Genomic DNA, 72,089 nt, shown 5'->3' with positions numbered 1-72,089 from the left:
CTCGCACACACTCGTACACACTCACTCACACACAATTGAGCAAACTCGCACACACACACTCGCACACACACTCACACACACACTCGCACACACTTATACACAATCGCACACACACACTCGTACACACACTCGCACACACTCGCACACACTCGCACACACACTCGCACACACTCGCACACACTCGCACACACTCGCACACATTCACACGCACACACACTCGCACATACACTCACACACACTCGCACACACTCAAACGCACACACTCGCACACACACTCACACACACACACACCCACTCACTCGTGCACACTCGCGCACATTTGCACACACTCGCACACACTCACACACTCTCGCACACACACTCGCACACACTCGCACACACTCGTACACACTTTGACACACACTCGCACACACTCACTCATACACAATCGCACACACACACTCGCACACACTCGCACACACACCCGCACGCACTCGCACACACTTGCACACACACGCACACACACTCGTACACACTCGCACTCACTTGCACACACTCGTATGCACACACTGGCACACACTCGCACACACACTCGTACACAATTGCACACACTCGCACGCACACACTCGCACGCACACACACTCACACACACTCGCACACACTTGCACACACTCGCACACACTTGCACACACTCGCACACACTCATACACACTCGCACACACTCGCACATACAGCCCTACACACAATCGCACACATTCACACACACACTCGCACACACTCGTACACAATCACTCACACACACTCACACACACTCACACACAATCGAGCAAACTCGCACACACACACTCGCACACACACTCACACACACTCGCACACACTTATACACAATCGCACACACACACTCGTACACACACTCGCACACACTCGCACACACTCGCACACACTCACACACACTCGCACACACACACTCGCACACACTCGCACACATTCACACGCACACACACTCGCACATACACTCACACACACTCGCACACACTCAAACGCACACACTCGCACACACACTCACACACACACACACCCACTCACTCGTGCACACTCGCGCACATTTGCACACACTCGCACACACTCACACACTCTCGCACACACACTCGCACACACTCGCACACACACTCACACACACTCACACACACTCACACACTCGATCACACTCGCACACACTCACAAACAATCGCACATACAGTCCTACAACTCACTCACACTCGCACACAATCACACACACTCGCACACACACGCACACACACTCGCACACACTCGTACGCACTCACACACATACTCGCACACACTTGCACACACTCAAACACACTCACACACATAATCGCACACACTTATACACAATCGCACACACACACTCGTACACAGACTCGCACACACTCGCACACACTCACACACACTCGCACACACACACTCGCACACACTCGCACACACTGGCACACATTCCCACGCACACACACTCGCACATACACTCACACACACTCGCACACGCTCGCACACACTCAAACGCACACACTCGCACACACACTCGCACACACACACACACACTCACTCGTGCACACTCGCGCACATTTGCACACACTCGCACACACTCGCACATGCTCGCACACACTCAAACGCACACACTCGCACACACACTCGCACACACACACACCCACTCACTCGTGCACACTCGCGCACATTTGCACACACTCGCACACTCCCGCACACACACTCGCACACACTCGCACACACACTCGCACACACTCACACACACTCACACACTCAAACACACTCGCACACACTCACAAACAATCGCACATACAGTCCTACAAGCTCACTCACACTCACACACAATCACACACACTCGCACACACACGCACACACACTTGCACACACTCGTACGCACTCACACACATACTCGCACACACTTGCACACACTCAAACACACTCGCACACACACTCGCACACACACTCGCACACACACTTATACACAATCGCACACACACACTCGTACACACACTCGTACACACACTCGCACACACTCGTATGCACACACTGGCACACACTCGCACACACACTCGTACACACTTGCACACACTCACAAACACAGTCGCACACACTCGCACGCACACACTCGCACGCACACACACTCGCACACACTCGCACACACTTGCACACACTCGCACACACTGGCACACACTCGCACACACACTCATACACACTCGCACACACTCGCACATACAGCCCTACACACAATCGCACACATTCACACACACACTCGCACACACTCGCACACACTCGTACACACTCACTCACACACACTCACACACAATCGAGCAAACTCGCACACACACACTCGCACACACACTCACACACACACTCGCACACACTTATACACAATCGCACATACACACTCGTAAACACACTCGAACACACTCACACACACTCGCACACACTCACACACACTCGCACACACACACTCGCACACACTCGCACACACTCGCACACATTCACACGCACACACACTCGCACATACACTCGCACACACTCGCACACACACTCGCACAGACTCACACACACTCACACACTCGAACACACTTGCACACACTCACAAACAATCGCACATACAGTCCTACAAGCTCACTCACACTCGCACACAATCACACACACTCGCACACACACGCACACACACTAGCAAACACTCGTACGCACTCACACACATACTCGCACACACTTGCACACATTCAAACACACTCGCACACACACTCGCACACACACTCGCACACACTTATACAAAATCGCACACACACACTCGTACACACACTCGCACACACTCGCACACACTCACACACTCGCGCACACACACTCGCACACACTCACACACACTTGCACACACTCGCACACACTCACACGCACACACTCGCACACACTCACACGCACACACTCGCACACACACTCGTACACACTTGCACACACTCACACAAACAGTCGCACACAATCGCACGCACACAATCGCACGCACACACACTCGCACACACTCGCACACACTTGCACACACTCGCACACACACTCATACACACTCGCACACACTCGCACATACAGCCCTACACACAATCGCACACATTCACACACACTCGCACACACTCACACACACACTCGCACACACTCACACACACACTCGCACACACTCGCACACACTCGCACACACTCACACACACACTCGCACACACTCACACACACACTCGCACACACTCGCACACACTCGTACACACTCACTCACACACACTCACACACAATCGAGCAAACTCGCACACAAACACTCGCACACACACTGACACACACACTCGCACACACTTATACACAATCGCACACACACACTCGTACACACACTCGCACACACTCGCACACACTCGCACACACTCGCACACACTCACACACACTCACACGCACACACTCGCACACACACGCACACACACTCGCACACACTCGTACGCACTCACACACATACTCGCACAGACTTGCACACACTCAAACACACTCGCACACACACTCGCACACACACTTGCACACACACTCGCACACACTTATACACAATCGCACACACACACTCGTACACACACTCGCACACACTCGCACACACTCACGCACACTCACGCACACACACTCGCACACACTCACACACACTTGCACACACTCGCACACACTCACACGCACACACTCGCACTCACTTGCACACACTCGTACGCACACACTGGCACACACTAGCACACACACTTGCACACACTTGCACACACTCGCACACACACTCATACACACTCGCACATACAGCCCTACACACAATTTGCACGCATTCACACACACTCGTACACACTCACTCACACACACTCACACACAATCGAGCAAACTCGCACACACACACTCACACACATACTCACACACACACTCGCACACACTTATACACAATCGCACACACACACTCGTACACACACTCGCACACACTCGCACACACTCACACACTCGCGCACACACTCTCGCACACACTCACACACACTTGCACACACTCGCACACACTCACAAACACTCGCACATACAGTCCTACAAGCTCACTCACACTCGCACACAATCACACACACTCGCACACATATGCACACACTCGCACACACTCATACGCACTCACACACACACTCGCACACACTTGCACACACTCAAACACACTTGCACACACTTGCGCACACAGTCACACACACTCGCACACACACTCGCACACACTCACACACACCCGCACACGCTCGCACACACTCACATGCACACACTCGCACACACACTCGCACACACTCACACCCACTCACTCGTGCACACTCGCGCACATTTGCACACACTCGCACACACTCGCACACTCTCGCACACACACTCGCACACACTCGCACACACACTCGCACACACTCACACACACTCACACACTCGAACATACTCGCACACACTCGCATACACTCGCACATACAGTCCTACAAGCTCACTCACACTCACACACAATCACACACACTCGCACACACACGCACACACACTCGCACACACTCATACGCACTCTCACACACACTCGCACACACTTGCACACACTCAAACACACTCGCACACACACTCGCACACACTCGCACACACTCGCACACACACTCGCACATGCTCGCACATACTCACACGCACACACTCGCACACACACTCACACACACTCACACCCACTCACTCGTGCACACTCGCACACATTTGCACACACTCGCACACACTCGCACACTCTCGCACACACACTCGCACACACTCGCACACACACGCACACACACTCGCACACACTCGTACGCACTCACACACATACTCGCACACACTTGCACACACTCAAACACACTCGCACACACACTCGCACATACACTCATATACACTCGCACACACACGCACACACTCGCACACAGAGTCGTACACACTCACACACACACTCGCACACACTCACACACACACTCACTTACTCACACGCACACACTCGCGCACACTCACACACACTCACACACTCACGCACACTAGCACACACTCGCAAGCACACACTCACACAGACTCACACACACTCACTCACACTCGTGCACACTCACACACACTCGCACACACTCGCACACGCTCGCACACATTTGCACACACTCACAATCACTCGCACGCACTCGCACGCACTCGCACACACACGCACACACACTCATACACACTCGTACACACTCGCACACACACTCACACAAACACGCACGCACACACTCACACCCACTCACTCGTGCACACTCGCGCACATTTGCACACACTCGCACACACTCGCACACTCTCGCACACACACTCGCACACACTCACACACACTCAAACATACTCACACACACTCGCAAACACTCGCACATACAGTCCTACAAGCTCACTCACACTCGCACACAATCACACACACTCGCACACACACGCACACACACTCGCACACACTCATACGTACTCGCACACACACTCGCACACACTTGCACACACTCGCACACACACTCGCACACACACTCGCACACACACTCGCACACACACTCATACACCCTCGCACACACTCGCACATACAGCCCTACACACAATCGCACACATTCACAAACACTCGCACACACACTCACACACACACTCGCACACACTTATACACAATCGCACACACACACTCGTACACACACTCGCACACACTCACACACACTCGCACACACACACTCGCACACACTCACACACACTTGCACACACTCGCACACATTCACACGCACACACACTCGCACACACACTCACACACGCTCGCACACACTCACACGCACACACTCGCACACACACTCGCACACACTCACACCCACTCACTCGTGCACACTCGCGCACATTTGCACACACTCGCACACACTCGCACACTCTCGCACACACACTCGCACACACTCGCACACACACTCGCACACACTCGAACATACTCGCACACACTCGCAAACACTCGCACATACAGTCCTACAAGCTCACTCACACTCGCACACAATCACACACACTCGCACACACACTCGCACACACTCATACGCACTCGCACACACACTCGCACACACTTGCACACACTCAAACACACTCGCACAAACACTCGCACACACTCGCACACATTCACACGCACACACACTCGCACATACACTCACACACACTCGCACACACTCAAACGCACACACTCGCACACACACTCACACACACACACCCACTCACTCGTGCACACTCGCGCACATTTGCACACACTCGCACACACTCTCGCACACACACTCGCACACACTCGCACACACTCGTACACACTTTGACACACACTCGCACACACTCACTCATACACAATCGCACACACACACTCGCACACACTCACACACACTCGCACATTCTCGCACACACTCACACGCACACACTCGCACACACACTCACACACACTCACACACACTCACTCGTGCACACTCGCGCACATTTGCACACACTCGCACACACTCACACACTCTCGCACACACACTCGCACACACTAGCACACACACGCACACACACTCGCACACACTCGTACGCACTCACACATACTCGCACACACTTGCACACACTCAAACACACTCGCACACACACTCGCACACACACTCGCACATACACTCATATACACTCGCACACACACGCACACACTCGCACACAGAGTCGTACACACTCACACACACACTCGCACACACTCACACACACACTCACTTACTCACACGCACACACTCACGCACACTCACACACACTCACACACTCACGCACACTAGCACACACTCGCAAGCACACACTCACACAGACTCACACACACTCACTCACACTCGTGCACACTCACACACACTCGCACACACTCGCACACGCTCGCACACATTTGCACACACTCACACTCACTCGCACGCACTCGCACACACTCGCACACACACTCGCACACACACTCATACACCCTCGCACACACTCGCACATACAGCCCTACACACAATCGCACACATTCACACACACTCGCACACACACTCACACACACACTCGCACACACTTATACACAATCCCACACACACACTCGTACACACACTCGCACAAACTCACACACACTCGCACACACACACTCGCACACACTCACACACACTTGCACACACTCGCACACATTCACACGCACACACACTCGCACACACACTCACACACGCTCGCACACACTCACACGCACACACTCGCACACACACTCGCACACACTCACACCCACTCACTCGCGCACATTTGCACACACTCGCACACACTCGCACACTCTCGCACACACACTCGCACACACTCGCACACACACTCGCACACACTCACACACACTCGAACCTACTCGCACACACTCGCAAACACTCGCACATACAGTCCTACAAGCTCACTCACACTCGCACACAATCACACACACTCGCACACACATGCACACACTCGCACACACTCATACGCACTCACACACACTCGCACACACTCACACACACCCGCACACGCTCGCACACACTCACATGCACACACTCGCACACACACTCGCACACACTCACACCCACTCACTCGTGCACACTCGCGCACATTTGCACACACTCGCACACACTCGCACACTCTCGCACACACACTCGCACACACTCGCACACACACTCGCACACACTCACACACACTCACACACTCGAACATACTCGCACACACTCGCATACACTCGCACATACAGTCCTACAAGCTCACTCACACTCACACACAATCACACACACTCGCACACACACGCACACACACTCGCACACACTCATACGCACTCGCACACACACTCGCACACACTTGCACACACTCAAACACACTCGCACACACACTCGCACACACTCGCACACACACTCGCACATGCTCGCACATACTCACACGCACACACTCGCACACACACTCACACACACTCACACCCACTCACTCGTGCACACTCGCACACATTTGCACACACTCGCACACACTCGCACACTCTCGCACACACACTCGCACACACTCGCACACACACGCACACACACTCGCACACACTCGTACGCACTCACACACATACTCGCACACACTTGCACACACTCAAACACACTCGCACACACACTCGCACATACACTCATATACACTCGCACACACACGCACACACTGGCACACAGAGTCGTACACACTCACACACACACTCGCACACACTCACACACACACTCACTTACTCACACGCACACACTCGCGCACACTCACACACACTCACACACTCACGCACACTAGCACACACTCGCAAGCACACACTCACACAGACTCACACACACTCACTCACACTCGTGCACACTCACACACACTCGCACACACTCGCACACGCTCGCACACATTTGCACACACTCACAATCACTCGCACGCACTCGCACACACTTGCACACACACGCACACACACTCATACACACTCGTACACACTCGCACACACACTCGCACAAACACGCACGCACACACTCACACCCACTCACTCGTGCACACTCGCGCACTCTCGCACACACACTCGCACACACTCACACACACTCAAACATACTCGCACACACTCGCAAACACTCGCACATACAGTCCTACAAGCTCACTCACACTCGCACACAATCACACACACTCGCACACACACGCACACACACTCGCACACACTCATACGTACTCGCACACACACTCGCACACACTTGCACACACTCAAACACACTCGCACACACACTCGCACACACACTCGCACACACACTCATACACCCTCGCACACACTCGCACATACAGCCCTACACACAATCGCACACATTCACAAACACTCGCACACACACTCACACACACACTCGCACACACTTATACACAATCGCACACACACACTCGTACACACACTCGCACACACTCACACACACTCGCACACACACACTCGCACACACTCACACACACTTTCACACACTCGCACACATTCACACGCACACACACTCGCACACACACTCACACACGCTCGCACACACTCACACGCACACACTCGCACACACACTCGCACACACTCACACCCACTCACTCGTGCACACTCGCGCACATTTGCACACACTCGCACACACTTGCACACTCTCGCACACACACTCGCACACACTCGCACACACACTCGCACACACTCACACACACTCGAACATACTCGCACACACTCGCAAACACTCGCACATACAGTCCTACAAGCTCACTCACACTCGCACACAATCACACACACTCGCACACACACGCACACACACTCGCACACACTCATACGCACTCGCACACACACTCGCACACACTTGCACACACTCAAACACACTCGCACACACACTCGCACACACTCGCACACATTCACACGCACACACACTCGCACATACACTCACACACACTCGCACACACTCAAACGCACACACTCGCACACACACTCACACACACACACACCCACTCACTCGTGCACACTCGCGCACATTTGCACACACTCGCACACACTCTCGCACACACACTCGCACACACTCGCACACACTCGTACACACTTTGACACACACTCGCACACACTCACTCATACACAATCGCACACACACACTCGCACACACTCACACACACTCGCACATTCTCGCACACACTCACACGCACACACTCGCACACACACTCACACACACTCACACACACTCACTCGTGCACACTCGCGCACATTTGCACACACTCGCACACACTCACACACTCTCGCACACACACTAGCACACACACGCACACACACTCGCACACACTCGTACGCACTCACACATACTCGCACACACTTGCACACACTCAAACACACTCGCACACACACTCGCACACACACTCGCACATACACTCATATACACTCGCACACACACGCACACACTCGCACACAGAGTCGTACACACTCACACACACACTCGCACACACTCACACACACACTCACTTACTCACACGCACACACTCGCGCACACTCACACACACTCACACACTCACGCACACTAGCACACACTCGCAAGCACACACTCACACACACTCACTCACACTCGTGCACACTCACACACACTCGCACACACTCGCACACGCTCGCACACATTTGCACACACTCACACTCACTCGCACGCACTCGCACACACTCGCACACACACTCGCACACACACTCATACACCCTCGCACACACTCGCACATACAGCCCTACACGCACTCGCACACACTTGCACACACACTCGCACAAACACGCACGCACACACTCGCACACACTCACACCCACTCACTCGTGCACACTCGCGCACATTTGCACACACTCGCACACACTCGCACACTCTCGCACACACACTCGCACACACTCACACACACTCAAACATACTCGCACACACTCGCAAACACTCGCACATACAGTCCTACAAGCTCACTCACACTCGCACACAATCACACACACTCGCACACACACGCACACACACTCGCACACACTCATACGCACTCGCACACACACTCGCACACACTTGCACACACTCAAACACACTCGCACACACACTCGCACACACACTCGCACACACACTCATACACCCTCGCACACACTCGCACATACAGCCCTACACAATCGCACACACACACTCGTACACACACTCGCACACACTCACACACACTCGCACACACACACTCACACACACTCACACACACTTGCACACACTCGCACACATTCACACGCACACACACTCGCACACACACTCACACACGCTCGCACACACTCACACGCACACACTCGCACACACACTCGCACACACTCACACTCACTCACTCGTGCACACTCGCGCACATTTGCACACACTCGCACACACTCGCACACTATCGCACACACACTCGCACACACTCGCACACACACTCGCACACACTCACACACACTCGAACATACTCGCACACACTCGCAAACACTCGCACATACAGTCCTACAAGCTCACTCACACTCGCACACAATCACACACACTCGCACACACACGCACACACACTCGCACACACTCATACGCACTCGCACACACACTCGCACACACTTGCACACACTCAAACACACTCGCACACACACTAGCACACACTCGCACACACTCGCACACATTCACACGCACACACACTCGCACATACACTCACACACACTCGCACACACTCAAACGCACACACTCGCACACACACTCACACACACACACCCACTCACTCGTGCACACTCGCGCACATTTGCACACACTCGCACACACTCTCGCACACACACTCGAACACACTCGCACACACTCGTACACACTTTGACATACACTCGCACACACTCACTCATACACAATCGCACACACACACTCGCACACACTCACACACACTCGCACATTCTCGCACACACTCACACGCACACACTCGCACACACACTCACACACACTCACACACACTCACTCGTGCACACTCGCGCACATTTGCACACACTCGCACACACTCACACACTCTCGCACACACACTCGCACACACTAGCACACACACGCACACACACTCGCACACACTCGTACGCACTCACACATACTCGCACACACTTGCACACACTCAAACACACTCGCACACACACTCGCACACACACTCGCACATACACTCATATACACTCGCACACACACGCACACACTCGCACACAGAGTCGTACACACTCACACACACACTCGCACACACTCACACACACACTCACTTACTCACACGCACACACTCACGCACACTCACACACACTCACACACTCACGCACACTAGCACACACTCGCAAGCACACACTCACACAGACTCACACACACTCACTCACACTCGTGCACACTCACACACACTCGCACACACTCGCACACGCTCGCACACATTTGCACACACTCACACTCACTCGCACGCACTCGCACACACTCGCACACACACTCGCACACACACTCATACACCCTCGCACACACTCGCACATACAGCCCTACACACAATCGCACACATTCACACACACTCGCACACACACTCACACACACACTCGCACACACTTATACACAATCCCACACACACACTCGTACACACACTCGCACAAACTCACACACACTCGCACACACACACTCGCACACACTCACACACACTTGCACACACTCGCACACATTCACACGCACACACACTCGCACACACACTCACACACGCTCGCACACACTCACACGCACACACTCGCACACACACTCGCACACACTCACACCCACTCACTCGCGCACATTTGCACACACTCGCACACACTCGCACACTCTCGCACACACACTCGCACACACTCGCACACACACTCGCACACACTCACACACACTCGAACCTACTCGCACACACTCGCAAACACTCGCACATACAGTCCTACAAGCTCACTCACACTCGCACACAATCACACACACTCGCACACACATGCACACACTCGCACACACTCATACGCACTCACACACACTCGCACACACTCACACACACCCGCACACGCTCGCACACACTCACATGCACACACTCGCACACACACTCGCACACACTCACACCCACTCACTCGTGCACACTCGCGCACATTTGCACACACTCGCACACACTCGCACACTCTCGCACACACACTCGCACACACTCGCACACACACTCGCACACACTCACACACACTCACACACTCGAACATACTCGCACACACTCGCATACACTCGCACATACAGTCCTACAAGCTCACTCACACTCACACACAATCACACACACTCGCACACACACGCACACACACTCGCACACACTCATACGCACTCGCACACACACTCGCACACACTTGCACACACTCAAACACACTCGCACACACACTCGCACACACTCGCACACACACTCGCACATGCTCGCACATACTCACACGCACACACTCGCACACACACTCACACACACTCACACCCACTCACTCGTGCACACTCGCACACATTTGCACACACTCGCACACACTCGCACACTCTCGCACACACACTCGCACACACTCGCACACACACGCACACACACTCGCACACACTCGTACGCACTCACACACATACTCGCACACACTTGCACACACTCAAACACACTCGCACACACACTCGCACATACACTCATATACACTCGCACACACACGCACACACTGGCACACAGAGTCGTACACACTCACACACACACTCGCACACACTCACACACACACTCACTTACTCACACGCACACACTCGCGCACACTCACACACACTCACACACTCACGCACACTAGCACACACTCGCAAGCACACACTCACACAGACTCACACACACTCACTCACACTCGTGCACACTCACACACACTCGCACACACTCGCACACGCTCGCACACATTTGCACACACTCACAATCACTCGCACGCACTCGCACACACTTGCACACACACGCACACACACTCATACACACTCGTACACACTCGCACACACACTCGCACAAACACGCACGCACACACTCACACCCACTCACTCGTGCACACTCGCGCACTCTCGCACACACACTCGCACACACTCACACACACTCAAACATACTCGCACACACTCGCAAACACTCGCACATACAGTCCTACAAGCTCACTCACACTCGCACACAATCACACACACTCGCACACACACGCACACACACTCGCACACACTCATACGTACTCGCACACACACTCGCACACACTTGCACACACTCAAACACACTCGCACACACACTCGCACACACACTCGCACACACACTCATACACCCTCGCACACACTCGCACATACAGCCCTACACACAATCGCACACATTCACAAACACTCGCACACACACTCACACACACACTCGCACACACTTATACACAATCGCACACACACACTCGTACACACACTCGCACACACTCACACACACTCGCACACACACACTCGCACACACTCACACACACTTTCACACACTCGCACACATTCACACGCACACACACTCGCACACACACTCACACACGCTCGCACACACTCACACGCACACACTCGCACACACACTCGCACACACTCACACCCACTCACTCGTGCACACTCGCGCACATTTGCACACACTCGCACACACTTGCACACTCTCGCACACACACTCGCACACACTCGCACACACACTCGCACACACTCACACACACTCGAACATACTCGCACACACTCGCAAACACTCGCACATACAGTCCTACAAGCTCACTCACACTCGCACACAATCACACACACTCGCACACACACGCACACACACTCGCACACACTCATACGCACTCGCACACACACTCGCACACACTTGCACACACTCAAACACACTCGCACACACACTCGCACACACTCGCACACATTCACACGCACACACACTCGCACATACACTCACACACACTCGCACACACTCAAACGCACACACTCGCACACACACTCACACACACACACACCCACTCACTCGTGCACACTCGCGCACATTTGCACACACTCGCACACACTCTCGCACACACACTCGCACACACTCGCACACACTCGTACACACTTTGACACACACTCGCACACACTCACTCATACACAATCGCACACACACACTCGCACACACTCACACACACTCGCACATTCTCGCACACACTCACACGCACACACTCGCACACACACTCACACACACTCACACACACTCACTCGTGCACACTCGCGCACATTTGCACACACTCGCACACACTCACACACTCTCGCACACACACTAGCACACACACGCACACACACTCGCACACACTCGTACGCACTCACACATACTCGCACACACTTGCACACACTCAAACACACTCGCACACACACTCGCACACACACTCGCACATACACTCATATACACTCGCACACACACGCACACACTCGCACACAGAGTCGTACACACTCACACACACACTCACACACACTCACACACACACTCACTTACTCACACGCACACACTCGCGCACACTCACACACACTCACACACTCACGCACACTAGCACACACTCGCAAGCACACACTCACACACACTCACTCACACTCGTGCACACTCACACACACTCGCACACACTCGCACACGCTCGCACACATTTGCACACACTCACACTCACTCGCACGCACTCGCACACACTCGCACACACACTCGCACACACACTCATACACCCTCGCACACACTCGCACATACAGCCCTACACGCACTCGCACACACTTGCACACACACTCGCACAAACACGCACGCACACACTCGCACACACTCACACCCACTCACTCGTGCACACTCGCGCACATTTGCACACACTCGCACACACTCGCACACTCTCGCACACACACTCGCACACACTCACACACACTCAAACATACTCGCACACACTCGCAAACACTCGCACATACAGTCCTACAAGCTCACTCACACTCGCACACAATCACACACACTCGCACACACACGCACACACACTCGCACACACTCATACGCACTCGCACACACACTCGCACACACTTGCACACACTCAAACACACTCGCACACACACTCGCACACACACTCGCACACACACTCATACACCCTCGCACACACTCGCACATACAGCCCTACACAATCGCACACACACACTCGTACACACACTCGCACACACTCACACACACTCGCACACACACACTCACACACACTCACACACACTTGCACACACTCGCACACATTCACACGCACACACACTCGCACACACACTCACACACGCTCGCACACACTCACACGCACACACTCGCACACACACTCGCACACACTCACACTCACTCACTCGTGCACACTCGCGCACATTTGCACACACTCGCACACACTCGCACACTATCGCACACACACTCGCACACACTCGCACACACACTCGCACACACTCACACACACTCGAACATACTCGCACACACTCGCAAACACTCGCACATACAGTCCTACAAGCTCACTCACACTCGCACACAATCACACACACTCGCACACACACGCACACACACTCGCACACACTCATACGCACTCGCACACACACTCGCACACACTTGCACACACTCAAACACACTCGCACACACACTAGCACACACTCGCACACACTCGCACACATTCACACGCACACACACTCGCACATACACTCACACACACTCGCACACACTCAAACGCACACACTCGCACACACACTCACACACACACACCCACTCACTCGTGCACACTCGCGCACATTTGCACACACTCGCACACACTCTCGCACACACACTCGAACACACTCGCACACACTCGTACACACTTTGACATACACTCGCACACACTCACTCATACACAATCGCACACACACACTCGCACACACTCACACACACTCGCACACACACTCACACACTCACACACACTCACTCGTGCACACTCGCGCACATTTGCACACACTCGCACACTCTCGCACACTCTCGCACACACACTCGCACACACTCGCACACACACGCACACACACTCGCACACACTCGTACGCACTCACACACATACTCGCACACACTTGCACACACTCAAACACACTCGCACACACACTCGCACACACACTCGCACATACACTCATATACACTCGCACACACACGCACACACTCGCACACAGAGTCGTACACACTCACACACACACTCGCACACACGCACACACACACTCACTTACTCACACGCACACACTTGCGTACACTCACACACACTCACACACTCACGCACACTAGCACACACTCGCAAGCACACACTCACACAGACTCACACACACTCACTCACACTCGTGCACACTCATACACACTCGCACACACTCGCACACGCTCGCACACATTTGCACACACTCACTCGCACGCACTCGCACACACTTGCACACACACGCACACACACTCATACACACTCGTACACACTCGCACACACACTCGCACAAACACGCACGCACACACTCGCACACACTCACACCCACTCACTCGTGCACACTCGCGCACATTTGCACACACTTGCACACACTCGCACACTCTCGCACACACACTCGCACACACTCGCACACACACTCGCACACACTCACACACACTCAAACATACGAGCACACACTCGCAAACACTCGCACATACAGTCCTACAAGCTCACTCACACTCGCACACAATCACACACACTCGCACACACACGCACACACACTCGCACACACTCAAACACACTCGCACACACACTCGCACACACACTCATACACCCACGCACACACTCGCACATACAGCCCTACACACAATCGCACACATTCACACACACTCGCACACACACTCACACACACACTCGCACACACTTATACACAATCCCACACACACACTCATACACACACTCGCACAAACTCACACACACTCGCACACACACACTCGCACACACTCACACACACTTGCACACACTCGCACACATTCACACGCACACACACTCGCACACACACTCACACACGCTCGCACACACTCACACGCACACACTCGCACACACACTCGCACACACTCACACCCACTCACTCGTGCACACTCGCGCACATTTGCACACACTCGCACACACTCGCACACTCTCGCACACACACTCGCACACACTCGCACACACACTCGCACACACTCACACACACTCGAACATACTCGCACACACTCGCAAACACTCGCACATACAGTCCTACAAGCTCACTCACACTGCACACAATCACACACACTCGCACACACACGCACACACACTCGCACACACTCATACGCACTCGCACACACACTCGCACACACTTGCACACACTCAAACACACTCGCACACACACTCGCACACATTCGCACACATTCACACGCACACACACTCGCACATACACTCACACACACTCGCACACACTCAAACGCACACACTCGCACACACACTCACACACAAACACACCCACTCACTCGTGCACACTCGCGCACATTTGCACACACTCGCACACACTCACACACTCTCGCACACACACTCGCACACACTCGCACACACTCGTACACACTTTGACACACACTCGCACACACTCACAAATACACAATTGCACACACACACTCGCACACACTCGCACACACTCGCACACACACCCGCACGCACTCGCACACACTTGCACACACACGCACACACACTCGTACACACTCGCACTCACTTGCACACCCTCGTATGCACACACTGGCACACACTCGCACACACACTCGTACACACTTGCACACACTCACACACACAGTCGCACACACTCGCACGCACACACTCGCACGCACACACACTCGCACACACTCGCACACACTTGCACGCCCTCGCACACACACTCATACACACTCGCACACACTCGCACATACAGCCCTACACACAATCGCACACATTCACACACACACTCGCACACACTCGCCCACACTCGTACACACTCACACACACTCACACACAATCGAGCAAACTCGCACACACACACTCACACACACACTCACACACACACTCGCACACACTTATACACAATCGCACACACACACTCGTAAACACACTCGAACACACTCGCACACACTCGCACACACTCGCACACACTCACACACACTCACACACACTCGCACACACTCGCATACACTCGCACACATTCACACGCACACACACTCGCACATACACTCACACACACTCACACACTCACGCACACTAGCACACACTCGCAAGCACACACTCACACAGACTCACACACACTCACTCACACTCGTGCACACTCACACACACTCGCACACACTCGCACACGCTCGCACACATTTGCACACACTCACAATCACTCGCACGCACTCGCACACACTTGCACACACACGCACACACACTCATACACACTCGTACACACTCGCACACACACTCGCACAAACACGCACGCACACACTCACACCCACTCACTCGTGCACAGTCGCGCACATTTGCACACACTCGCACACACTCGCACACTCTCGCACACACACTCGCACACACTCACACACACTCAAACATACTCGCACACACTCGCAAACACTCGCACATACAGTCCTACAAGCTCACTCACACTCGCACACAATCACACACACTCGCACACACACGCACACACACTCGCACACACTCATACGTACTCGCACACACACTCGCACACACTTGCACACACTCAAACACACTCGCACACACACTCGCACACACACTCGCACACACACTCATACACCCTCGCACACACTCGCACATACAGCCCTACACACAATCGCACACATTCACACACACTCGCACACACACTCACACACACACTCGCACACACTTATACACAATCGCACACACACACTCGTACACACACTCGCACACACTCACACACACTCGCACACACACACTCACACACACTCACACACACTTGCACACACTCGCACACATTCACACGCACACACACTCGCACACACACTCACACACGCTCGCACACACTCACACGCACACACTCGCACACACACTCGCACACACTCACACCCACTCACTCGTGCACACTCGCGCACATTTGCACACACTCGCACACACTCGCACACTCTCGCACACACACTCGCACACACTCGCACACACACTCGCACACACTCACACACACTCGAACATACTCGCACACACTCGCAAACACTCGCACATACAGTCCTACAAGCTCACTCACACTCGCACACAATCAAACACACTCGCACACACACGCACACACACTCGCACACACTCATACGCACTCGCACACACACTCGCACACACTTGCACACACTCAAACACACTCGCACACACACTCGCACACACTCGCACACACTCGCACACATTCACACGCACACACACTCGCACATACACTCACACACACTCGCACACACTCAAACGCACACACTCGCACACACACTCACACACACACACACCCACTCACTCGTGCACACTCGCGCACATTTGCACACACTCGCACACACTCTCGCACATACACTCGCACACACTCGCACACACTCGTACACACTTTGACACACACTCGCACACACTCACTCATACACAATCGCACACACACACTCGCACACACTCACACACACTCGCACATGCTCGCACACACTCACACGCACACACTCGCACACACACTCACACACACTCACACACACTCACTCGTGCACACTCGCGCACATTTGCACACACTCGCACACACTCACACACTCTCGCACACACACTCGCACACACTCGCACACACACGCACACACACTCGCACACACTCGTACGCACTCACACATACTCGCACACACTTGCACACACTCAAACACACTCGCACACACACTCGCACACACACTCGCACATACACTCATATACACTCGCACACACACGCACACACTCGCACACAGAGTCGTACACACTCACACACACACTCGCACACACTCACACACACACTCACTTACTCACACGCACACACTCGCGCACACTCACACACACTCACACACTCACGCACACTAGCACACACTCGCAAGCACACACTCACACAGACTCACACACACTCACTCACACTCGTTCACACTCACACACACTCGCACACACTCGCACACGCTCGCACACATTTGCACTCACTCACACTCACTCGCACGCACTCGCACACACTTGCACACACACGTACACACACTCATACACACTCGTACACACTCGCACACACACTCGCACAAACACGCACGCACACAGTCGCACACACTCACACCCACTCACTCGTGCACACTCGCACACTCTCGCACACACACTCGCACACACTCGTACACACACTCGCACACACTCACACACACTCGAACATACTCGCACACACTCGCAAACACTCGCACATACAGTCCTACAAGCTCACTCACACTCGCACACAATCACACACACTCGCACACACACGCACACACACTCGCACACACTCATACGCACTCGCACACACACTCGCACACACTTGCACACACTCAAACACACTCGCACACACACTCGCACACATTCGCACACATTCACACGCACACACACTCGCACATACACTCACACACACTCGCACACACTCAAACGCACACACTCGCACACACACTCACACACAAACACACCCACTCACTCGTGCACACTCGCGCACATTTGCACACACTCGCACACACTCACACACTCTCACACACACACTCGCACACACTCGCACACACTCGTACACACTTTGACACACACTCGCACACACTCACTCATACACAATTGCACACACACACTCGCACACACTCGCACACACTCGCACACACACCCGCACGCACTCGCACACACTTGCACACACACGCACACACACTCGTACACACTCGCACTCACTTGCCCACACTCGTATGCACACACTGGCACACACTCGCACACACACTCGTACACACTTGCACACACTCACACACACAGTCGCACACACTCGCACGCACACACTCGCACGCACACACACTCGCACACACTCGCACACACTTGCACACACTCGCACACACACTCATACACACTCGCACATACAGCCCTACACACAATCGCACACATTCACACACACACTCGCACACACTCGCCCACACTCGTACACACTCACACACACTCACACACAATCGAGCAAACTCGCACACACACACTCACACACACACTCACACACACACTCGCACACACTTATACACAATCGCACACACACACTCGTAAACACACTCGAACACACTCGCACACACTCGCACACACTCGCACACACTCACACACACTCACACACACTCGCACACACTCGCACACACTCGCACACATTCACACGCACACACACTCGCACATACACTCACACACACTCACACACTCACGCACACTAGCACACACTCGCAAGCACACACTCACACAGACTCACACACACTCACTCACACTCGTGCACACTCACACACACTCGCACACACTCGCACACGCTCGCACACATTTGCACACACTCACAATCACTCGCACGCACTCGCACACACTTGCACACACACGCACACACACTCATACACACTCGTACACACTTGCACACACACTCGCACAAACACGCACGCACACACTCACACCCACTCACTCGTGCACACTCGCGCACATTTGCACACACTCGCACACACTCGCACACTCTCGCGCACACACTCGCAAACACTCGCACATACAGTCCTACAAGCTCACTCACACTCGCACACAATCACACACACTCGCACACACACGCACACACACTCGCACACACTCATACGTACTCGCACACACACTCGCACACACTTGCACACACTCAAACACACTCGCACACACACTCGCACACACACTCGCACACACACTCATACACCCTCGCACACACTCGCACATACAGCCCTACACACAATCGCACACATTCACACACACTCGCACACACACTCACACACACACTCGCACACACTTATACACAATCGCACACACACACTCGTACACACACTCGCACACACTCACACACACTCGCACACACACACTCGCACACACTCACACACACTTGCACACACTCGCACACATTCACACGCACACACACTCGCACACACACTCACACACGCTCGCACACACTCACACGCACACACTCGCACACACACTCGCACACACTCACACCCACTCACTCGTGCACACTCGCGCACATTTGCACACACTCGCACACACTCGCACACTCTCGCACACACACTCGCACACACTCGCACACACACTCGCACACACTCACACACACTCGAACATACTCGCACACACTCGCAAACACTCGCACATACAGTCCTACAAGCTCACTCACACTCGCACACAATCACACACACTCGCACACACACGCACACACACTCGCACACACTCACACACACACTCACTTACTCACACGCACACACTCGCGCACACTCACACACACTCACACACTCACGCACACTAGCACACACTCGCAAGCACACACTCACACAGACTCACACACACTCACTCACACTCGTTCACACTCACACACACTCGCACACACTCGCACACGCTCGCACACATTTGCACTCACTCACACTCACTCGCACGCACTCGCACACACTTGCACACACACGTACACACACTCATACACACTCGTACACACTCGCACACACACTCGCACAAACACGCACGCACACAGTCGCACACACTCACACCCACTCACTCGTGCACACTCGCACACTCTCGCACACACACTCGCACACACTCGCACACACACTCGCACACACTCACACACACTCGAACAAACTCGCACACACTCGCAAACACTCGCACATACAGTCCTACAAGCTCACTCACACTCGCACACAATCACACACACTCGCACACACACGCACACACACTCGCACACACTCATACGCACTCGCACACACACTCGCACACACTTGCACACACTCAAACACACTCGCACACACACTCGCACACATTCGCACACATTCACACGCACACACACTCGCACATACACTCACACACACTCGCACACACTCAAACGCACACACTCGCACACACACTCACACACAAACACACCCACTCACTCGTGCACACTCGCGCACATTTGCACACACTCGCACACACTCACACACTCTCGCACACACACTCGCACACACTCGCACACACTCGTACACACTTTGACACACACTCGCACACACTCACTCATACACAATTGCACACACACACTCGCACACACTCGCACACACTCGCACACACACCCGCACGCACTCGCACACACTTGCACACACACGCACACACACTCGTACACACTCGCACTCACTTGCACACACTCGTATGCACACACTGGCACACACTCGCACACACACTCGTACACACTTGCACACACTCACACACACAGTCGCACACACTCGCACGCACACACTCGCACGCACACACACTCGCACACACTCGCACACACTTGCACACACTCGCACACACACTCATACACACTCGCACATACAGCCCTACACACAATCGCACACATTCACACACACACTCGCACACACTCGCCCACACTCGTACACACTCACACACACTCACACACAATCGAGCAAACTCGCACACACACACTCACACACACACTCACACACACACTCGCACACACTTATACACAATCGCACACACACACTCGTAAACACACTCGAACACACTCGCACACACTCGCACACACTCGCACACACTCACACACACTCACACACACTCGCACACACTCGCACACACTCGCACACATTCACACGCACACACACTCGCACATACACTCACACACACTCACACACTCACGCACACTAGCACACACTCGCAAGCACACACTCACACAGACTCACACACACTCACTCACACTCGTGCACACTCACACACACTCGCACACACTCGCACACGCTCGCACACATTTGCACACACTCACAATCACTCGCACGCACTCGCACACACTTGCACACACACGCACACACACTCATACACACTCGTACACACTTGCACACACACTCGCACAAACACGCACGCACACACTCACACCCACTCACTCGTGCACACTCGCGCACATTTGCACACACTCGCACACACTCGCACACTCTCGCGCACACACTCGCAAACACTCGCACATACAGTCCTACAAGCTCACTCACACTCGCACACAATCACACACACTCGCACACACACGCACACACTCATACGTACTCGCACACACACTCGCACACACTTGCACACACTCAAACACACTCGCACACACACTCGCACACACACTCGCACACACACTCATACACCCTCGCACACACTCGCACATACAGCCCTACACACAATCGCACACATTCACACACACTCGCACACACACTCACACACACACTCGCACACACTTATACACAATCGCACACACACACTCGTACACACACTCGCACACACTCACACACACTCGCACACACACACTCGCACACACTCACACACACTTGCACACACTCGCACACATTCACACGCACACACACTCGCACACACACTCACACACGCTCGCACACACTCACACGCACACACTCGCACACACACTCGCACACACTCACACCCACTCACTCGTGCACACTCGCGCACATTTGCACACACTCGCACACACTCGCACACTCTCGCACACACACTCGCACACACTCGCACACACACTCGCACACACTCACACACACTCGAACATACTCGCACACACTCGCAAACACTCGCACATACAGTCCTACAAGCTCACTCACACTCGCACACAATCACACACACTCGCACACACACGCACACACACTCGCACACACTCATACGCACTCGCACACACACTCGCACACACTTGCACACACTCAAACACACTCGCACACACACTCGCACACACTCGCACACACTCGCACACATTCACACGCACACACACTCGCACACACTCGCACACACTCGCACACATTCACACGCACACACACTCGCACATACACTCACACACACACACACCCACTCACTCGTGCACACTCGCGCACATTTGCACACACTCGCACACACTCTCGCACACACACTCGCACACACTCGCACACACTCGTACACACTTTGACACACACTCGCACACACTCACTCATACACAATCGCACACACACACTCGCACACACTCACACACACTCGCACATGCTCGCACACACTCACACGCACACACTCGCACACACACTCACACACACTCACACACACTCACTCGTGCACACTCGCGCACATTTGCACACACTCGCACACAATCACACACACTCGCACACACACGCACACACACTCGCACACACTCGTACGCACTCACACACATACTCGCACACTCTTGCACACACTCAAACACACTCACACACACAATCGCACACACTTATACACAATCGCACACACACACTCGTACACACACTCGCACACACTCGAACACACTCACACGCACACACTCGCACACACACTCACACACACTCACACCCACTCACTCGTGCACACTCGCGCACATTTGCACACACTCGCACACACTCGCACACTCTCGCACACACACTCGCACACACTCGCACACACACGCACACACACTCGCACACACTCAAACACACTCGCACACACACTCGCAAACACACTCGCACACACTTGCACACACTCGTACACACTCGCACACTCTCGCACACACACTCGCACACACTCGCACACACACTCGCACACACTCACACACACTCGAACATACTCGCACACACTCGCAAACACTCGCACATACAGTCCTACAAGCTCACTCACACTCGCACACAATCACACACACTCGCAGACACACGCACACACACTGGCACACACTCATACGCACTCGCACACACACTCGCACACACTTGCACACACTCAAACACACTCGCACACACACTCGCACACATTCGCACACATTCACACGCACACACACTCGCACATACACTCACACACACTCGCACACACTCAAACGCACATACTCGCACACACACTCACACACACACCCACTCACTCGTGCACACTCGCGCACATTTGCACACACTCGCACACACTCACACACTCTCGCACACACACTCGCACACACTCGCACACACTCGTACACACTTTGACACACACTCGCACACACTCACTCATACACAATCGCACACACACACTCGCACACACTCGCACACACTCGCACACACACCCGCACGCACTCGCACACACTTGCACACACACGCACACACACTCGTACACACTCGCACTCACTTGCACACACTCGTATGCACACACTGGCACACACTCGCACACACACTCGTACACACTTGCACACACTCACACACACAATCGCACACACTCGCACGCACACACTCGCACGCACACACACTCGCACACACTCGCACACACTCGCACATACAGCCCTACACACAATCGCACACATTCACACACACACTCGCACACACTCGCCCACACTCGTACACACTCACTCACACACTCACACACAATCGAGCAAACTCGCACACACACACTCACACACACACTCACACACACACTCGCACACACTTATACACAATCGCACACACACACTCGTACACACACTCGCACACACTCGCACACACTCGCACACACTCACACACACTCGCACACACACACTCGCACACACTCGCACACATTCACACGCACACACACTCGCACATACACTCACACACACTCGCACACACTCAAACGCACACACTCGCACACACACTCACACACACACACACCCACTCACTCGTGCACACTCGCACACATTTGCACACACTCGCACACACGCACACACTCTCGCACACACACTCGCACACACTCGCACACACACTCGCACACACTCACACACACTCACACACTCGAACACACTCGCACACACTCACAAACAATCGCACATACAGTCCTACAAGCTCACTCACACTCGCACACAATCACACACACTCGCACACACACGCACACACACTCACACACACTCGTACGCACTCACACACATACTCGCACACACTTGCACACACTCAAACACACTCACACACAAAATCGCACACACTTACACACAATCGCACACACACTCTCGCACACACTCGCACACACTCGCACACACTCACACACACTCGCACACACACACTCGCACACACTCGCACACACTCGCACACATTCACATGCACACACACTCGCACACGCTCGCACACACTCAAACGCACACACTCGCACACACACTCGCACACACACACACACTCACTCGTGCACACTCGCGCACATTTGCACACACTCGCACACTCTCGCACACACACTCGCACACACTCGCACACATACTCGCACACACTCACACACACTCACACACTCAAACACACTCGCACACACTCACAAACAATCGCACATACAGTCCTACAAGCTCACTCACACTCGCACACAATCACACACACTCGCACACACACGCACACACACTCGCACACACTCGTACGCACTCACACACATACTCGCACACACTTGCACACACTCAAACACACTCGCACACACACTCGCACACACACTCACACACACTTATACACAATCGCACACACACACTCGTACACACACTCGCACACACTCGCACAAACTCGTATGCACACACGGGCACACACTCGCACAAACACTCGTACACACTTGCACACACTCACACACAGTCGCACACACTCGCACGCACACACTTGCACGCACACACACTCGCACACACTCGCACACACTTGCACACACTCGCACACACACTCATACACACTCGCACACACTCGCACATACAGCCCTACACACAATCGCACACATTCACACACACACTCGCACACACTCGCACACACTCGTACACACTCACTCACACACACTCACACACAATCGAGCAAACTCGCACACACACACTCGCACACACACTCACACACACACTCGCACACACTTATACACAATCGCACACACACACTCGTAAACACACTCGAACACACTCGCACACACTCGCACACACTCGCACACACTCACACACACTCGCACACACACACTCGCACACACTCGCACACACTCGCACACATTCACACGCACACACACTCGCACATACACTCACACACACTCAAACGCACACACTCGCACACACACTCACACACACACACTCACACGTGCACACTCGTGCACATTTGCACACACTCGCACACACTCACACACTCTCGCACACACACTCGCACACACTTGCACACGCACTCGCACACACTCACACACACTCACACACTCGAACACACTCGCACACACTCACAAACAATCGCACATACAGTCCTACAAGCTCACTCACACTCGCACACAATCACACACACTCGCACACACACGCACACACACTCGCACACACTCATACGCACTCACACACATACTCGCACACACTTGCACACACTCAAACACACTCGCACACACACTCGCACACACACTCGCACATACACTCATATACACTCGCACACACACGCACACACTCGCACACAGAGTCGTACACACTCACACACACACTCGCACACACTCACACACACACTCACTTACTCACACGGACACACTCGCGCACACTCACACACACTCACACACTCACGCACACTAGCACACACTCGCAAGCACACACTCACACAGACTCACACACACTCACTCACACTCGTGCACACTCACACACACTCGCACACACTCGCACACGCTCGCACACATTTGCACACACTCACACTCACTCGCACGCACTCGCACACACTTGCACACACACGCACACACACTCATACACACTCGTACACACTTGCACACACACTCGCACAAACACGCACGCACACACTCGCACACACTCACACCCACTCACTCGTGCACACTCGCGCACATTTGCACACACTCGCACACACTCGCACACTCTCGCACACACACTCGCACACACACTCACACACACTCACACACACTCAAACATACTCGCACACACTCGCAAACACTCGCACATACAGTCCTACAAGCTCACTCACACTCGCACACAATCACATACACTCGCACACACACGCACACACACTCGCACACACTCATACGCACTCGCACACACACTCGCACACACTTGCACACACTCAAACACACTCGCACACACACTCGCACACACACTCGCACACACACTCATGCACCCTCGCACACACTCGCAAATACAGCCCTACACACAATCGCACACATTCACACACACTCGCACACACACTCACACACACACTCGCACACACTTATACACAATCGCACACACACACTCGTACACACACTCGCACACACTCACACACACTCACACACACACACTCGCACACACTCACACACACTTGCACACACTCACCCACGCTCGCACACACTCACGCGCACACACTCGCACACACACTCGCACACACTCGCACACTCTCGCACACACACTCGCACACACTCGCACACACACTCGCACACACTCACACACACTCGAACATACTCGCACACATTCGCAAACACTCGCACATACAGTCCTACAAGCTCACTCACACTCGCACACAATCACACACACTCGCACACACACGCACACACACTCGCACACACTCATACGCACTCGCACACACACTCGCACACACTTGCACACACTCAAACACACTCGCACACACACTCGCACACACTCGCACACACTCGCACACACTCGCACACACTCGCACACATTCACACGCACACACACTCGCACATACACTCACACACACTCGCACACACTCAAACGCACACACTCGCACACACACTCACACACACACACACCCACTCACTCATGCACACTCGCGCACATTCGCACACACTCACACACACACTCACTTACTCACACTCACACACTCTCGCACACACACTCGCACACACTCGCACACACACTCGCACACACTCACACACACTCACACACTCGAACACACTCGCACACACTCACAAACAATCGCACATACAGTCCTACAAGCTCACTCACACTCGCACTCAATCACACACACTCGCACACACGCACACACACTCGCACACACTCGTACGCACTCACACACATACTCGCACACACTTGCACACACTCAAACACACTCACACACACAATCGCACACACTTATACACAATCGCACACACACACTCGTACACACACTCGCACACACTCGAACACACTCACACGCACACACTCGCACAAACACTCACACACACTCACACCCACTCACTCGTGCACACTCGCGCACATTTGCACACACTCGCACACACTCGCACACTCTCGCACACACACTCGCACACACTCGCACACACACGCACACACACTCACACACACTCAAACACACTCGCACACACACTCGCAAACACACTCGCACACACTTGCACACACTCGCACACACTCGCACACACACTCACACCCACTCACTCGTGCACACTCGCGCACATTTGCACACACTCGCACACACTCGCACACTCTCACACACACACTCGCACACACTCGCACACACACTCGCACACACTCACACACACTCACACACTCGAACATACTCGCAAGCACACACTCACACAGACTCACACACACTCACTCACACTCGTGCACACTCACACACACTCGCACACACTCGCACACGCTCGCACACATTTGCACACACTCACACTCACTCGCACGCACTCGCACACACTTGCACACACACGCACACACACTCATACACACTCGCACACACTCACACCCACTCACTCGTGCACACTCGCGCACATTTGCACACACTCGCACACACTCGCACACTCTCGCACACACACTCGCACACACTCGCACACACACTCGCACACACTCACACACACTCACACACTCGAACATACTCGCACACACTCGCATACACTCGCACATACAGTCCTTCAAGCTCACTCACACTCACACACAATCACACACACTCGCACACACACGCACACACACTCGCACACACTCATACGCACTCGCACACACACTCACACACACTTGCACACACTCAAACACACTCGCACACACACTCGCACACACTCGCACACACACTCGCACACACTCACACACACTCGCACATGCTCGCACACACTCACACGCACACACTCGCACACACACTCACACCCACTCACTCGTGCACACTCGCGCACATTTGCACACACTCGCACACACTCGCACACTCTCGCACACACACTCGCACACACTCGCACACACACGCACACACACTCGCACACACTCGTACGCACTCACACACATACTCGCACACACTTGCACACACTCAAACACACTCGCACACACACTCGCACACACACTCGCACATACACTCATATACACTCGCACACACACGCACACACTCGCACACAGAGTCGTACACACTCACACACACACTCGCACACACTCACACACACACTCACTTACTCACACGCACACACTCGCGCACACTCACACACACTCACGCACACTAGCACACACTCGCAAGCACACACTCACACAGACTCACACACACTCACTCACACTCGTGCACACTCACACACACTCGCACACACTCGCACACGCTCGCACACATTTGCACACACTCACACTCACTCGCACGCACTCGCACACACTTGCACACACACGCACACACACTCATACACACTCGTACACACTCGCACACACGCTCGCACACACTCACACCCACTCACTCGTGCACACTCACGCACATTTGCACACACTCGCACACACTCGCACACTCTCGCACACACACTCGCACACACTCGCACACACACTCACACACACTCACACACACTCAAACATACTCGCACACACTCGCAAACACTCGCGCATACAGTCCTACAAGCTCACTCACACTCGCACACAATCACACACACTCGCACACACACGCACACACACTCGCACGCACTCATACGCACTCGCACACACACTCGCACACACTTGCACACACTCAAACACACTCGCACACACACTCGCACACACACTCGCACACACACTCATGCACCCTCGCACACACTCGCACATACAGCCCTACACACAATCGCACACATTCACACACTCGCACACACACTCACACACACACTCGCACACACTTATACACAATCGCACACACACACTCGTACACACACTCGCACACACTCACACACACTCGCACACACACACTCGCACACACTCACACACACTTGCACACACTCGCACACATTCACACGCACACACACTTGCACACACACTCACACACGCTCGCACACACTCACACGCACACACTCGCACACACACTCGCACACACTCACACCCACTCACTCGTGCACACTCGCGCACATTTGCACACACTCGCACACACTCGCACACTCTCGCACACACACTCGCAAACACTCGCACACACACTCGCACACACTCACACACACTCGAACATACTCGCACACACTCGCAAACACTCGCACATACAGTCCTACAAGCTCACTCACACTCGCACACAATCACACACACTCGCACACACACGCACACACACTCGCACACACTCGCACACACTCATACGCACTCACACACACACTCGCACACACTTGCACACACTCAAACACACTCGCACACACACTCGCACAAGCTCGCACACACTCGCACACACTCGCACACATTCACACGCACACACACTCGCACATACACTCGCACACACTTGCACACACTCAAACACACTCACACACACAATCGCACACACTTATACACAATCGCACACACACACTCGTACACACACTCGCACACACTCGAACACACTCGCACACACTCACACACACTCGCACACACACACTCGCACACACTCGCACACACTCGCACACAGAGTCGTACACACTCACACACACACTCGCACACACTCACACACACACTCACTTACTCACACGCACACACTCGCGCACACTCACACACACTCACACACTCACGCACACTAGCACACACTCGCAAGAACACACTCACACAGACTCACACACACTCACTCACACTCGTGCACACTCACACACACTCGCACACACTCGCACACGCTCGCACACATTTGCACACACTCACACTCACTCGCACGCACTCGCACACACTTGCACACACACGCACACACACTCATACACACTCAAACATACGAGCACACACTCGCAAACACTCAATCGTGCACACTCGCGCACATTTGCACACACTCGCACACACTCGCACACTCTCGCACACACACTCGCACACACTCGCACACACACTCGCACACACTCACACACACTCAAACATACGAGCACACACTCGCAAACACTCGCACATACAGTCCTACAAGCTCACTCACACTCGCACACAATCACACACACTCGCACACACACGCACACACACTCGCACACACTCATACGCACTCGCACACACACTCGCACACACTTGCACACACTCAAACACACTCGCACACACACTCGCACACACACTCATACACCCTCGCACACACTCGCACATACAGCCCTACACACAATCGCACACATTCACACACACTCGCACACACACTCACACACACACTCGCACACACTTATACACAATCGCACACACACACTCGTACACACACTCGCACACACTCACACACACTCGCACACACACACTCGCACACACTCACACACACTTGCACACACTCGCACACATTCACACGCACACACACTCGCACACACACTCACACACGCTCGCACACACTCACACGCACACACTCGCACACACACTCGCACAAACTCACACCCACTCACTCGTGCACACTCGCGCACATTTGCACACACTCGCACACACTCGCACACTCTCGCACACACACTCGCACACACTCGCACACACACTCGCACACACTCACACACACTCGAACATACTCGCACACACTCGCAAACACTCGCACATACAGTCCTACAAGCTCACTCACACTCGCACACAATCACACACACTCGCACACACACGCACACACACTCGCACACACTTGCACACACTCAAACACACTCGCACACACACTCGCACACATTCGCACACATTCACACGCACACAAACTCGCACATACACTCACACACACTCGCACACACTCAAACGCACACACTCGCACACACACTCACACACACACACACACACTCACTCGTGCACACTCGCGCACATTTGCACACACTCGCACACACTCGCACACACTCGTACACACTTTGACACACACTCGCACACACTCACTCATACACAATCGCACACACACACTCGCACACACTTGTACACACTCGCACACACACCCGCACGCACTCGCACACACTTGCACACACACGCACACACACTCGTACACACTCGCACTCACTTGCACACACTCGTATGCACACACTGGCACACACTCGCACGCACACACTCGCACGCACACACACTCGCACACACTCGCACACACTTGCACACACTCGCACACACACACTCATACACCCTCGCACACACTCGCACATACAGCCCTACACACAATCGCACACATTCACACACACACTCGCACACACTCGCACACACTCGTACACACTCACTCACACACACTCACACACAATCGAGCAAACTCGCACACACACACTCACAAACACTCTCACACACACACTCGCACACACTTATACACAATCGCACACACACACTCGTACACACACTCGCACACACTCGCACACACTCGCACACACTCGCACACACTCACACACACTCGCACACACACACTCGCACACACTCGCACACACTCGCACACATTCACACGCACACACACTCGCACATACACTCACACACACTCGCACACACTCAAACGCACACACTCGCACACACACTCACACACACACACACACTCACTCGTGCACACTCGTGCACATTTGCACACACTCGCACACACTCACACACTCTCGCACACACACTCGCACACACTTGCACACGCACTCGCACACACTCACACACACTCACACACTCGAACACACTCGCACACACTCACAAACAATCGCACATACAGTCCTACAAGCTCACTCACACTCGCACACAATCACACACACTCGCACACACACGCACACACACTCGCACACACTCGTACGCACTCACACACATACTCGCACACACTTGCACACACTCAAACACACTCGCACACACACTCGCACACACACTCGCACATACACTCATATAAACTCGCACACACACGCACACACTCGCACACAGAGTCGTACACACTCACACACACACTCGCACACACTCACACACACACTCACTTACTCACACGCACACACTGGCGCACACTCACACACACTCACACACTCACGCACACTAGCACACACTCGCAAGCACACACTCACACAGACTCACACACACTCACTCACACTCGTGCACACTCACACACACTCGCACACACTCGCACACGCTCGCACACATTTGCACACACTCACACTCACTCGCACGCACTCGCACACACTTGCACACACACGCACACACAGTCATACACACTCGTACACACTTGCACACACACTCGCACAAACACGCACGCACACACTCGCACACACTCACACCCACTCACGCGTGCACACTCGCGCACATTTGCACACACTCGCACACACTCGCACACTCTCGCACACACACTCGCACACACTCGCACACACACTCACACACACTCACACACACTCAAACATACTCGCACACACTCGCAAACACTCGCACATACAGTCCTACAAGCTCACTCACACTCGCACACAATCACATACACTCGCACACACACGCACACACACTCGCACACACTCATACGCACTCGCACACACACTCGCACACACTTGCACACACTCAAAAACACTCGCACACACACTCGCACACACACTCGCACACACACTCATGCACCCTCGCACACACTCGCAAATACAGCCCTACACACAATCGCACACATTCACACACACTCGCACACACACTCACACACACACTCGCACACACTTATACACAATCGCACACACACACTCGTACACACACTCGCACACACTTACACACACTCGCACACACACACTCGCACACACTCACACACACTTGCACACACTCACACACGCTCGCACACACTCACACGCACACACTCGCACACACACTTGCACACACTCACACCCACTCACTCGCACACACTCACACACACTTGCACACACTCGCGCACATTTGCACACACTCGCACACACTCGCACACTCTCGCACACACACTCGCACACACTCACACACACTCGCACACACTCACACACACTCGAACATACTCGCACACACACACTCGCACACACTCACACACACTTGCACACACTCGCGCACATTTGCACACACTCGCACACACTCGCACACACACACTCGCACACACACGCACACACACTCGCACACACTCATACGCACTCGCACACACACTCGCACACACTTGCACACACTCAAACACACTCGCACACACACTCGCACACACTCGCACACACTCGCACACACTCGCACACATTCACACGCACACACACTCGCACATACAATCACACACACTCGCACACACTCAAACGCACACACTCGCACACACACTCACACACACACACACCCACTCACTCGTGCACACTCGCGCACATTTGCACACACTCGCACACACTCACACACTCTCGCACACACACTCGCACACACTCGCACACACTCACACACACTCACACACTGGAACACACTCGCACACACTCACAAACAATCGCACATACAGTCCTACAAGCTCACTAACACTCGCACTCAATCACACACACTCGCACACACGCACACACACTCGCACACACTCGTACGCACTCACACACATACTCGCACACACTTGCACACACTCAAACACACTCACACACACAATCGCACACACTTATACACAATCGCACACACACACTCGTACACACACTCGCACACACTCGAACACACTCACACGCACACACTCGCACACACACTCACACACACTCACACCCACTCACTCGTGCACACTCGCGCACATTTGCACACACTCGCACACACTCGCACACTCTCGCACACACACTCGCACACACTCGCACACACACGCACACACACTCGCACACACTCAAACACACTCGCACACACACTCGCAAACACACTCGCACACACTTGCACACACTCGCACACACTCGCACACTCTCGCACACACACTCGCACACACTCACACCCACTCACTCATGCACACTCGCGCACATTTGCACACACTCGCACACACTCGCACACTCTCGCACACACACTCGCACACACTCGCACACACACTCGCACACACTCACACACACTCACACACTCGAACATTCTCGCACACACTCGCATACACTCGCACATACAGTCCTTCAAGCTCACTCACACTCACACACAATCACACACACTCGCACACACACGCACACACACTCGCACACACTCATACGCACTCGCACACACACTCACACACACTTGCACACACTCAAACACACTCGCACACACACTCGCACACACTCGCACACACACTCGCACACACTCACACACACTCGCACATGCTCGCACACACTCACACGCACACACTCGCACACACACTCACACACACTCACACCCACTCACTCGTGCACACTCGCGCACATTTGCACACACTCGCACACACTCGCACACTCTCGCACACACACTCGCACACACTCGCACACACACGCACACACACTCGCACACACTCGTACGCACTCACACACATACTCGCACACACTCAAACACACTCACACACACACTCGCACACACACTCGCACATACACTCATATACACTCGCACACACACGCACACACTCGCACACAGAGTCGTACACACTCACACACACACTCGCACACACTCACACACACACTCACTTACTCACACGCACACACTCGCGCACACTCACACACACTCACACACTCACGCACACTAGCACACACTCGCAAGCACACACTCACACAGGCTCACACACACTCACTCACACTCGTGCACACTCACACACACTCGCACACACTCGCACATGCTCGCACACATTTGCACACACTCACACTCACTCGCACACTCTCGCACACACACTCGCACACACTCGCACACACTCATACGCACTCGCACACACACTCGCACACACTTGCACACACTCAAACACACTCGCACACACACTCGCACACACACTCGCACACACACTCATGCACCCTCGCACACACTCGCACATACAGCCCTACACACAATCGCACACATTCACACACACTCGAACACACACTCACACACACACTCGCACACACTTATACACAATCGCACACACACACTCGTACACACACTCGCACACACTCACACACACTCGCACACACACACTCGCACACACTCACACACACTTGCACACACTCGCACACATTCACACGCACACACACTTGCACACACACTCACACACGCTCGCACACACTCACACGCACACACTCGCACACACACTCGCACACACTCACACCCACTCACTCGTGCACACTCGCGCACATTTGCACACACTCGCACACACTCGCACACTCTCGCACACACACTCGCAAACACTCGCACACACACTCGCACACACTCACACACACTCACACACTCGAACACACTCGCACACACTCACAAACAATCGCACATACAGTCCTACAAGCTCACTCACACTCGCACACAATCACACACACTCGCACACATGCACACACACTCGCACACACTCGTACGCACTCACACACATACTCGCACACACTTGCACACACTCAAACACACTCACACACACAATCGCACACACTTATACACAATCGCACAAACACACTCGTACACACACTCGCACACACTCGATCACACTCGCACACACTCACACACACTCGCACACACACACTCGCACACACTCGCACACACTCGCACACAGAGTCGTACACACTCACACACACACTCGCACACACTCACACACACACTCACTTACTCACACGCACACACTCGCGCACACTCACACACACTCACACACTCACGCACACTAGCACACACTCGCAAGCACACACTCACACAGACTCACACACACTCACTCACACTCGTGCACACTCACACACACTCGCACACACTCGCACACGCTCGCACACATTTGCACACACTCACACTCACTCGCACGCACTCGCACACACTTGCACACACACGCACACACACTCATACACACTCGTACACACTCGCACACACACTCGCACAAACACGCACGCACACACTCGCACACACTCACACCCACTCACTCGTGCACACTCGCGCACATTTGCACACACTCGCACACACTCGCACACTCTCGCACACACACTCGCACACACTCGCACACACACTCGCACACACTCACACACACTCAAACATACGAGCACACACTCGCAAACACTCGCACATACAGTCCTACAAGCTCACTCACACTCGCACACAATCACACACACTCGCACACACACGCACACACACTCGCACACACTCATACGCACTCGCACACACACTCGCACACACTTGCACACACTCAAACACACTCGCACACACACTCGCACACACACTCATACACCCTCGCACACACTCGCACATACAGCCCTACACACAATCGCACACATTCACACACACTCGCACACACACTCACACACACACTCACACACACTTATACACAATCGCACACACACACTCGTACACACACTCGCACACACTCACACACACTCGCACACACACACTCGCACACACTCACACACACTTGCACACACTCGCACACATTCACACGCACACACACTCGCACACACACTCACACACGCTCGCACACACTCACACGCACACACTCGCACACACACTCGCACACACTCACACCCACTCACTCGTGCACACTCGCACACACACGCACACACACTCGCACACACTCGTACGCACTCACACACATACTCGCGCACATTTGCACACACTCGCACACACTCGCACACTCTCGCACACACACTCGCACACACTCGCACACACACTCGCACACACTCACACACACTCGAACATACTCGCACACACTCGCAAACACTCGCACATACAGTCCTACAAGCTCACTCACACTCGCACACAATCACACACACTCGCACACACACGCACACACACTCGCACACACTCATACGCACTCGCACACACACTCGCACACACTTGCACACACTCAAACACACTCGCACACACACTCGTACACACTTGCACACACTCACACACACAGTCGCACACACTCGCACGCTCACACTCGCACGCACACACACTCGCACACACTCGCACACACTTGCACACACTCGCACACACACTCATACACACTCGCACACACTCGCACATACAGCCCTACACACAATCGCACACATTCACACACACACTCGCACACACTCGCACACAATCGTACACACTCACTCACACACACTCACACACAATCGAGCAAACTCGCACACACACACTTGCACACACACTCACACACACACTCGCACACACTTATACACAATCGCACACACACACTCGTAAACACACTCGAACACACTCGCACACACTCGCACACACTCGCACACACTCACACACACTCGCACACACTCGCACACACTCACACACACTCGCACACACACACTCGCACACACTCGCACACACTCGCACACATTCACACGCACACACACTCGCACATACACTCACACACACTCGCACACACTCAAACGCACACACTCGCACACACACTCACACACACACACACACTCACTCGTGCACACTCACGCACATTTGCACACACTCGCACACACTCACACACTCTCGCACACACACTTGTACACGCACTCGCACACACTCACACACTCACACACTCGAACACACTCGTACGCACTCACACACATACTCGCACACACTTGCACACACTCAAACACACTCACACACACAATCGCACACACTCGCACACACTCGCACACACACTCGCACATGCTCGCACACACTCACACGCACACACTCGCACACACACTCACACACACTCACACCCACTCACTCGTGCACACTCGCGCACATTTGCACACACTCGCACACACTCGAACACTCTCGCACACACACTCGCACACACTCGCACACACACACACACTCGCACACACTCGTGCGCACTCACACACATACTCGCACACACTTGCACACACTCAAACACACTCGCACACACACTCGCACATACACTCATATACACTCGCACACACACGCACACATTCACACGCACACACACTCGCACATACACTCACACACACTCGCACACACTCAAACGCACACACTCGCACACACACTCACACACTCACACCCACTCACTCATGCACACTCGCGCACATTTGCACACACTCGCACACACTCGCACACTCTCGCACACACACTCGCACACACTCGCACACACACTCGCACACACTCACACACACTCACACACTCGAACATTCTCGCACACACTCGCATACACTCGCACATACAGTCCTTCAAGCTCACTCACACTCACACACAATCACACACACTCGCACACACACGCACACACACTCGCACACACTCATACGCACTCGCACACACACTCACACACACTTGCACACACTCAAACACACTCGCACACACACTCGCACACACTCGCACACACACTCGCACACACTCACACACACTCGCACATGCTCGCACACACTCACACGCACACACTCGCACACACACTCACACACACTCACACCCACTCACTCGTGCACACTCGCGCACATTTGCACACACTCGCACACACTCGCACACTCTCGCACACACACTCGCACACACTCGCACACACACGCACACACACTCGCACACACTCGTACGCACTCACACACATACTCGCACACACTCAAACACACTCACACACACACTCGCACACACACTCGCACATACACTCATATACACTCGCACACACTCGCACACACTCACACACACACTCACTTACTCACACGCACACACTCGCGCACACTCACACACACTCACACACTCACGCACACTAGCACACACTCGCAAGCACACACTCACACAGGCTCACACACACTCACTCACACTCGTGCACACTCACACACACTCGCACACACTCGCACATGCTCGCACACATTTGCACACACTCACACTCACTCGCACACTCTCGCACACACACTCGCACACACTCGCACACACTCATACGCACTCGCACACACACTCGCACACACTTGCACACACTCAAACACACTCGCACACACACTCGCACACACACTCGCACACACACTCATGCACCCTCGCACACACTCGCACATACAGCCCTACACACAATCGCACACATTCACACACACTCGAACACACACTCACACACACACTCGCACACACTTATACACAATCGCACACACACACTCGTACACACACTCGCACACACTCACACACACTCGCACACACACACTCGCACACACTCACACACACTTGCACACACTCGCACACATTCACACGCACACACACTTGCACACACACTCACACACGCTCGCACACACTCACACGCACACACTCGCACACACACTCGCACACACTCACACCCACTCACTCGTGCACACTCGCGCACATTTGCACACACTCGCACACACTCGCACACTCTCGCACACACACTCGCAAACACTCGCACACACACTCGCACACACTCACACACACTCACACACTCGAACACACTCGCACACACTCACAAACAATCGCACATACAGTCCTACAAGCTCACTCACACTCGCACACAATCACACACACTCGCACACATGCACACACACTCGCACACACTCGTACGCACTCACACACATACTCGCACACACTTGCACACACTCAAACACACTCACACACACAATCACACACACTTATACACAATCGCACAAACACACTCGTACACACACTCGCACACACTCGATCACACTCGCACACACTCACACACACTCGCACACACACACTCGCACACACTCGCACACACTCGCACACAGAGTCGTACACACTCACACACACACTCGCACACACTCACACACACACTCACTTACTCACACGCACACACTCGCGCACACTCACACACACTCACACACTCACGCACACTAGCACACACTCGCAAGCACACACTCACACAGACTCACACACACTCACTCACACTCGTGCACACTCACACACACTCGCACACACTCGCACACGCTCGCACACATTTGCACACACTCACACTCACTCGCACGCACTCGCACACACTTGCACACACACGCACACACACTCATACACACTCGTACACACTCGCACACACACTCGCACAAACACGCACGCACACACTCGCACACACTCACACCCACTCACTCGTGCACACTCGCGCACATTTGCACACACTCGCACACACTCGCACACTCTCGCACACACACTCGCACACACTCGCACACACACTCGCACACACTCACACACACTCAAACATACGAGCACACACTCGCAAACACTCGCACATACAGTCCTACAAGCTCACTCACACTCGCACACAATCACACACACTCGCACACACACGCACACACACTCGCACACACTCATACGCACTCGCACACACACTCGCACACACTTGCACACACTCAAACACACTCGCACACACACTCGCACACACACTCATACACCCTCGCAAACACTCGCACATACAGCCCTACACACAATCGCACACATTCACACACACTCGCACACACACTCACACACACACTCACACACACTTATACACAATCGCACACACACACTCGTACACACACTCGCACACACTCACACACACTCGCACACACACACTCGCACACACTCACACACACTTGCACACACTCGCACACATTCACACGCACACACACTCGCACACACACTCACACACGCTCGCACACACTCACACGCACACACTCGCACACACACTCGCACACACTCACACCCACTCACTCGTGCACACTCGCACACACACGCACACACACTCGCACACACTCGTACGCACTCACACACATACTCGCGCACATTTGCACACACTCGCACACACTCGCACACTCTCGCACACACACTCGCACACACTCGCACACACACTCGCACACACTCACACACACTCGAACATACTCGCACACACTCGCAAACACTCGCACATACAGTCCTACAAGCTCACTCACACTCGCACACAATCACACACACTCGCACACACACGCACACACACTCGCACACACTCATACGCACTCGCACACACACTCGCACACACTTGCACACACTCAAACACACTCGCACACACACTCGTACACACTTGCACACACTCACACACACAGTCGCACACACTCGCACGCTCACACTCGCACGCACACACACTCGCACACACTCGCACACACTTGCACACACTCGCACACACACTCATACACACTCGCACACACTCGCACATACAGCCCTACACACAATCGCACACATTCACACACACACTCGCACACACTCGCACACAATCGTACACACTCACTCACACACACTCACACACAATCGAGCAAACTCGCACACACACACTTGCACACACACTCACACACACACTCGCACACACTTATACACAATCGCACACACACACTCGTAAACACACTCGAACACACTCGCACACACTCGCACACACTCGCACACACTCACACACACTCGCACACACTCGCACACACTCACACACACTCGCACACACACACTCGCACACACTCGCACACACTCGCACACATTCACACGCACACACACTCGCACATACACTCACACACACTCGCACACACTCAAACGCACACACTCGCACACACACTCACACACACACACACACTCACTCGTGCACACTCACGCACATTTGCACACACTCGCACACACTCACACACTCTCGCACACACACTTGTACACGCACTCGCACACACTCACACACTCACACACTCGAACACACTCGTACGCACTCACACACATACTCGCACACACTTGCACACACTCAAACACACTCACACACACAATCGCACACACTCGCACACACTCGCACACACACTCGCACATGCTCGCACACACTCACACGCACACACTCGCACACACACTCACACACACTCACACCCACTCACTCGTGCACACTCGCGCACATTTGCACACACTCGCACACACTCGAACACTCTCGCACACACACTCGCACACACTCGCACACACACACACACTCGCACACACTCGTGCGCACTCACACACATACTCGCACACACTTGCACACACTCAAACACACTCGCACACACACTCGCACATACACTCATATACACTCGCACACACACGCACACATTCACACGCACACACACTCGCACATACACTCACACACACTCGCACACACTCAAACGCACACACTCGCACACACACTCACACACACACACACACTCACTCGTGCACACTCGCGCACATTTGCACACACTCGCACACACTCACACACTCTCGCACACACACTTGTACACGCACTCGCACACACTCACACACTCACACACTCGAACACACTCGCACACACTCACAAACAATCGCACATACAGTCCTACAAGCTCACTCACACTCGCACACAATCACACACACTCGCACACACACGCACACACACTCGCACACACTCGTACGCACTCACACACATACTCGCACACACTTGCACACACTCAAACACACTCACACACACAATCGCACACACTCGCACACACTCGCACACACACTCGCACATGCTCGCACACACTCACACGCACACACTCGCACACACACTCACACACACTCACACCCACTCACTCGTGCACACTCGCGCACATTTGCACACACTCGCACACACTCGAACACTCTCGCACACACACTCGCACACACTCGCACACACACACACACACACTCGCACACACTTGTGCGCACTCACACACATACTAGCACACACTTGCACACACTCAAACACACTCGCACACACACTCGCACATACACTCATATACACTCGCACACACACGCACACACTCGCACACAGAGTCGTACACACTCACACACACACTCGCACACACACACTCACTTACTCACACGCACACACTCGCGCACACTCACACACACTCACACACTCACGCACACTAGCACACACTCGCAAGCACACACTCACACAGACTCACACACACTCACTCACACTCGTGCACACTCACACACACTCGCACACACTCGCACACGCTCGCACACATTTGCACACACTCACACTCACTCGCACGCACTCGCACACACTTGCACACACACGCACACACACTCATACACACTCGTACACACTCGCACACACACTCGCACAAACACGCACGCACACACTCGCACACACTCACACCCACTCACTCGTGCACACTCGCGCACATTTGCACACACTCGCACACACTCGCACACTCTCGCACACACACTCGCACACACTCGCACACACACTCACACACACTCACACACACTCAAACATACTCGCACACACTCGCAAACACTCGCACATACAGTCCTACAAGCTCACTCACACTCGCACACAATCACATACACTCGCAAACACACACACACACACTCGCACACACTCATACGCACTCGCACACACACTCGCACACACTTGCACACACTCAAACACACTCGCACACACACTCGCACACACACTCGCACACACACTCATGCACCCTCGCACACACTCGCAAATACAGCCCTACACACAATCGCACACATTCACACACACTCGCACACACACTCACACACACACTCGCACACACTTATACACAATCGCACACACACACTCGTACACACACTCGCACACACTCACACACACTCGCACACACACACTCGCACACACTCACACACACTTGCACACACTCGCACACATTCACACGCACACACACTTGCACACACTCACACACGCTCGCACACACTCACACGCACACACTCGCACACACACTCGCACACACTCACACCCACTCACTCGTGCACACTCGTGCACATTTGCACACACTCGCACACACTCGCACACTCTCGCACACACACTCGCACACACTCGCACACACACTCGCACACACTCACACACACTCGAACATACTCGCACACACTCGCAAACACTCGCACATACAGTCCTACAAGCTCACTCACACTCGCACACAATCACACACACTCGCACACACACGCACACACACTCAAACACACTCACACACACAATCGCACACACTTATACACAATCGCACACACACACTCGTACACACACTCGCACACACTCGAACACACTCACACGCACACACTCGCACACACACTCACACACACTCACACCCACTCACTCTTGCACACTCGCGCACATTTGCACACACTCGCACACACTCGCACACTCTCGCACACACACTCGCACACACTCACACACACACGCACACACACTCGCACACACTCAAACACACTCGCACACACACTCGCAAACACACTCGCACACACTTGCACACACTCGCACACACTCGCACACTCTCGCACACACACTCGCACACACTCACACCCACTCACTCGTGCACACTCGCACACATTTGCACACACTCGCACACACTCGCACACTCTCGCACACACACTCGCACACACTCGCACACACACTCGCACACACTCACACACACTCGAACATACTCGCACACACTCGCAAACACTCGCACATACAGTCCAACAAGCTCACTCACACTCGCACACAATCACACACACTCGCACACACACGCACACACACTCGCACACACTCATACGCACTCGCACACACACTCGCACACACTTGCACACACTCAAACACACTCGCACACACACTCGCACACATTCGCACACATTCACACGCACACACACTCGCACATACACTCACACACACTCGCACACACTCAAACGCACACACTCGCACACACACTCACACACACACCCACTCACTCGTGCACACTCGCGCACATTTGCACACACTCGCACACACTCACACACTCTCGCACACACACTCGCACACACTCGCACACACTCATACACACTTTGACACACACTCGCACACACTCACTCATACACAATCGCACACACACACTCGCACACACTCGCACACACACCCGCACGCACTCGCACACACTTGCACACACACGCACACACACTCGTACACACTCGCACTCACTTGCACACACTCGTATGCACACACTGGCACACACTCGCACACACACTCGTACACACTTGCACACACTCACACACACAGTCGCACACACTCGCACGCACACACTCGCACGCACACACACTCGCACACACTCGCACACACTTGCACACACTCGCACACACACTCATACACACTCGCACACACTCGCACATACAGCCCTACACACAATCGCACACATTCACACACACACTCGCACACACTCGCCCACACTCGTACACACTCACTCACACACACACACACAATCGAGCAAACTCGCACACACACACTCACACACACACTCACACACACAATCGCACACACTTATACACAATCGCACACACACTCGTACACACACTCGCACACACTCGCACACACTCGCACACACTCGCACACACTCACACACACACACTCGCACACACTCGCACACACGCGCACACATTCACACGCACACACACTCGCACATACACTCACACACACTCGCACACACTCAAACGCACACACTCGCACACACACTCACACACACACACACCCACTCACTCGTGCACACTCGCGCACATTTGCACACACTCGCACACACGCACACACTCTCGCACACACACTCGCACACACTCGCACACACACTCGCACACACTCACACACACTCACACACTCGAACACACTCGCACACACTCACAAACAATCGCACATACAGTCCTACAAGCTCACTCACACTCGCACACAATCACACACACTCGCACACACACGCACACACACTCACACACACTCGTACGCACTCACACACATACTCGCACACACTTGCACACACTCAAACACACTCACACACACAATCGCACACACTTACACACAATCGCACACACACTCTCGCACACACTCGCACACACTCGCACACACTCACACACACTCGCACACACACACTCGCACACACTCGCACACACTCGCACACATTCACATGCACACACACTTGCACATACACTCACACACACTCGCACACGCTCGCACACACTCAAACGCACACACTCGCACACACACTCGCACACACACACACACACTCACTCGTGCACACTCGCGCACATTTGCACACACTCGCACACACTCGCACATGCTCGCACACACTCAAACGCACACACTTGCACACACACTCGCACACACAAACACCCACTCACTCGTGCACACTCGCGCACATTTGCACACACTCGCACACTCTCGCACACACACTCGCACACACTCGCACACACACTCGCACACACTCACACACACTCACACACTCAAACACACTCGCACACACAAACAATCGCACATACAGTCCTACAAGCTCACTCACACTCGCACACAATCACACACACTCGCACACACACGCACACACACTCGCACACACTCGTACGCACTCACACACATACTCGCACACACTTGCACACACTCAAACACACTCGCACACACACTCGCACACACACTCGCACACACACTCACACACACTTATACACAATCGCACACACACACTCGTACACACACTCGCACACAATCGCACACACTCGTATGCACACACTGGCACACACTCGCACACACACTCGTACACACTTGCACACACTCACACACACAGTCGCATACACTCGCACGCACACACTCGCACGCAAACACACTCGCACACACTCGCACACACTTGCACACACACTCATACACACTCGCACACACTCGCACATACAGCCCTACACACAATCGCACACATTCACACACACACTCGCACACACTCGCACACACTCGTACACACTCACTCACACACACTCACACACAATCGAGCAAACTCGCACACACACACTCGCACACACACTCACACACACACTCGCACACACTTATACACAATCGCACACACACACTCGTAAACACACTCGAACACACTCGCACACACTCGCACACACTCGCACACACTCACACACACTCGCACACACACACTCGCACACACTCACACACACTCGCACACATTCACACGCATACACACTCGCACATACACTCACACACACTCGCACACACTCAAACGCACACACTCGCACACACACTCACACACACACACACTCACTCGTGCACACTCGTGCACATTTGCACACACTCGCACACACTCACACACTCTCGCACACACACTCGCACACACTTGCACACGCACTCGCATACACTCACACACACTCACACACTCGAACACACTCGCACACACTCACAAACAATCGCACATACAGTCCTACAAGCTCACTCACACTCGCACACAATCACACACACTCGCACACACACGCACACACACTCGCACACACTCGTACGCACTCACACACATACTCGAACACACTTGCACACACTCAAACACACTCGCACACACACTCGCACATACACTCATATACACTCGCACACACACGCACACACTCGCACACAGAGTCGTACACACTCACACACACACTCGCACACACTCACACACACACTCACTTACTCACACGCACACACTCGCGCACACTCACACACACTCACACACTCACGCACACTAGCACACACTCGCAAGCACACACTCACACAGACTCACACTCACTCACACTCGTGCACACTCACACACACTCGCACACACTCGCACACGCTCGCACACATTTGCACACACTCACACTCACTCGCACGCACTCGCACACACTTGCACACACACGCACACACACTCATACACACTTGCACACACACTCGCACAAACACGCATGCACACACTCGCACACACTCACACCCACTCACTCGTGCACACTCGCGCACATTTGCACACACTCACACACTCTCGCACACACACTCGCACACACTCGCACACACACTCACACACACTCACACACACTCAAACATACTCGCACACACTCGCAAACACTCGCACATACAGTCCTACAAGCTCACTCACACTCGCACACAATCACATACACTCGCACACACACGCACACACACTCGCACACACTCATACGCACTCGCACACACACTCGCACACACTTGCACACACTCAAACACACTCGCACACACACTCGCACACACACTCGCACACACACTCATGCACCCTCGCACACACTCGCAAATACAGCCCTACACACAATCGCACACATTCACACACACTCGCACACACACTCACACACACACTCGCACACACTTATACACAATCGCACACACACACTCCTACACACACTCGCACACACTCACACACACTCGCACACACACACTCGCACACACTCACACACACTTGCACACACTCGCACACATTCACACGCACACACACTTGCACACATTCACACACGCTCGCACACACTCACACGCACACACTCGCACACACACTCGCACACACTCACACCCACTCACTCGTGCACACTCACGCACATTTGCACACACTCGCACACACTCGCACACTCTCGCACACACACTCGCACACACTCGCACACACACTCGCACACACTCACACACACTCGAACATACTCGCACACACTCGCAAACACTCGCACATACAGTCCTACAAGCTCACTCACACTCGCACACAATCACACACACTCGAACACACACGCACACACACTCGCACACACTCATACGCACTCGCACACACACTCGCACACACTTGCACACACTCAAACACACTCGCACACACACTCACACACACTCGCACACACTCGCACAAACTCGCACACATTCACACGCACACACACTCGCACATACACTCACACACACTCGCACACACTCAAACGCACACACTCGCACACACACTCACACACACACCCACTCACTCGTGCACACTCGCGCACATTTGCACACACTCGCACACACTCACACACTCTCGCACACACACTCGCACACACTCGCACACACACTCGCACACACTCACACACACTCACACACTCGAACACACTCGCACACACACTCGCACACACTCACACACACACACACTCGAACACACTCGCACACACTCACAAACAATCGCACATACAGTCCTACAAGCTCACTCACACTCGCACTCAATCACACACACTCGCACACACGCACACACACTCGCACACACTCGTACGCACTCACACACATACTCGCACACACTTGCACACACTCAAACACACTCACACACACAATCGCACACACTTATACACAATCGCACACACACACTCGTACACACACTCGCACACACTCGCACACACTCGCACACACTCGCACACACTCACACACACACACTCGCACACACTCGCACACACGCGCACACATTCACACGCACACACACTCGCACATACACTCACACACACTCGCACACACTCAAACGCACACACTCGCACACACACTCACACTCACACACACCCACTCACTCGTGCACACTCGCGCACATTTGCACACACTCGCACACACGCACACACTCTCGCACACACACTCGCACACACTCGCACACACACTCGCACACACTCACACACACTCACACACTCGAACACACTCGCACACACTCACAAACAATCGCACATACAGTCCTACAAGCTCACTCACACTCGCACACAATCACACACACTCGCACACACACGCACACACACTCACACACACTCGTATGCACTCACACACATACTCGCACACACTTGCACACACTCAAACACACTCACACACACAATCGCACACACTTACACACAATCGCACACACACTCTCGCACACACTCGCACACACTCGCACACACTCACACACACTCGCACACACACACTCGCACACACTCGCACACACTCGCACACATTCACATGCACACACACTCGCACATACACTCACACACACTCGCACACGCTCGCACACACTCAAACGCACACACTCGCACACACACTCGCACACACACACACACACTCACTCGTGCACACTCGCGCACATTTGCACACACTCGCACACTCTCGCACACACACTCGCACACACTCGCACACACACTCGCACACACTCACACACACTCACACACTCAAACACACTCGCACACACAAACAATCGCACATACAGTCCTACAAGCTCACTCACACTCGCACACAATCACACACACTCGCACACACACGCACACACACTCGCACACACTCGTACGCACTCACACACATACTCGCACACACTTGCACACACTCAAACACACTCACACACACACTCGCACACACACTCGCACACACACTCACACACACTTATACACAATCGCACACACACACTCGTACACACACTCGCACACAATTGCACACACTCGTATGCACACACTGGCACACACTCGCACACACACTCGTACACACTTGCACACACTCACACACACAGTCGCACACACTCGCACGCACACACATGCACGCACACACACTCGCACACACTCGCACACACTCGCACACACACTCATACACACTCGCACACACTCGCACATACAGCCCTACACACAATCGCACACATTCACACACACACTCGCACACACTCGCACACACTCGTACACACTCACTCACACACACTCACACACAATCGAGCAAACTCGCACACACACACTCGCACACACACTCACACACACACTCGCACACACTTATACACAATCGCACACACACACTCGTAAACACACTCGAACACACTCGCACACACTCGCACACACTCGCACACACTCACACACACTCGCACACACACACTCGCACACACTCGCACACACTCGCACACATTCACACGCATACACACTCGCACATACACTCACACACACTCGCACACACTCAAACGCACACACTCGCACACACACTCACACACACACACACACTCACTCGTGCACACTCGTGCACATTTGCACACACTCGCACACACTCACACACTCTCGCACACACACTCGCACACACTTGCACACGCACTCGCATACACTCACACACACTCACACACTCGAACACACTCGCACACACTCACAAACAATCGCACATACAGTCCTACAAGCTCACTCACACTCGCACACAATCACACACACTCGCACACACACGCACACACACTCGCACACACTCGTACGCACTCACACACATACTCGCACACACTTGCACACACTCAAACACACTCGCACACACACTCGCACACACACTCGCACATACACTCATATACACTCGCACACACACGCACACACTCGCACACAGAGTCGTACACACTCACACACACACTCGCACACACTCACACACACACTCACTTACTCACACGCACACACTCGCGCACACTCACACACACTCACACACTCACGCACACTAGCACACACTCGCAAGCACACACTCACACAGACTCACACACACTCACTCACACTCGTGCACACTCACACACACTCGCACACACTCGCACACGCTCGCACACATTTGCACACACTCACACTCACTCGCACGCACTCGCACACACTTGCACACACACGCACACACACTCATACACACTTGCACACACACTCGCACAAACACGCATGCACACACTCGCACACACTCACACCCACTCACTCGTGCACACTCGCGCACATTTGCACACACTCGCACACTCTCGCACACACACTCGCACACACTCGCACACACACTCACACACACTCACACACACTCAAACATACTCGCACACACTCGCAAACACTCGCACATACAGTCCTACAAGCTCACTCACACTCGCACACAATCACATACACTCGCGCACACACGCACACACACTCGCACACACTCATACGCACTCGCACACACACTCGCACACACTTGCACACACTCAAACACACTCGCACACACACTCGCACACACACTCGCACACACACTCATGCACCCTCGCACACACTCGCAAATACAGCCCTACACACAATCGCACACATTCACACACACTCGCACACACACTCACACACACACTCGCACACACTTATACACAATCGCACACACACACTCCTACACACACTCGCACACACTCACACACACTCGCACACACACACTCGCACACACTCACACACACTTGCACACACTCGCACACATTCACACGCACACACACTTGCACACACTCACACACGCTCGCACACACTCACACGCACACACTCGCACACACACTCGCACACACTCACACACACTCACTCGTGCACACTCACGCACATTTGCACACACTCGCACACACTCGCACACTCTCGCACACACACTCGCACACACTCGCACACACACTCGCACACACTCACACACACTCGAACATACTCGCACACACTCGCAAACACTCGCACATACAGTCCTACAAGCTCACTCACACTCGCACACAATCACACACACTCGCACACACACGCACACACACTCGCACACACTCATACGCACTCGCACACACACTCGCACACACTTGCACACACTCAAACACACTCGCACACACACTCGCACACACTCGCACAAACACTCGCACAAACTCGCACACATTCACACGCACACACACTCGCACATACACTCACACACACTCGCACACACTCAAACGCACACACTCGCACACACACTCACACACACACCCACTCACTCATGCACACTCGCGCACATTTGCACACACTCGCACACACTCAAACACTCTCGCACACACACTCGCACACACTCGCACACACACTCGCACACACTCACACACACTCACACTCTCGCACACACACTCACACACACTCACACCCACTCACTCGTGCACACTCGCGCACATTTGCACACACTCGCACACTCTCGCACACACACTCGCACACACTCGCACACACACACACACACACACTCGCACACACTCAAACACACTCGCACACACACTCGCAAACACACTCGCACACACTTGCACACACTCGCACACACTCGCACACTCTCGCACACACACTCGCACACACTCACACCCACTCACTCGTGCACACTCGCGCACATTTGCACACACTCGCACACACTCGCACACTCTCGCACACACACTCGCACACACTCGCACACACACTCGCACACACTCACACACTCGAACATACTCGCACACACTCGCATACACTCGCACATACAGTCCTACAAGCTCACTCACACTCACACACAATCACACACACTCGCACACACACGCACACACACTCGCATACACTCATACGCACTCACACACACACTCGCACACACTTGCACACACTCAAACACACTCGCACACACACTCGCACACACTCGCACACACACTCGCACACACTCACACACACTCGCACATGCTCGCACACACTCACACGCACACACTCGCACACACACTCACACACACTCACACCCACTCACTCGTGCACACTCGCGCACATTTGCACACACTCGCACACACTCGCACACTCTCGCACACACACTCGCACACACTCGCACACACACGCACACACACTCGCACACACTCGTACGCACTCACACACATACTCGCACACACTTGCACACACTCAAACACACTCGCACACACACTCGCACACACACTCGCACATACACTCATATACACTCGCACACACACGCACACACTCGCACACAGAGTCGTACACACTCACACACACACTCGCACACACTCGCACACACACTCACTTACTCACACGCACATACTCGCGCACACTCACACACACTCACACACTCACGCACACTAGCACACACTCGCAAGCACACACTCACACAGACTCACACACACTCACTCACACTCGTGCACACTCACACACACTCGCACACACTCGCACACGCTCGCACACATTTGCACACACTCACACTCACTCGCACGCACTCGCACACACTTGCACACACACGCACACACACTCATACACACTCGTACACACTCGCACACACACTCGCACAAACACGCACGCACACACTCGCACACACTCACACCCACTCACTCGTGCACACTCGCGCACATTTGCACACACTCGCACACACTCGCACACTCTCGCACACACACTCGCACACACTCGCACACACACTCACACACACTCACACAAACTCAAACATACTCGCACACACTCGCAAACACTCGTGCATACAGTCCTACAAGCTCACTCACACTCGCACACAATCACACACACTCGCACACACACGCACACACACTCGCACACACTCATACGCACTCGCACACACACTCGCACACACTTGCACACACTCAAACACACTCGCACACACACTCGCACACACACTCGCACACACACTCATGCACCCTCGCACACACTCGCACATACAGCCCTACACACAATCGCACACATTCACACACACTCGCACACACACTCACACACACACTCGCACACACTTATACACAATCGCACACACACACTCGTACACACACTCGCACACACTCACACACACTCGCACACACACACTCGCACACACTCACACACACTTGCACACACTCGCACACATTCACACGCACACACACTTGCACACACACTCACACACGCTCGCACACACTCACACGCACACACTCGCACATACACTCGCACACACTCACACCCACTCACTCGTGCACACTCGCGCACATTTGCACACACTCGCACACACTCGCACACTCTCGCACACACACTCGCAAACACTCGCACACACACTCGCACACACTCACACACACTCAAACATACTCGCACACACTCGCAAACACTCGCACATACAGTCCTACAAGCTCACTCACACTCGCACACAATCACACACACTCGCACACACACGCACACACACTCGCACACACTCATACGCACTCGCACACACACTCGCACACACTTGCACACACTCAAACACACTCGCACACACACTCGCACACACTCGCACACACTCGCACACACTCGCACACATTCACACGCACACACACTCGCACATACACTCACACACACTCGCACACACTCAAACGCACACACTCGCACACACACTCACACACACACACACCCACTCACTCGTGCACACTCGCGCACATTTGCACACACTCACACACACTCACACACTCTCGCACACACACTCGCACACACTCGCACACACACTCGCACACACTCACACACACTCACACACTCGAACACACTCGCACACACTCACAAACAATCACACATACAGTCCTACAAGCTCACTCACACTCGCACACAATCACACACACTCGCACACATGCACACACACTCGCACACACTCGTACGCACTCACACACATACTGGCACACACTTGCACACACTCAAACACACTCACACACACAATCGCACACACTTATACACAATCGCACACACACACTCGTACACACACTCGCACACACTCGAACACACTCGCACACACTCACACACACTCGCACACACACACTCGCACACACTCGCACACACTCGCACACAGAGTCGTACACACGCACACACACACTCGCACACACTCACACACACACTCACTTACTCACACGCACACACTCGCGCACACTCACACACACTCACACACTCACGCACACTAGCACACACTCGCAAGCACACACTCACACAGACTCACACACACTCACTCACACTCGTGCACACTCACACATACTCGCACACACTCGCACACGCTCGCACACATTTGCACACACTCACACTCTCTCGCACGCACTCGCACACACTTGCACACACACGCACACACACTCATACACACTCGTACACACTCGCACACACACTCGCACAAACACGCACGCACACACTCGCACACACTCACACCCACTCACTCGTGCACACTCGCGCACATTTGCACACACTCGCACACACTCGCACACTCTCGCACACACACTCGCACACACTCGCACACACACTCGCACACACTCACACACACTCAAACATACGAGCACACACTCGCAAACACTCGCACATACAGTCCTACAAGCTCACTCACACTCGCACACAATCACACACACTCGCACACACACGCACACACACTCGCACACACTCATACGCACTCGCACACACACTCGCACACACACTCGCACACACACTCATACACCCTCGCACACACTCGCACATACAGCCCTACACACAATCGCACACATTCACACACACTCGCACACACACACGCACACACACTCGCACACACTCAAACACACTCGCACACACACTCGCAAACACACTCGCACACACTTGCACACACTCGCACACACTCGCACACTCTCGCACACACACTCGCACACACTCACACCCACTCACTCGTGCACACTCGCGCACATTTGCACACACTCGCACACACTCGCACACTCTCGCACACACACTCGCACACACTCGCACACACACTCGCACACACTCACACACACTCGAACATACTCGCACACACTCGCAAACACTCGCACATACAGTCCTACAAGCTCACTCACACTCGCACACAATCACACACACTCGCACACACACGCACACACACTCGCACACACTCATACGCACTCGCACACACACTCGCACACACTTGCACACACTCAAACACACTCGGACACACACTCGCACACATTCGCACACATTCACATGCACACACACTCGCACATACACTCACACACACTCGCACACACTCAAACGCACACACTCGCACACACACTCACACACACACCCACTCACTCGTGCACACTCGTGCACATTTGCACACACTCGCACACACTCACACACTCTCGCACACACACTCGCACACACTCGTACACACTTTGACACACACTCGCACACACTCACTCATACACAATCGCACACACACACTCGCACACACTCGCACACACTCGCACACACACCCGCACGCACTCGCACACACTTGCACACACACGCACACACACTCGTACACACTCGCACTCACTTGCACACACTCGTATGCACACACTGGCACACACTGGCACACACACTCGTACACACTTGCACACACTCACACACACAGTCGCACACACTCGCACGCACACACTCGCACGCACACACACTCGCACACACTCGCACACACTTGCACACACTCGCACACACACTCATACACACTCGTACGCACTCACACACATACTCGCACACACTTGCACACACTCAAACACACTCGCACACACACTCGCACACACTCACACACACTCGAACATACTCGCACACACTCGCAAACACTCGCACATACAGTCCTACAAGCTCACTCACACTCGCACACAATCACACACACTCGCACACACTCACTCATACACAATCGCACACACACACTCGCACACACTCGCACACACTCGCACACACACCCGCACGCACTCGCACACACTTGCACACACACGCACACACACTCGTACACACTCGCACTCACTTGCACACACTCGTATGCACACACTGGCACACACTCGCACACACACTCGTACACACTTGCACACACTCACACACACAGTCGCACACACTCGCACGCACACACTCGCACGCACACACACTCGCACACACTCGCACACACTTGCAAACACTCGCACACACACTCATACACACTCGCACACACTCGCACATACAGCCCTACACACAATCGCACACATTCACACACACACTCGCACACACTCGCACACACTCGTACACACTCACTCACACACACTCACACACAATCGAGCAAACTCGCACACACACACTCACACACACTCTCACACACACACTCGCACACACTTATACACAATCGCACACACACACTCGTACACACACTCGCACACACTCGCACACACTCGCACACACTCGCACACACTCACACACACTCGCACACACACACTCGCACACACTCGCACACACTCGCACACATTCACACGCACACACACTCGCACATACACTCACACACACTCGCACACACTCAAACGCACACACTCGCACACACACTCACACACACACACACACACTCACTCGTGCATACTCGCGCACATTTGCACACACTCGCACACACGCACACACTCTCGCACACACACTCGCACACACTCGCACACACACTCGCACACACTCACACACACTCACACACTCGAACACACTCGCACACACTCACAAACAATCGCACATACAGTCCTACAAGCTCACTCACACTCGCACACAATCACACACACTCGCACACACACGCACACACACTCGCACACACTCGTACGCACTCACACACATACTCGCACACACTTGCACACACTCAAACACACTCGCACACACACTCGCACACACACTCGCACACACACTCACACACACTTATACACAATCGCACACACACACTCGTACACACACTCGCACACACTCGCACACACTCGTATGCACACACTGGCACACACTCGCACACACACTCGTACACACTTGCACACACTCACACACACAGTCGCACACACTCGCACGCACACACTCGCACGCACACACACTCGCACACACTTGCACACACTCGCACACACACTCATACACACTCGCACACACTCGCACATACAGCCCTACACACAATCGCACACATTCACACACACACTCGCACACACTCGCACACACTCGTACACACTCACTCACACACACTCACACACAATCGAGCAAACTCGCACACACACACTCGCACACACACTCACACACACACTCGCACACACTTATACACAATCGCACACACACACTCGTAAACACACTCGCACACACTCGCACACACTCGCACACACTCGCACACATTCACACGCACACACACTCGCACATACACTCACACACACTCGCACACACTCAAACGCACACACTCGCACACACACTCACACACACACACACTCACTCGTGCACACTCGCGCACATTTGCACACACTCGCACACACTCACACACTCTCGCACACACACTCGCACACACTTGCACACGCACTCGCACACACTCACACACACTCACACACTCGAACACACTCGCACACACTCACAAACAATCGCACATACAGTCCTACAAGCTCACTCACACTCGCACACAATCACACACACTCGCACACACACGCACACACACTTGCACACACTCATACGCACTCACACACATACTCGCACACACTTGCACACACTCAAACACACTCACACACACAATCGCACACACTCGCACACACTCGCACACACACTCGCACATGCTCGCACACACTCACACGCACACACTCGCACACACACTCACACACACTCACACCCACTCACTCGTGCACACTCGCGCACATTTGCACACACTCGCACACACTCGCACACTCTCGCACACACACTCGCACACACACGCACACACACGCACACACACTCGCACACACTCGTACGCACTCACACACATACTCGCACACACTTGCACACACTCAAACACACTCGCACACACACTCGCACACACACTCGCACATACACTCATATACACTCGCACACACACGCACACACTCGCACACAGAGTCGTACACACTCACACACACACTCGCACACACTCACACACACACTCACTTACTCACACGCACACACTCGCGCACACTCACACACACTCACACACTCACGCACACTAGCACACACTCGCAAGCACACACTCACACAGACTCACACACACTCACTCACACTCGTGCACACTCACACACACTCGCACACACTCGCACACGCTCGCACACATTTGCACACACTTGCACACACTCGCACACATTCACACGCACACACACTTGCACACACTCACACACGCTCGCACACACTCACACGCACACACTCGCACACACACTCGCACACACTCACACCCACTCACTCGTGCACACTCGCGCACATTTGCACACACTCGCACACACTCGCACACTCTCGCACACACACTCGCACACACTCGCACACACACTCGCACACACTCACACACACTCGAACATACTCGCACACACTCGCAAACACTCGCACATACAGTCCTACAAGCTCACTCACACTCGCACACAATCACACACACTCGCACACACACGCACACACAATCGCACACACTCATACGCACTCGCACACACACTCGCACACACTTGCACACACTCAAACACACTCGCACACACTCGCACACACTCGCACACATTCACATGCACACACACTCGCACATACACTTACACACACACACCCACTCACTCGTGCACACTCGCGCACATTTGCACACACTCGCACACACTCACACACTCTCGCACACACACTCGCACACACACTCGCACACACTCGCACACACACTCGCACACACTCACACACACTCACACACTCGAACACACTCACAAACAATCGCACATACAGTCCTACAAGCTCACTCACACTCGCACTCAATCACACACACTCGCACACACGCACACACACTCGCACACACTCGTACGCACTCACACACATACTCGCACACACTTGCACACACTCAAACACACTCACACACACAATCACACACACTTATACACAATCGCACACACACACTCGTACACACACTCGCACACACTCGAACACACTCACACGCACACACTCGCACACACACTCGCACACACTCACACCCACTCACTCGTGCACACTCGCGCACATTTGCACACACTCGCACACACTCGCACACTCTCGCACACACACTCGCACACACTCGCACACACACGCACACACACTCGCACACACTCAAACACACTCGCACACACACTCGCAAACACTCTCGCACACACTTGCACACACTCGCACACACTCGCACACTCTCGCACATACACTCGCACACACTCACACCCACTCACTCGTGCACACTCGCGCACATTTGCACACACTCGCACACACTCGCACACTCTCGCACACACACTCGCACACACTCGCACACACTCACACACACTCACACACTCGAACATACTCGCACACACTCGCATACACTCGCACATACAGTCCTACAAGCTCACTCACACTCACACACAATCACACACACTCGCACACACACGCACACACACTCGCACACACTCATACGCACTCGCACACACACTCGCACACACTTGCACACAATCAAACACACTCGCACACACACTCGCACACACTCGCACACACACTCGCACACACTCACACACACTCGCACATGCTCGCACACACTCACACGCACACACTCGCACACACACTCACACACTCTCACACCCACTCACTCGTGCACACTCACGCACATTTGCACACACTCGCACACACTCGCACACTCTCGCACACACACTCGCACACACTCGCACACACACGCACACACACTCGCACACACTCGTACGCACTCACACACATACTCGCACACACTTGCACACACTCAAACACACTCGCACACACACTCGCACACACACTCGCACATACACTCATATACACTCGCACACACACGCACACACTCGCACACAGAGTCGTACAGACTCACACACACACTCGCACACACTCACACACACACTCACTTACTCACACGCACACACTCGCGCACACTCACACACACTCACACACTCACGCACACTAGCACACACTCGCAAGCACACACTCACACAGACTCACACACACTCACTCACACTCGTGCACACTCACACACACTCGCACACACTCGCACACGCTCGCACACATTTGCACACACTCACACTCACTCGCACGCACTCGCACACACTTGCACACACACGCACACACACTCATACACATTCGTACACACTCGCACACACACTCGCACAAACACGCACGCACACACTCGCACACACTCACACCCACTCACTCGTGCACACTCGCGCACATTTGCACACACTCGCACACACTCGCACACTCTCGCACACACACTCGCACACACTCGCACACACACTCACACACACTCACACACACTCAAACATACTCGCACACACTCGCAAACACTCGCACATACAGTCCTACAAGCTCACTCACACTCGCACACAATCACACACACTCGCACACACACACACACACTCGCACACACTCATACGCACTCACACACACACTCGCACACACTTGCACACACTCAAACACACTCGCACACACACTCGCACACACACTCGCACACACACTCATGCACCCTCGCACACACTCGCACATACAGCCCTAGACACAATCGCACACATTCACACACACTCGCACACACACTCACACACACACTCGCACACACTTATACACAATCGCACACACACACTCGTACACACACTCGCACACACTCACACACACTCGCACACACACACTCGCACACACTCACACACACTTGCACACACTCGCACACATTCACACGCACACACACTTGCACACACACTCACACACGCTCGCACACACTCACACGCACACACTCGCACACACTCACACCCACTCACTCGTGCACACTCGCGCACATTTGCACACACTCACACACACTCGCACACTCTCGCACACACACTCGCACACACTCGCACACACACTCGCACACACTCACACACACTCGAACATACTCGCACACACTCGCAAACACTCGCACATACAGTCCTACAAGCTCACTCACACTCGCACACAATCACACACACTCGCACACACACGCACACACACTCGCACACACTCGCACACACTCATACGCACTCGCACACACACTCGCACACACTTGCACAAACTCAAACACACTCGCACACACACTCGCACACACTCGCACACACTCGCACACACTCGCACACATTCACACGCACACACACTCGCACATACACTCACACACACTCGCACACACTCAAACGCACACACTCGCACACACACTCACACACACACACACCCACTCACTCGTGCACACTCGCGCACATTTGCACACACTCGCACACACTCACACACTCTCGCACACACACTCGCACACTCTCGCACACACACTCGCACACACTCACACACACTCACACACTCGAACACACTCGCACACACTCACAAACAATCGCACATACAGTCCTACAAGCTCACTCACACTCGCACACAATCACACACACTCGCACACATGCACACACACTCGCACACACTCGTACGCACTCACACACATACTCGCACACACTTGCACACACTCAAACACACTCACACACACAATCGCACACACTTATACACAATCGCACACACACACTCGTACACACACTCGCACACACTCGAACACACTCGCACACACTCACACACACTCGCACACACACACTCGCACACACTCGCACACACTCGCACACATTCACACGCACACACACTCGCACACACACGCACACACACTCGCACACACTCGTACACACTCACACACATACTCGCACACACTTGCACACACTCGCACACACACTCGCACACACACTCGCACACACTTATACACAATCGCACACACACACTCGTACACACACTCGCACACACTCGCACACACTCACACACACTCGCGCACACACACTCGCACACGCTCACACACACTTGCACACACTCGCACACACTCACACACACACACTCGCACTCACTTGCACACACTGGCACACACTAGCACAAACACTCGCAAACACTTGCACACACTCGCACACACACTCATACACACTCGCACATACAGCCCTACACACAATTGCACGCATTCACACACACTCGTACCCACTCACTCACACACACTCACACACAATCGAGCAAACTCGCACACACACACTCACACACACACTCGCACACACTTATACACAATCGCACACACACACTCGTACACACACTCGCACACACTCGCACACACTCGCACACACTCACACACACTCGCGCACACTCACACACACTTGCACACACTCGCACACACTCACAAACACTCGCACATACAGTCCTACAAGCTCACTCACACTCGCACACAATCACACACACTCGCACACACATGCACACACACTCGCACACACTCATACGCACTCGCACACACACTCGCACACACTTGCACACACTCAAACACACTTGCACACACACTTGCGCACACACTCGCACACACTCGCACACACACTCGCACACACTCACACACACCCGCACATGCTCGCACACACTCACACGCACACACTCGCACACACTCACACCCACTCACTCGTGCACACTCACTCACAGTTGGGCACATTTGCACACACTCGCACACTCTCGCACACACACTCGCACACACTCGCACATACTCACACACACTCACACACTCAAACACACTCACACACACTCGCACACACTCGCACACACTCGCACATACTCACACACACTCACACACTCAAACACACCCACACACACTCGCACACACTCGCACACGCTCGCACACATTTGCACACACTCGCACTCACTTGCACGCACTCGCACGCACACACCCGTGCACACTCACACACACACTCGCACACACTTTCACACACACTCGCACACACTCACTCATTCACAATCGCACACACACTCGCACACACTCGCACACACTCGTACACACTTTGACACACACTCGCACACACTCACTCATACACAATCGCACACACACACTCGCACACACTCGCACACACACCCGCACGCACTCGCACACACTTGCACACACACGCACACACACTCGCACACACTCATACGCACTCGCACACACACTCGCACACACTTGCACACACTCAAACACACTCGCACACACACTCGCACACACACTCGCACACACACTCATGCACCCTCGCACACACTCGCAAATACAGCCCTACACACAATCGCACACATTCACACACACTCGCACACACACTCACACACACTCGCACACACTTATACACAATCGCACACACACACTCGTACACACACTCGCACACACTCACACACACTCGCACACACACACTCGCACACACTCACACACACTTGCACACACTCGCACACATTCACACGCACACACACTTGCACACACTCACACACGCTCGCACACACTCACACGCACACACTCGCACACACACTCGCACACACTCACACCCACTCACTCGTGCACACTCGCGCACATTTGCACACACTCGCACACACTCGCACACACACTCGCACACACTCACACACACTCACACACTCGAACACACTCGCACACACTCACAAACAATCGCACATACAGTCCTACAAGCTCACTCACACTCGCACTCAATCACACACACTCGCACACACGCACACACACTCGCACACACTCGTACACACTCACACACATACTCGCACACACTTGCACACACTCAAACACACTCACACACACAATCGCACACACTTATACACAATCGCATACACACACTCGTACACACACTCGCACACACTCGAACGAACTCACACGCACACACTCGCACACACTCACACACACTCACACCCACTCACTCGTGCACACTCGCGCACATTTGCACACACTCGCACACACTCGCACACTCTCGCACACACACTCGCACACACTCGCACACACGCGCACACACACTCGAACACACTCAAACACACTCGCACACACACTCGCAAACACACTCGCACACACTTGCACACACTCGCACACACTCGCACACTCTCGCACACACACTCGCACACACTCACACCCACTCACTCGTGCACACTCGCGCACATTTGCACACACTCGCACACACTCGCACACTCTCGCACACACACTCGCACACACTCGCACACACACTCGCACACACTCACACACACTCACACACTCGAACATACTCGCACACACTCGCATACACTCGCACATACAGTCCTACAAGCTCACTCACACTCACACACAATCACACACACTCGCACACACACGCACACACACTCGCACACACTCATACGCACTCGCACACACACTCGCACACACTTGCACACACTCAAACACACTCGCACACACACTCGCACACACTCGCACACACACTCGCACACACTCACACACACTCGCACATGCTCGCACACACTCACACGCACACACTCGCACACACACTCACACACACTCACACCCACTCACTCGTGCACACTCGCGCACATTTGCACACACTCGCACACACTCGCACACTCTCGCACACACACTCGCACACACTCGCACACACACGCACACACACTCGCACACACTCGTACGCACTCACACACATACTCGCACACACTTGCACACACTCAAACACAGAGTCGTACACACTCACACACACACTCGCACACACTCACACACACACTCACTTACTCACACGCACACACTCGCGCACACTCACACACACTCACACACTCACGCACACTAGCACACACTCGCAAGCACACACTCACACAGACTCACACACACTCACTCACACTCGTGCACACTCACACACACTCGCACACACTCGCACACGCTCGCACACATTTGCACACAATCACACTCACTCGCACGCACTCGCACACTTGCACACACACGCACACACACTCATACACACTCGTACATACTCGCACACACACTCGCACAAACACGCACGCACACACTCGCACACAATCACACCCACTCACTCGTGCACACTCGCGCACATTGCACACACTCGCACACACTCGCACACTCTCGCACACACACTCGCACACACTCGCACACACACTTACACACACTCACACACACTCAAACATACTCGCACACACTCGCACACACACGCACACACACTCGCACACACTCATACGCACTCGCACACACACTCGCACACACTTGCACACACTCAAACACACTCGCACACACACTCATGCACCCTCGCACACACTCGCACATACAGCCCTACACACAATCGCACACATTCACACACACTCGCACACACACTCACACACACACTCGCACACACTCATACACAATCGCACACACACTCGCACACACTCGCACACACTCGCACACACACCCGCACACACTCGCACACACTTGCACACACACGCACACACACTTGTACACACTCGCACTCACTTGCACACACTCGTATGCACACACTGGCACACACTCGCACACACACTCGTACACACTTGCACACACTCACACACACAGTCGCACACACTCGCACGCACACACACTCGCACACACTCGCACACACTTGCACACACTCGCACACACACTCATACACACTCGCACACACTCGCACATACAGCCCTACACACAATCGCACACATTCACACACACTCGCACACAATCGCACACAATCGTACACACTCACTCACACACAATTGAGCAAACTCGCACACACACACTCGCACACACACTCACACGCACACTCGCACACACTTATACACAATCGCACACACACACTCGTACACACACTCGCACACACTCGCACACACTCGCACACACTCACACACACTCGCACACACACACTCGTACACACACTCGCACACACTCGCACACACTCGCACACACTCACACACACTCGCACACACTTATACACAATCGCACACACACACTCGTACACACACTCGCACACACTCACACACACTCGCACACACACACTCGCACACACTCACACACACTTGCACACACTCGCACACATTCACACGCACACACACTTGCACACACTCACACACGCTCGCACACACTCACACGCACACACTCGCACACACACTCGCACACACTCACACCCACTCACTCGTGCACACTCGCGCACATTTGCACACACTCGCACACACTCGCACACTCTCGCACACACACTCGCACACACTCGCACACACACTCGCACACACTCACACACACTCACACACTCGAACACACTCGCACACACTCACAAACAATCGCACATACAGTCCTACAAGCTCACTCACACTCGCACTCAATCACACACACTCGCACACACGCACACACACTCGCACACACTCGTACACACTCACACACATACTCGCACACACTTGCACACACTCACACACACTCACTCACACTCGTGCACACTCACACACACTCGCACACACTCGCACACGCTCGCACACATTTGCACACACTCACACTCACTCGCACGCACTCGCACACTTGCACACACACGCACACACACTCATACACACTCGTACATACTCGCACACACACTCGCACAAACACGCACGCACACACTCGCACACACTCACACCCACTCACTCGTGCACACTCGCGCACATTGCACACACTCGCACACACTCGCACACTCTCGCACACACACTCGCACACACTCGCACACACACTTACACACACTCACACACACTCAAACATACTCGCACACACTCGCACACACACGCACACACACTCGCACACACTCATACGCACTCGCACACACACTCGCACACACTTGCACACACTCAAACACACTCGCACACACACTCATGCACCCTCGCACACACTCGCACATACAGCCCTACACACAATCGCACACATTCACACACACTCGCACACACACTCACACACACACTCGCACACACTCATACACAATCGCACACACACACTCGCACACACTCGCACACACTCGCACACACACCCGCACACACTCGCACACACTTGCACACACACGCACACACACTTGTACACACTCGCACTCACTTGCACACACTCGTATGCACACACTGGCACACACTCGCACACACACTCGTACACACTTGCACACACTCACACACACAGTCGCACACACTCGCACGCACACACACTCGCACACACTCGCACACACTTGCACACACTCGCACACACACTCATACACACTCGCACACACTCGCACATACAGCCCTACACACAATCGCACACATTCACACACACACGCACACAATCGCACACAATCGTACACACTCACTCACACACAATCGAGCAAA

The sequence above is a fragment of the Phyllobates terribilis genome, unplaced genomic scaffold, assembly GCF_046119375.1.
Source record: "Phyllobates terribilis strain yellow unplaced genomic scaffold, ASM4611937v1 Scaffold_12__6_contigs__length_324123572, whole genome shotgun sequence".
Taxonomy (NCBI): domain Eukaryota; kingdom Metazoa; phylum Chordata; class Amphibia; order Anura; family Dendrobatidae; genus Phyllobates; species Phyllobates terribilis.
This window is presented reverse-complemented; position numbering follows the sequence as displayed.